At 32.9% G+C, this 72,089-nt stretch overlaps 5 protein-coding genes and 1 pseudogene across 7 annotated transcripts in view; 4 read left to right on the forward strand and 2 right to left on the reverse strand.

Moving 5' to 3' along the window:
• The window catches only part of LOC129900815 (transmembrane 9 superfamily member 5), a 5,890-nt gene extending 4,144 nt beyond the window's left edge, over positions 1-1,746 (reverse strand). Inside the window, exons 1-2 of one of the 2 annotated variants that reach the window (XM_055975880.1) lie at positions 1,479-1,746; positions 187-227 (exon numbers count right to left, since the gene is read on the reverse strand). In XM_055975880.1, coding sequence (XP_055831855.1) covers positions 187-227; positions 1,479-1,618 — 181 coding nt within the window. In that variant the 5' untranslated portion in view covers positions 1,619-1,746. The remainder of the gene's footprint in view (positions 1-186; positions 228-1,478) is intronic. The other variant, XM_055975881.1, reaches the window with a different exon arrangement.
• Positions 1,747-10,386: 8,640 nt separating this feature from the next.
• LOC129900181 (uncharacterized) lies at positions 10,387-12,915 on the forward strand (annotated as a pseudogene).
• Positions 12,916-17,188: 4,273 nt separating this feature from the next.
• Positions 17,189-23,532, forward strand: LOC129901635 (transcription factor TGA9-like). Of its 2 annotated transcripts, none has more exons than XM_055976883.1 (13): positions 17,189-17,546; positions 17,637-17,802; positions 17,897-17,991; positions 18,358-18,446; positions 18,626-18,859; positions 19,510-19,554; positions 19,676-19,735; positions 19,849-19,926; positions 20,025-20,073; positions 20,749-21,020; positions 21,833-22,054; positions 22,983-23,125; positions 23,241-23,532. In XM_055976883.1, the coding sequence occupies exons 2-13, from the start codon at positions 17,669-17,671 to the stop codon at positions 23,326-23,328; spliced, it is 1,509 nt and encodes a 502-aa protein (XP_055832858.1). In that variant the 5' UTR covers positions 17,189-17,546; positions 17,637-17,668; the 3' UTR covers positions 23,329-23,532. The 2 variants fall into 2 exon arrangements, with proteins under 2 accessions (XP_055832858.1, XP_055832859.1); XM_055976884.1 differs by having other exon boundaries at positions 17,643-17,802.
• A 6,338-nt stretch (positions 23,533-29,870) lies between these two features.
• On the reverse strand, positions 29,871-32,490 carry LOC129901031 (uncharacterized). Its single transcript, XM_055976138.1, has 4 exons — positions 32,037-32,490; positions 31,261-31,472; positions 30,904-31,165; positions 29,871-30,746 (listed from the first exon to the last, which is right to left on the reverse strand). Exons 1-4 carry the CDS (start codon positions 32,295-32,297, stop codon positions 30,417-30,419), a joined length of 1,065 nt encoding a protein of 354 aa, XP_055832113.1. The 5' UTR covers positions 32,298-32,490; the 3' UTR covers positions 29,871-30,416.
• Positions 32,491-40,664: 8,174 nt separating this feature from the next.
• Positions 40,665-44,256, forward strand: LOC129900183 (cytochrome P450 94A2-like). The gene is made up of 4 exons (XM_055975113.1): positions 40,665-40,826; positions 43,092-43,237; positions 43,478-43,792; positions 43,902-44,256. The coding sequence occupies exons 1-4, from the start codon at positions 40,665-40,667 to the stop codon at positions 44,254-44,256; spliced, it is 978 nt and encodes a 325-aa protein (XP_055831088.1).
• A 15,832-nt stretch (positions 44,257-60,088) lies between these two features.
• On the forward strand, positions 60,089-62,758 carry LOC129900635 (protein SELF-PRUNING). The gene is made up of 4 exons (XM_055975650.1): positions 60,089-60,300; positions 60,626-60,687; positions 61,262-61,302; positions 62,317-62,758. The coding sequence occupies exons 1-4, from the start codon at positions 60,097-60,099 to the stop codon at positions 62,535-62,537; spliced, it is 528 nt and encodes a 175-aa protein (XP_055831625.1). The 5' UTR covers positions 60,089-60,096; the 3' UTR covers positions 62,538-62,758.
• Positions 62,759-72,089: the final 9,331 nt, after the last annotated feature.

Here is a 72,089-nt window from a genome sequence, read left to right on the forward strand (position 1 = left end):
ACCTTGCCTCTACCTTTGTGGGAGTAAAGAGGCTGTTTCCATTCCAATAGACCCTCGGCTCAAAAGAAAGAAAAACGAAGCATGTATGTTTGCAAGAAAATATGACAGTACCCTAGCACGATACAAAGCAACTATGCCTAACTAGTTAGGGTCCACTATACTCAAGTGCAAGCCAAAAATGCTGACCTGGCTGGCAGAATGGCAGATCATAATATTGGTATGTTTCACTGCAAAAGAATAACAGATATAGGAATATCAGGATTATCTGTTGCAAGGGTGAAAAGTCAAACATTTTATTTTTTCAGTAAGTAAGAAAACTAGGATATTTTACATTAAGGTCCTTGACTCATTCACTTACTTTGATGATTCAAATTACATCGAATTTTGCACAAGAATGAGAAAGACCCTCTAAGAATTACTAAAGCCACTTGAGAAAATATCAATGGAAGATGCAGGGTTGGAGAGCTTCCATCTAAAAAAAAAAAGAAAAATATCCTTATATGTTGGTTTATGATGGGATTTAAAAAGGGAAATTATTTCATGCTTAGAAAAAGATTAGAGAATGGGGACCTTGAAACTTGAAGACATTTAAATGCAGATGCTGAAAGTTCTTCAAGATGATTAATTGCTCCATTTATGCAGCAAATAGAAGTTTTAGCATGTACAACAATGACCTTGGAAATCCATGGAAGATATCAACAAGTGCAATAACAAAAAAAATATCATTGACCTCCTATGGAGGATACATTTTGCTGAAAGATCTCACAGTTCTTTTTGGCTTCTGACGGCTAGTGGTCTAGGAATAAATCAAAAGGAGAAAGAGAAGATCTAATTTAACCTCAAAAGCTAGCTCATGAGGTGGGGATTGTCAAAAACCATATCATGAGATAACAACTCATTCCACTTCACACAATAAGCACAATTTAAATTTGAGCAATACATTTTTCAAGGACTAAAGGATATACAAATGATTCTTAAAGACAAATGTCAGGAAATGCTATCAATGACTAACTTCTTGGTCAAGAATAGAAGCGCTCAAGACCAAGTATAGTCCTCATCAGTCTCTTTGTCCTTTGGAAATGACATAACATCCGTTACTACCCACTTTCTAATCTAAATAAATCATCAACTAATCCGACATCTCTTGAGAACACTTGGAACAACAAAATTAAACATTGTGTCTTCCAATTTGGGAAACTATACTGAACAAACTTGGTCACTAGGCCTTTCTCAAAGTGGCTAGGCTGAACCCTTAAAACTCAGTTATCCTTAGTAGCAACACATTTTGTTTAAAATTCTTGGTGATTATTTGTTGTCCAATTTTGACATTGTACTCTCTTGGTGATTAATGGCAACATTATTGTCAACAGCCGCACAAAATTTAACAGTCTACAGAATTGAAATTTTAACAACATGTCTCATGGAATCAAAAGAAAATCTCATAAACTAAGCAAAAAAAAAAACAATTGAAGGGATACCTGGGATTATTGAAGGGACCAACTTTGTTGACAAAAAGAGGGACTTCATCTCCAATGTTGTAGCGATGATCAGCCAGAGAGAGACCCAGAATTAGCAGCAAGTGAAATGGTAGAACCAACTGTGAAATCATACGACCCATTTACTGGATCCAGATGAAGAAAAACAACTTCTTGAATTGAATAAACAAGAAAGGATATTGATTTGCTAATTAAATAGTCAACTCAATAGCAAGCAAGACTAAGCAATAAGGTAAGCATAATAATTTCTGATTTAGCTTCTTCTTTTTTTTTTTCTTTAAGATTCTGAAAAAGTAACCCCCCAAAATACAATTTACTCCTATTCAATCTTATTTATCCTAATTTACTTTTTAGTCAAGAATCTTTTTCCTTTTTCTAAATGTTTTTTTAATTCTAATTTTTCTAACATGGTTAAGACCACAAAAATAAAGAATATTTTCTTACATTTAATATACCTTTAAATTAAGATCACAAAACTTAAAAACACTAAGATAATTTTTTGGGTATTTTACTTAAATCTCATAGTGAAAAAGTCCAATTACAATTTATCCCGACTTTTTTGGTAATTACTCGAATTTCCTCTTCTTTTTTTCCAGATTTTTGATACATACGAATAACGCTGATACATCGCGATTTAATACATAAGTCTTTTTCATGATATATCGTTAGTTGATACAAACCAAACATTATAATATCAATAAAACTTATGAATCAGCTTATAACACCTAATATATCAAGAACACAATAAAAATAGCAGTAAAACTTATGTTTTACTTATATAATTTGTGTTTGGTTTGTATCAAGTAGTGATGTATCATGAAAATGACTTATGTATCAAATCGCGATGTATCAGCATCATTCTTATGTATCAGAAGAGGGTTTTTTGAAATTTTTACAAATGGTAGGGAATAATTGAAAATATAGAAATATAAGATGTGTAATTTGATAATTTTTTCTAATTTTTTTTATTTGTCCAAATTTTGAGGAAACTAAGCTTTAAAAAAATGAAATAGGATCTCGTGTGTTTTAACTTCATTTCGAAAAAGTAAGTTGAATATTCTATAATAAATAATTATTAAGCGTGATTTATTTATACTTAATGGAAGTCATATTTTTAGGTCTTATTTATTTTTATTAGAATTAAGAAGTCTGAATATGAATACACACCTGAATATTAAGATATACTTTAAGATTTTGTGGTTTGAATCTGAATGCACATCTGAATATTAAGATGTTGCAGTAAGATCTGAATACTAAATAGTTTAATTGTTTGTTTTATCAACATCTGAATGTATAAAATTGATTTTAAAATAATAGACATAAAATTTACATGTATATGTGATATATAGAAAAATCTCACTCGCCTCCCTTTCATTTTGTTGGCCTATCCCAAATACATGTGAATCATATCAGATACATATATCTAGTGTGATTCGCATGTATGTGGGATACAGGACTATCTCACTCGCCTCCCTCCCTGTCTCGCTTATCTTTCTTCCTATTTATAGTGTATCTGGTAGCAAAAATATATGTATTTAAGTGTATGTATCTTCATTAATATATGGTAGAAAACTTTTAATTAATGATAAAATATATAATTATTTGAAAGTACAGATAAAATTAGTATATATGATATGGATGTATATCTAATAAGATAGTTTCTCCTAAAATTTAAAGAAAAATAATGAGAAAGTGAAAAAAGTGAAGATAAGATTTTGGTGTTTTCAAATTTAAAATATGACTTATTCCAAATAAAATTAAAATTGTATTTAAATTTTCATGATTAAATATTTATTTCAAATAAAAGTGATTTTTTTAATTAAAAAAAAGAAGAAGAAAAAACTCTCACGGATCTTAAATCGCATAGGTAAGCCCAATATACGAGCTCGATTGGAAACGATTGATGGGAAATTATCCAAAGTAAATTCAATCTTATGTTGTTTATTATATTTACACTCTATAAGATCGTTTGGTGTGAAGGATGACACCAAATAATTTAGAAATTAAATTGTAGTGACACTTAAAAATTGGTGTTTGGTTGGCAAGTCCGGGATAACTTGTCTCGGGATTAATAAATAGTACCGGGATAAGTTATCACCCGAGAACTAATTTCGGAATAACTTATCCCAAAATAAAATAGGTAAATGACAAATGTATCTCTTTAAATATTTTTTATACCTCACTTTTCACATTCATATATATTTACATTATCTTTAATACCATATATAACAACATTCACTCCTTATTTTTATGATAATTCTTCATATTTTTCTATTAAAAAATTATACAATATAATATAATTTTTATTTATAAATTTAGTTGACTAGTTCTTATGTTTATTTATATTTTGATTTCTCATAAATCCTTTTTTACTTTAACAAACTTAAAATGAAAATTCTATTTTTAAATTAATTAAGAATAAAGTTTTATTTTTAAATACATATGGAGTTCATGAAAATGCACACATAAAAATATTCAAGGTAAAGAAGATGAAAGTTTTATTTTAAGAATGAATATTGAATAACTAAAGCTTGCAAAGAAAACATAAAAAAATAAAATACAGTGAAGATTATTTTTTAAAACAAATAATCTATTCTTAAAATTTATGCAATGAATATTATTTTGAATACAACAAATCAAATACTCAATAAGAAATAATTTCAGCATTATTGATTCCATTATAACTAATCCCAACATAACTTATTCCTTCATAACTAATTCCATCATAACTTGTATTCAAACCAAACGACCCCTATTCAGTTACGTTATTTTTGATATTATACAGCTAGTTTACCATTTGTTTTGATTATTTTTTAAATTTTATTATATTATAAATTCATCATTAGATAAAGATGGAAATTTCCATTTAGATAATGATGAAAAGTTTCATTTTATGTAACCATTGATTTAATGTAATTGCGTCTTATTTGAATTTGTTTTTTCCATTTTATCTTTATATAATAATCATATTTAAACTTTTATGCTATCTTTTTATTATAGGTGTATCTCATATATTATTTTTCGGTAGATTTATGATCCAAATTATTGAATGAAATTTACTTTTCCGCCATTGTAGTTAAAATAACCTAGAGAAATATATTAAGGGTTCTTAATCCCCTTTTTTGTTGTCAAATTTCTGGTTCTCCACTTGTAGATGAATACGATGGATAAACCACCCGATTCCGGCAGAGCTACGCCACTGTCACAGCCACCGTTGGCTACCCAATTAGTCCAAGCAGAACAGAAACAAGTAACAGAGCAGAAACAATCGGAATTGCCAACACAATTAATCATTGCCACTCTTGACAGACTCTCTGACTTCCTTTCCGCATTCCAACGGTGTTTAACTGAGCTACAACTATATATGAATTCCTCTCGTAACTCAATATACTCCTCTATGCTACTGCTCCCACCCCCTACACAACTAATACCAATTCGTTATCACCGCCAGCAGCGTCACTCCCAACCTCACAGCCAGAACCATCCCGGGAATCTGACCCTTCTGAAGAGGAAGAGAAGGAGGAGGTGGTGGAGGAGGCGGAGGTGGTGGAGGAGGCGGAGGAGGTGGGAGTGCGAGAGGGTGAGGGAGAGAAAGAGGGACAGGGAGAGGAAACTCCTCTTTGTCCAGAGCTGGCAAGTCTCTGCAACGAAATGAGCAATCGTGATATGAAGAACTACATAGGCAAGAAAGTCAAAAAGGGTATTGCACATGTACCGTTCAATAAAAAAACGCGTATTTTATGCGTTTCAAAAAATTGTTACCTTTTTAGTAATTTTTGACCAAAAAATGCGTATTTTACACGAAAACGCGTATTTTATGCGTTTTTAGTTTATTATAAATAGAGGCTCCTGCCTTCATTTAGATCATCCCACAAATCCAAAAGAGTAAGAACACAAAAAGAGTTATATACCAAAATAAATATCGTAGTCTTAAGTGTCAATATTCCCACATTATCATAAGCAGAGATGTTGTATTTGTTAAAAATAAGATACAAGCAAAAGAAGGTAGCACTTCGAAAGAAAAATCAAAGACTACTACAGTTGAAATTGAAAAAATAGAAGAAGTTCCAGTCTCTTCTAAAGCAGCAGAGCACCAGAGCACGAAGAACAAGAACAAACTGAGATCGAAACTCCACAAGTTCGACGGTCAACTGGGGAGAGAAGAGAACCATCTTGGCACTCAGATTATTCTATGGAGAGCAATATTGCATACTGTCTATTAACAGAGGATGGAGAGCGTTCAACTTTTCACAAGGTTATGAAAGGCCAAGAATCATCTCTGTGGATGGCAGCAATGCGAGAAGAAATTGAAGCTCTTCATAAAAATAAAACATGGGATCTTGTTCAATTACCACAAGTAAGGGAGGCCAACAACAACAACAACAACAACAACCCAGTGAAGTAAGGGAGGCCATTAGAAACAAATGGGTCTACAAGCTCAAACGCAATAGTAATGATCAAGTGGAGAATTATCGTGCAAGATTGGTGGTAAAAGGATTCGCTCAGAAAGAAGGTATAGACTTCAATGAGATATTTTCTCGGGTGGTTCGACTCACAACAATTCGAGTGGTACTAACAATGTGTGCTACATTTGACTTGTACTTGGAGCAGTTAGATGTCAAAACTGCATTTCTTAATGGAAAGCTTGAAGAAGAAATTTACATGCTCCAACAAGAAGGTTTTGAAGAGCAAGGAAAAGAGAACTTGATTTGCAGGTTGAACAAATCTCTATACGGTCTCAAACAGGCACTGAGGCGTTGGTATAAGAGATTTGATTCCTTCATTATAAGCTTTGGATACAACAGACATAGTTCAGATCCTTGTGTTTATTACAAGAGATTTGGTGATGACGATTTTGTTATTTTGCTGTTGTATGTTGATGACATGTTGGTAGCAGGCCCCAACAAAGATCGTCTCACAAATTGAAAGACATAGTTGGCTAGGGAGTTTGAAATGAAGGACTTGAGACCAACAAACAAGATTCTAGGAATGCAAATTCACCAAGACAGAAATAATAGGAAGATTTGGTTTCCTCAAGAGAATTACTTGAAGAAAATTTTGCGACGCTTCAAAATGCAAGACTGTAAGTCAATTTCTACCCCACTTCCTATTAATTTTAAGTTATCCTTAAGTATGAGTCCTAGCAATGAAGCAGAGAGGATGGAGATGTCTAGAGTACCGTATGCATCAGCAGTGGAAAGTTTAATGTTCGCCATGGTATGTACAAAACCTGACATTGCACAAGTAGTGGGAGTGGTTAGTCGATACATGGCTAATCCTGGTAGAGAGCATTGGAATACTGTTAAGAGAATCTTGAGATATATCAAGGATACCTCAGATGTTGCAATGTGTTATGGAGGATCAAACTTTACTGTTAAAGGTTTTGTTGATTTAGATTATGCAAGTGATCTTGATAAAAATAAGTCCACCATAGGTTATGTGTTTACTCTTGTTGGAGGAGCTGTAAGCTGGGTTTCAAAACTGTAGTCTATCGTGGCTACATCTACGATGGAAGCAGAATATGTAACAGCTACACAAGCTAGCTGTAACACCCCTCAAAATTTTCCCTAAGATTCGGGCCTTCTTTGTGCACGTGTGGGGCCCATCGTATTTTGAAGTATGTGTTTGAGTTAAGATGAGTCCCTGAGGAATTTAAGAGCGTTGGAGGTGATATGGGGTCATTGAGGACCCCTAGGACCGAGCTAAGTCCAAAAGATCCGTCGTGGCTAAGTTTAGGACGAGTTCATGTAAGGGTCGACTTTTAACGACCCTATCTTTTGAAAGACGTCAATCTGGGTGGCTCACGACCTATCAAATTAAAGTTCGTCGAGTCTTCTTTCCAACGCCACCAAGAACGTAAATTTTGGAGTTCGGAGTCAAAAGATATGACGATCCGAAGATGAACTAGCACGACAGGAATTTCATTTTTGGCCTGGGTTGCAACTACTGGGGAAATGGCCTTGGCGCTGTAAGGGCGCGACGCGCCACTATCGCGCCAGAAACATGCCTCAGTAGTTTGGTCCTTGGCGTGACGCGCCACTAAAAGTTGTGCAGGGTTTTTCAGGCCAAATTCCTAGAATTTAGAACAATGGGCTTGGCGCTGTAAGGGCGCGACGCGCCACTATCGCGCCAGAAACATGCCTCAGTAGTTTGGTCCTTGGCGCGACGCGCCACTAAAAGTTGTGCAGGTTTTAGGCGTAATTGGCCTTGGCGCTGTAAGGGCGCGACGCGCCACTATCGCGCCAAAGGCATTTTGGCCTAATTTTCAGAATTTGGAGAAAGGGCAATTTGAGAATTGTCCCAAATTATATATACACAAGCCTTGTACATTTTGGGACCATTTCTTCAGCCCCCACTCTCTCTCTAAAAAGCCCTAGGAGCTTCTCTCTCTCTCTTCTTCATCTTTTCCATTTCCAACAAAAAGAGTCCAAGAGCTTCAAGATTTGAGTCCCCCATTGAAGACTCAACATCAAGGTTTCTTCAAAGTCTTCAAACAAGGTATGTAAGGCTATCCAAAACATGGGCTAAGTTCACCCATGTGCCCTATTCTTGCTTGAGGTTAGATATTCATGAAAAATAGAGTTCTTGGTATGGTGTATGTCTATATGAACTTTGTCTCCTATTTATATAATGTTATATGTGTTGATGTTGTTGAGCCAAGAAGTCCTTAAATTTCTTCATGATTAATATGAATTGATGGAGATGAATTGTTGTTATATTTTGTTGACCTCTTTAGCCATGTGAATATGTTGTTTACGTCAATTTCCTTAAATGCGCTATTCTATTTGAATGGTTGAGTTGAAGTCATAGAGTTGTGTTAAATCTTGAAGAGATGTCATAAATGTTCATATAGAGGAGGCTTGATTGAGTTGATATGAGGAAGGAATTGGCAAGTGGACAAGGTCCTAAATGAGACTTGTCATTGTGCCTCAATTGAATTGCAAATGAGAACCGCGTTGATGAGGTGGTATTATACCACATGAAACTAGCCGTGAGGGCTTGTTTGAGATGATTTGAGGAGTCTTATGAGCATAGAGTCATGGGAGGAGTATCGAGCACCGAAGCGGGTGAGAGTATAGTCCATACTCGAACCCCAGAAACTACGCCGCCAACGTAGGTAGGGATGGAACCGTTAAAGTCGGATGCTTCCCGAGGGATTGGAACCGTTAAAGTCGGATGCTTCTCGTGGGATCGAACCGTTAAAGTCGGATGTTTCCTATTTGTATTGTCCTGAAATGATAGGACTTGACTAATCGATGGTACTCATGATTAGAGAGGCGTTCATACCCTGGCAAGGTATGGACGGACGTGGCAACAACGTCGAATTGTTGTACTATCACCGGCTCATAGGTGATGGTTGTCGGTTAAGAGAAACTCCCATTTAGGCCTTGTTAGTGCTCCGAGTCAGTTGAGTTAAGTGGCTTATGAGTTAGTCTTGTCTAAACTATTCTTGTTGGACTTAGGACATTGAGTGAGTTGTGATGTATACATGTATGAGTTGAGGTCCTGAGTTGATATTGATGTTTTCTTAATGTGGTTTCATCCGGCCATTTTACATACTCGTACATTCCATGTACTGACGCCATTTGGCCTGCATCGTTTCATGATGCAGAGACAGGTACTAGAGATCATCAACCGGCGCTCCGTTGAAGATCCACATACACTTCCAGCCAGTCGGTGAGTCCTCCTAGTTCCCGGAGGATATTGGGCCTTCTTGTACAGTTTTGTTGTCTCTTCTTTTATTTAGATTGTTGGTAGCCATGGGCTTGTCATCGGCACCTTTTAGACTTGAATAGAGGCTTCGTAGACTAGAGTGTGGGGAGGATTAAACTGTTATCTTGAGGAGTCTTAATTTACTATTCTTGTTGGGTTGTGAATGTTTAGCCTTCGGCCCTTATAGTATGAAAAGTATTTCATTTATTGAGTTCCGCTAAGAGAATGTGAATGAATGAATGAGTGACTGGACCAGGTGGTTCGCTCGAAGGTCAGAAATGGCCTTCGGATGCCGGTTACGTCTAGGGTACCCTCCCGGGGCGTGACACTAGCAAAGAGGCAATATGGATGCAGATGTTACTTGAGGAGCTCAGACACAAACAAGAGAAGGTTGCTCTATTTTATGACAGTCAGAGCGCTTTGCATCTTGCAAAAAATCCGGCATTTCATTCAAGGACAAATCACATACGAGTTCATTATCACTTTGTTCATGAGAAGGTGGAAGAAGGCAGTATGGATATTCAAAAAATTCACACTAATGACAACCTAGCAAATATGTTTACGAAGCAGATCAACAGCAACAAGTTTATATGATGTCGATCTTCTATTGGCCTAACAGAAACGTAACATTGTAGCAATTGGGTAGAAAAAATGGTGTGAAGACTTAATTGATTCTCATTAAATCTTCAAGTGGGAGAATGCAAGAAAGTCAAAAAGGGAGGTGCACATGCACCGTCTAAGAAGAAAACGCGTATTTTACGCATTTCAAAAAGTTGTTGCCTCCTTTAGCAACTTTTGACAAGAAAATGCGTCTTTTACACGTTTACGCGTTTTCAATTTCCTATAAATAGAAGGTCTTTTGCCCTCATTTAGATCATCCCACAAATCCAAAAGAGTAAGAACACAAAGAGAGTTATACAACAAGATAAATATTGTAGTCTTGCGTATCCTCTTTAGTGAGTTATTACTTATACAAGGGAGAAGTGTTTATTGTTGTTTTCTCCTTGTATATAAGAGCAGTGTACTCCTATATTATCATAGTAAAATCCTTCTACCCCGTGGTTTTTTCCCTCTATTTGTTTAAGGGGTTTCCACGTAAAATTCTCGTGTCCAATTTATTTTTATTATTTATTATCATATCAAACTTTAGTTGTGGTTCTTACTCCCATAACACTACATGGTAAAGCATCTCTCGGATATAGAAAGACTGCGTGAAAAAGTCCCCAAGGCATTGAAGCTCTCAGAAAATCCAGCCATGCTCGTATTGAAATGCCTCGACAAGTTTTATCTTCAGGGGAGCAGTGCCTACGTTCAGGGATCATATATGATCCCTCAAAGGAAAGCTTCTATATTGGCTTTGGAGTGCTTATTGTTGACGATGGTAGAGGGTGAGGGAGTAGTTGATATTGCGGAAGGGGTGAAGAAAGATGCCAAGCAGGCAGCTCTAGCATGGAAGGAGAGGTTGATTTCTGAAGGAGGTGTAAGAAAGGCTCATGATATGGATGCCCGAGGTTTGCTATTGCTCCTTGGATGTTTTGGGATTCCATCATATGGTTTTTTACATTCGGATATCAGGTATTTGCTACAGTTGGGCGCCAAGGGGATTTCTGGTGTCCTTAGGAGATCAAGTATTTTCATGGAATGTATCCCAAAACTAATACAGTGGGGGGGTGAAGAACAATGTAGTTGATGCAGTTGACATTGCCTATACTTTTGGTTTTGAGGACAAACTTGACCCTCTGGGACTCTTAACATCATTTTTAAAAGAGTCTGAGGAGACATTGTCAAAAAAAATTAAGGGATTTAAACAAAGTACTACTGTGCGTGCAGCAAAAAAGAGGTACTTGTTTACTCTGAAATCTGTCTACAGATGTTTGAAACGTCACAGGATTGATCCTTCCAAACTTATTCCTGGATGTCAATTCAATGAGAAAATAATGAGCTTGGAGAAAGAAATTGCTGAATTGAATTAGCATATATGTGAGGAAGAACTTGCTGAATTGATTAAGCATATACGTGATCAGAAGATGGCACAAAAGAGAAAGATTGATGAGACTGAGTCATCTGGATGTTTCAGCAACAAAGAAATGAAAAACACATATTTTCCAAAACCAAATCCAAATCCATGGCCCCCGAATCAGCAAAAAGTTGTTAATCATGTTGATAATAGCAACATCACCTTGTTAGAAGGTGGTGGAACTGCTGGCCACATTTATGCTTATTCTCTGTCCCCATCGGTATTGGATGTGCCTGTTGCAGGCACGATATATGAGAATTTTGTTGGCTCAATACCAGGACCTGTGGGAGGTGTTGTGGCCACGGGTGGAACTGGAGCTGGGGCAAGTAAATCAGTGCAAGGAGGTTCGTGTGCTGGAGTTCATGGATTGAATTTAGTTAATACTACACCTGGGCAAATAGGAAGTCATACTGGTCAGTTATATGGACGGCTTGATGATGCAATCGTGTATGATAGACTGGCCTCCCACAGCCATGCTTATAGTCTGTTATCCTACTTGGAAGGCTCAGGCTCTACAGGGTTGCCAAACTCCATAAATGTTGATGCTTATAGGTCTCCACCATACTTGGAAGCCTCTACGGGGTTGCCAAACACCATACCTGGTGATGCTTATAAGCCTCCATCATACTTGGAAGCCTCTACAGGGTTATCAAACACCATACCTGCTGATGCTTATAGGCCTCTACCATACTTGAAAACCTCTACGGGGTTGTAAAACCTCATACCTGCTGATGCTTATAAGCCTCCACCATACTTGGAAGCGTCTACGAGGTTGCCAAACACCATAACAGGTGATGCTTATAGGCCTCCACCATACTTGGAAACCTATACAGGTTTTCCAAACACCATACCTGCTGATGCCTATAGGCCTCCACCATACTTGAAAGGCTCTACGGGGTTGCCAAACACCACATCTGATGATGCTTATAGGCCACCTCCATACTTGGAAGTCTCTGCGTGGTTGCCAAACCCAGTGATGTTGCTGGCGGGAGCTCTACATCTGATACCTATCAATTTGGTGGGACTGTTCCAGCAACTGAACTATACCGAAGCAGTGGCTTGCGAGCAGTTGATGCTGTTCCATCTGCTGTGCCTGTTCATTCTTCATCCTACTTGTACTGGTCGAGGTAGTTTTTCCTTGGCAGGCATTACTTCCAACCTTAGTTTTCCATTTTTGTAGTATAGCAGTCTAGTAGTGATTCCGCTAAGGTCTCTTGAGATTCACATACTTTCTGAAATGTTTGTGTTTCATTAGCTGCTAAAAATCTGTGGCTGATGTTCCAGTTCATCCATTTCTAAGATCCCTATTTCTACATTATATATTTCATCCAAGAGATGATGACTATGCTTTTCCCCTCTTACATTATGCTTCTCTGCTTTCAGAGATGGATTTGAGCTCATTAATAGGACTTATCCCCTGATCCACTGCTTGTTATGGTGGTTTGATACACTACAGTGATATATTCAACAATGTTTGATCACTATACCCTGTGAAGTATACTTCATAACTGTTTTATGATGCCTGTATAGCTTACAAGGATCTTCATAAAAGGGGCTGAGTTGCGTCAAGTCTTGCATGTGTGGGATAGGCATGGCGGGGAATGGTACCTTTCTTTCCCATTGTACAGTTGCACAGCAGTAATGGGAGCTGTTAAACAGATAATTTCCTTTGAATTGGGTGATGCGTAGCTCTCCTAAGACCTGCTTTTCTAGGGGAATGCATTTTCATCAAGGAACTGAAGAGGATTTGGAAGATGGCTATAACCTGCATTGCAGGTATATTGTAAATTTCTTTGATAGATTATAGTATTCAACTAGGAAGTTACAAGAATGTATTAGACTAGGCATCTGCGTAAAATATGCTGTGTCAATGATGAGTTGTACATATTTCACATTTCTAAGTGCTAAAAACATGAAACACTCTTTCAAACATGTGTTGTAATCAGCATGTTTGCCTCTACTTGTAATATATCTTATTTCTGCAATATCCTCTGTGGCTCCCTGCATTTTCGTTTTAGGGCAAATTTGTCTGGCTAATGTAGTGGCTGATATGCTAAGGATCAAGAATAGCAGGTTTAGCTTTATTATCGGCCAGCAAAGGGTAAGGAAGCAGTATGTATGTGGAACACTGATAAGAGTTTCAAACACTACTAAACTTCATATGACATGTTATCACTTGTAGTTGAAAAGTCATTGTACTTGCAATACTCAACATGAGTATATATAATGTGCTTTGAAAATCTTGCTTACCTATTTACAAATTCTCTTTATAAAACTTTCTATATATGCATGAACCATTTGCCTTGCTACTCTTTAAATGAATTATCAATTTGTTCCAAGGTTTCAAGTTTATGCAATGCTTTGTTCAATTGCTTAGAAGACTTGTTCAAAGGGTAAAGAAGAATCACTCAAAAAAAAAGGGGAAACTTTCCAACTATATCATGTAGTATATTCTGACAATGTGACTTGTACTATCTGGAAAGCATATTTGAAGATTGAACTAGTCTGGCTGAGAGTTGAGAAATTGCAATAATCAAACAATATGGAAAAAAAAGAACTACTCCAGGAAAGTGTGTGATCAAAAAGTCTGAACATTCAACAACTTAATTGATTACCATTTTCTCACTTCTTATTAGTTATTCCGTGATGTACATTGTGAATTTTCACGTTTTTTACTTTTGAAAGTAGAATTATACCATTTTTTCAGCACTAAGAAGAGCAACCTTCAGTCGAGGGTCTATTGAAAATAACCTCTTACCTTCACAAGGTAGAGGCAAAATTCTGTACACACCCCACTTATTAAATTTCATTTGTATGTTGTCGTATGAAGATCAAGCTTTTTGGGCAACTCAGCGCACTCTCTTTTATGCATACAAAAAAGACCAAAGTTGTTGTCAAATTGTACATAAAATCTTAAGGGCAAGAATTATGTTGATTCTTGAAACACTACTTTTAGAATTCGTTTGGTTCAAAATAAGGTTATCCCCATCTCCTATATGAAATAGAAATTACAAAGATTTTGGTATTTTAACTAAAATATAATTAAACGATGGATAAATGCAATTCCAAATATTGATCTTGAGTAGAATGTTAAAGCAGTACTTTTAGGGGATTTTGTGGAGTTGATTTTGCAGAATTGTGCCTTTCTTTATACCACTTTTTTTCTTTCTTTCAAAAGAGTATTTTTTTTTTCCAGAGGCTAGAGAAGGGCTTGTGAATTTTTTTTTTGTGGGGGTGGAGAAAGAACTTGAAGATTAAAAATTAGTGAATAAACCTAGACGATAAAGCATAGAATTTTAATTTTAATGAAACGTAACATGTCACGCAACTAATATAATATACTAACAAATTGTAAGTTAACCATGCTTAAGTAACAAGCAATGATTTGATTAAATCTAATCTGAAAAGATTAGTAATTAAATCCATAGAATAATAGCTTGAAGATATGATTCGAACCAATCAATTTTTCCAGGAAAAAGAAGAAGGAATGTTAGATCCAAAAGGAACTCATTTCTCAAAAGTGTTTTAACAATTTTCCACACGAAGAACATGGCTTTTAAGTTTCATTAAGAATAAAAACTTTTAGCACTCAAATGCATGCATACCAAATCCTATATGGAATCTCTCCCCTTTTTCCAAGTCCAATCATTGGTTCTAGGAAGCAATTATTGGTAGGGGCACCCTACCTCCAAAGGTGGTTTACATTGATGACTAAAAATATAACAAATATATATATATACACATACTGGTGAGTGTGTAAAAACGAAGTTGAAATTTTAAATTATTTATACATATTTAATGAATTTCTTAAACTCTAGGTCCACCACCGTGTGCGTGCATGTGTATTACCATGTATAAAAGGGGTATTGGTTAATATTATCAAGAAGTTGGAAGGATTTATCATTAAGTTACAAAGCATATTATATTTAGATATATGTAATTGTTAGGTAGTTAAAAAGTGATAACAAGAGAGAATTTCCTTGTTAAATTAATACAAATGTTGTTTAAGCATTAAACAAAGAGAATTAAGTTTTCAATGTTTGTACATTATTGAAGGTTCAAACTACTCTAGGTGGCAACAAAACAAATCGCTGAACTTGTATAATTGAAAGTCGATTCTAATGGCCTCCAAATCATTTGTTTAATTATTTGCCTCTTATTAATTAGTACTTAATAGCATTAATGGTGTCCAGAGTCATTGTCTAAAATTAATAAATATATATTATACATACACATCTGCAAATAGTTGAAATGACTAAAATGCCATCTATTAATTAGAATTTTTCCAAAAACAAACATGTCCAACTTGACATCCTTTTCACTAGAGGTAGCCATAAATACTGAAAAATTAAAAAATCGCGCTGAATCAAATTAATTTTTTATTTTATTTTGATTTTTTAATTTGATTTCGATAGTATTTTTTTTTGTAAAACTTTGATATTCGATTCGATTCTAGATTATAAGATCCCGATTCTTCGATTAACCCAAGCCTATCCCTTTATTTCTTAAGTCAAAATTATTAACTCCAGTCTAAAAACATTTCTAATTTGAGAGTCTGAGAGAGTGGGGGAATTTCTTGAGAATTTTAAGCTTAAATAAATCAAGAAAATTTGAGAACATTATTTTGGCATGATAATTGAAGGCAAAGGTATACCTAATGCAATTGCAAACAAGGGACCCTATATTGTTAAGTCCACGTCTAATTTTCCTTGGACTTAATTGAGAATAAGGGACACAAAGAAACATTTTTTTCTTATATTAATTTTTTTTTATAGAATTTTTGGTGTGGCCTGGTTTTAGGTGATGAGAAGGATTGGATGTTGACCTATCAATGAAGAGGATAATACCAAACAAAGCCATTTCAAAGGCTTGATTAGTTAATTATGAACACAAGTGGTAGTGGGCTTTATATAAAAAGTTTTGGTTTAAGGCTACAATCTAAAAGTTTGAAAATCATTTTCCATATTTCTCTTATGTTTGTATAGGAGTGACTGCCAAATAAAAAAGAAAGCTAAGTTATTTATATGCACCCAGTGTCTACACTGAGTTAATGAATGCAAGATATATCTGTTACAGATAAGCTATTAAACATCTAAATATCATTAAGTTAAGTGATGTGTACTTTCAATTTTTGTAACTTTAAAAGTTAAATTGTTTTATTTGATACAAATATCATATGAATGTAAATATATTTTGCGTGGAAAGTATCTTGTAATAACTTGTGGAGTATTCTTTCTCTAGCTTTTATTTTCTTTTTTATGAACAAGAACTAATCACTTATTCAATCAATCAATTACATGTTAATTTCAAACATTTAAACACAATTCTTGTAAAAAATCTACTCTTTTCAAATCCATTTCATTCATATGTAGGTAAACATATCGTTTGGTGATCAATGTGTTAGTACTTACCATTAATTTTGGAGATTAGGGTATAAATTTCGGTAAAAACAAAATTTTACTTCTTCTGTTTTAATTCACATGACACTATTTTTTTTTTTCAATCATTCCCCCCAAATGACATTTTTTCATATTCATTTTTCTCTTAAATTTATTATGCAATCAAATACATTCACTTGAGGTTGAAATGATTGAAATATATAATTTTTTTTTTTTATTTAAACTTTGATCAGCAAAGTTATTCGATTATAATAGATATCTTATGAATTAATCAAACATGTGAAACTTTGCTGGAACACTAGCATTAAACAAAAATTACAAATCAAACCATCACAAGGTAGTAGTAGTACTTTTTAATTCATCACAAGTTTGGTGGTCTGTGTGTTAGTACTTACAACTCTGAAAGGCCTCAAGAAAAGGGCCAATGAGAAACAACAGGCGGTTAGGGGGGAGAGAGAGGGGGGATTATGAGCCTGATTTAGTGACCCCACCCCCACCCCGACCCCATGTCCTTTTCCCTTCATGTATAAAAAAATTGGTGTGTGTTTTCACTACACATAATTATTTTTTTTCAAACCCCACATATATTCCTGAGAGAACAGGTCTGCCAAGGACAAGATTTTCTGTACTATGAGATGAGGTTTCAAATTTCATAATCATTACAATTGATTACAACAGGATGAGGGAGATAAGTAATAGAAGCTACCCCCTCCAAGAAAACAGAACTATAAGACTAATTATTTCTTGTTAGAAAAGGAGAGTAAGAAAGACCAATAAAAGATCAATAAACTGGACCCTAGCTGTTTGTATATATGTCTATGTGTATGTCAACATATATTATACTTTGACAAGAAAGCTTTGATCTTTACTGCTCTATTTCTCATTTGGTTCCTTGAGAAGATCATTCCATTAGAAACTGAGGTGAAAACTTTAACTAGCATTTTTCTTTGGTTTTCATTTACTTCAAAGCTAACATCTTTTTTCTTGAATTTTTGTTTTTTCTTTGACAAGTTCAAGAATGGTCTGAAAGGTTGGTTTTTTGCATGGCGAGTCAAGGAATTGGAGAGACTGGTTTGACAGACTCTGGACCATCACACCATAGCCACAATATGCCATATGCTGTTTTTAGGGGGCTAAATCCTGCTAGCACAAGTTTCATGTACCATTCTACACCCAAGTAAGTAAATCCTGTTTTTTTGGCTCCTATTTTTCCCTTAGGATACATCTAATTTCAGCTTCTAAAATGAGTTGTTTTATTTTTTGTGCTATAGTGGTAATCAAGAAGGATCTGGTTTTGATTTTGGAGAGCTAGAAGAAGCTTTTGTACTGCAAGGATTTAAGATGAGTAATAATGAAGCTAAAGCATGTATGGTTTTGTTTCTCTCTATACTTTTTTTTCCTGACGTTTGCAATGTATAACTAACTCCTTACTGTCAAGCAAAGAAGCAAAGGGTGTTTGAATAAGTCCATAGAAGCCTCATTAAGAGGTTTACTATTTCCAATATAGTAATCATTCTTATGCAAAAGACTTGAATGGCGTGGGGTTTCAAACAAGGAAACATGAACTCCTTGCATGATTTACTGACTCCATAACTGCAGCTAAAAAGGAAAAAAAGAAAAGGGGATTAGGTTCCTACCTTTATGATGGTTTGAAAGTTTTTTTCTTTTTTCTCTTTCTTTTGTTCTCTTTTTATGCTGATCCTTCAAGATTTTGCTTTTTGATTCTGTGCAGCTTTATATGAAGCAGCAGCCACAGGCAAGCCTGCTGCAACTCTGGAGATGTTCCCTTCTTGGCCTATAAGATTCCAACAGACCCCAAGAGTACTTAATTATATTTATTTTTTTCCTTTTTATGCTTATCCTTCTTTGACCATGTTGTTTTAAAATTGTCCTTTGTGCAATATAAGCTTGGACGTTTACTCAAAATACTGGAGGTGAAGATGATTTTGCACACCATTTAAATCTCTTCTCTTTTCTTGGATTTGTCTTTTTACGTATAGGAAAACTCAAAATCAAGAGAAGAGAGTACTGATTCAGGTTCACTTTCAAGTAGAGCTCAAGCCCATTTTGAGCCAGAATCTCCCATCAGTAGAAAGGCATCTTCAGACCATCAACTTCAGATAACACACAAATCTCAAGAACAGCAACATCAACAGCTTCAAGATATGGCAAGTAATAATCCAAGAACAGGAGTTTTACAAACTGAACTAGCTTCCAAGTCCAACAGTGAAAAGGTTTTTCTCACAACACTTTATCTCCTCTTCTATTATCACATCCCAAGATCTCAGGAAAAAAGGTGCAATCTTTTTACTCCTTTCACTGTTTGTATAGAAACGATCACAAATCCCAACAACTGCTACTGAATACACCAAAGACACAGTTTTCTGAAGGATTCTCTGAGATCCTCATAAAAAAAAGAGAATCTTTACAGTGCTTTTTATAGTCCCCCCCCCCCCGCCAATATGCACTATTCATTACTGTAGTTTAAGCTCCTGTTTATACTCCTATATTTTCTCTTATCCCTAGAACTGTAGTTAACTCTTTGTTCTTCACGTTTTTAAAATCTTTCTTGGAACCAGAAAAAAACAAATTCACAAGAATACCAGGTGATACAATGAATTAGCTCATGTATACATCATCAGATGTTATTCTTAAATGCCTGGACACCAGTGGTATCGTTTGAAAATTACAACTTTGATTCTGTCCAAAAATCTTAAAGTCTTAAAAAAGAATCTGCCTTATTTGACACGCTATACTACTTTTTAATTGCTTAACAAAAATTTATCTTCACGCTATTGAATTATTCTCTTATTGAATATTTCTACATAATCAAACAACATTACTATATATAAGTATAACTAGCTTTTCTTTTAATACTTTGTAGAAAAAGGATTCTGCTTCAAACTCAGAGAGGGTACTTGATCCTAAGGTGGGGTACCACACATATTTGCATTAGCCAAGAACATAAAATTAATTTATCTTGTTTCCTAATTGGAACTTCTAAAATTATTAAACAGTAGTCCACTATTTTTCTATTTTGTTTATCGTAGACATTGAGGCGTTTAGCCCAAAATAGAGAAGCAGCAAAGAAAAGCAGGATAAGAAAAAAGGTATAATGTTTTTCTTGCTTTCCATTATGAAAGTCTTTTATACTGCCAAGTTCCTCTGTCAATATTCTTTGCATTGAACATTATTATTATTATTATTATCTGCATTTGTGCAGGCTTATGTACAACAGCTAGAAACAAGTAGGATAAGACTTTCTCAGCTAGAACAAGAACTTCAAAGGGCTAGCTCTCAGGTTGATAATATTTGACAATGACTTATATTTTTTGTAGTAGAATTATAAATGCAAGTGGTTATTTAAAGATTTTTTCTGCTAATTGTTGTGGCAAACAGGGGATTTTCTTGGGAGGTGGTACTGCTGCTGGTTCCAATATCAGCTCTGGTAAGTTTTGGACTATTATTGTACATCCTTGGCGTAGTTGATAAAGTTGCCGTCATCTGACCATGAGGTCACGGATTCTAGCTATGGAAATTTCTTTTGTAGAAATGCAGAATAAGGCTACATATAATAAACCCTTTGGGTTTGACCCTTCCCCGAATGCGATATAACGGGAGCTTACTGCACGTGCTTCCCTTTTTATTTTCTCAGCCAACCCATTATCTATGGACAACCAAGAAATATAAATTTAACTTTTACTACTGTACATTGAATTTTTACCTATCTGTACATTTTAACTCATTATAGTTCAGAGTTTTGACTACAGTCAGCACCCAGATTTTTTTGCATGCCAAGTCTTTGTAATTCTTGGCTACTAGTAGCAGACAAAAACAAGTTGGAGCTTGACTACAGAAAGTTTGTCTTTTTCTTTTGTACTCTGTGTGACATTATTATGTAGAAAATCAGAGTAATCCAGTGTATTTGGGTTGAAATTGTATTTGACAGAATACAAATCTTTAGAGATTTTAATTTAATTCACATATTCTATTAGTGAAAGATTACTAAAATAATAGTTAGCAGGGTATTACTGTTTACATGCCAACACCATGCATTTGCTAAGATTAGAACCTTAATAAAAACCACTGTGACGAATATGCATTGTTCAATTTTTTGCTGCAGGTGCTGCAATATTTGACATGGAATATTCAAGGTGGTTGGATGATGATCACAGGCACATAACCGAGCTTCGAACTGCATTACAAGCACATTTATCAGATGGTGATCTGAGACTAATAGTTGATGGATACATTGCTCATTACGACGAAATTTTCAGCCTGAAAGGAGTTGCAACAAAATCTGACGTATTTCACCTAATCACTGGAATGTGGACAACTCCCGCTGAACGCTGTTTCCTTTGGATGGGTGGTTTTAGGCCCTCTGAGCTTATCAAGGTAAGTGATTTGGACTGATTCTCTGACCTATAGTTGGTTAATTTTCTTGAAAAGGCAAAAAAATAAAACTGTATATTGTTATGTTCAAAGCAAATATGTTTTTCTTAAACATATGACAAATAAAGATTGTGTTGGGATCAAAAATAATTAGGTGTCTTGCGAAAGTTAACAACGTAAATCTCGAAAGACCATAACTAAGAAGACAAACGAGAAATGTACCAAAAGAGAAACAACATTTAATGTAGTTCGGTCAACTGACCTACATCCACAAGAGGAGATGAACAATCCACTATAAATATGAGAGTACAAAATATCGAGAGAAATAACCTCACACAATTCACTTGGAATAAAAAAAGGTTTACACAAGTTGTCTCACAGTTTCTCTTCCCACACAAAACTCTCAAAGCCCCTTAGCAATACATTGTCAATGCTACCAAGTTAGAAGGAATAAGCCTCTATTTATAGAGTCATAAACCTTTTCCTATAAGAAAAAGGACTAGCCAAATATGGAGACATTGTGTTTTCCTTTTAGAAAAAAGAAAACCTAATTATATTAGGAAAGTCAGGGCAAACGCCTAACAGATTGTCCTTTCATTAAAGGAAAAGAATGGTCTAGGTGGTGAAATATCGTATAATTTACCTGTTATAGCAAATTGTCTGTTTTATTTTACAGTTAACTAGTTCCATGTATTGTGCAAAGTAACTGTAATTATCTATTAGATTATCTTTCTTCTAGTAAAATTATACTATGCCCATGACGAATTTACTTTTGTTGTTCTAATCATACTATGATCATTTGTGAAATTGAGCAGATGTTGATAGGACAATTGGACCCTTTAACAGAGCAACAAGTAGTTGGAATATACAGCCTCCAGCAATCTTCCCAACAGGCAGAGGAAGCTCTTTCACAGGGACTGGAACAACTACAACAATCTTTAATTGATACAGTTGCCACTGCTTCTCTCCATGATGGAATGCATCATATGGCTCTTGCATTGGGGAAACTCTCCAATCTTGAAGGATTTGTTCGTCAGGTAACATTAATCCTATATTTGTTTACAATATTCGTTTTTTTCTAATATGATTATATATGTGGATTTTTAGTGCATATATCATCGTCCCTTTGACCTACTGTTCTTGACTCAAACTATATTAAGTTTAAAATGTTTGAAGTACATACATTAAGTTTCTACCTATTGACTTCTTATGTTTCCTTTTCATTTGAAATCCATATCATCAGTTGCGTATATACGAGTTGCATCGGTTCATCATTTACTATATATACATAGAATAAAATTTTGATGTTATATATGATGTATATACAAAAATGTGATTTTCAAGCGGTGGACTCCCTTCCACGTTCCGCCACTGCATATCATGCACATCCGAGGACGAAAATACTCTGGTTTTCTGTTCATTGCAACAACCTGCTTCAATTATACCATTTGTAGATAAAGGATGCACGCATGCTTGATAAGATCATAGTCATTATTATTATTATTATTATATTTTACTTAACTATATACCTATCCAAAAGTGATGCATGTTCCAATAGAAGCCATACTAGAGCTATCAGGAAATTAAAACAAATTACAAAAAATATGTCAACGTATTAGTACTTTATTTCAAATAATGGACAAAATACTATTACGACTTATTTAATGATTGGAATATTCCAACGCTATCTCAATACAACTATACAAGACAATTTGAAGGTTTCAATCGTTCAACCATTTAAAACATTGTTTAAGGATTATGTCCTGGGTGCCTGACAATTACGGGTCCATTTCAAACTTCTAATTGATTTTTTAATTTTGATTTAGATATTTCATTAATCAATTTTTTGTCTCCATTGTCTATATCATTTGGCACAGTAAGCATTCATACAGTAGACCGCAATTTATTTGAGTATGAGGCATAGGCGGCTAATGATGATCACTTCTTTTTTGTTCATAATTCCAGGCTGATAATTTGAGACAACAAACATTGCATCAATTACACAGAATATTGACAGTTAGGCAAGCAGCCAGATGTTTCTTGGTGATCGGAGAATATTATGGTCGACTACGAGCTCTAAGTTCTCTATGGCTATCTCGTCCACGAGAGTAAGATTCTATAATTAAATAAAATGTTTTTGTCATTTACACAGAAAGAAATGATGTATTTCGAATTAATTAGTATGATTAATTGTAATCTTATTTTAATTATCATATGGTTTAGGACACTGATCGCGGATGATAATTCTTGTCAAACAATAACGGGATTACAAATGGTACAACCTTCTCAGAACCACTTCTCAAATTTCTGATCATGTCATTCTTATGAGCCAGATAAATCTCTTCATGATGATCAACTTGTATTCCTCAGAGCTACCTAATTAGTTGAGTAGATTTTTTTTTTCCATTTTGTTGTTAGCTTCTTGATATTATGATTAAGTTATCATGTAAATGTAAGGAATCAAGATTATGTGCAAGAGGAAGTTACTTTTAGGGTCTGTTGGTCCAAAATCAAATTATTTTGGTATTATAATCAAGATTATTTATCACATATAGAAAACGTTCGTTGAGCAATAACTGCGAGATAATACGATATTTATATTAAGCATCGTTATTTATTTGTGGAATATTAAATGACGAGAGAATTGGAAATTGGTGATAAGGGATGAAGCTGACTCAATATTATTGTCTTTATTTGAAGTATTTTAGGAAGATATTTGGTGGTTCTTCATTTCTATGAAGTGGTTAGAACATTATTTTAAGGAGGAAGGGACAAATTAAAGAAAGAAAAAAAGAAGCAAATTATATATTAGTTGGATAAAATTGTCTTTTGCAAATGGAAGATATATGATATGCTAATTGAGAGGGTGACTTGCTCTTGGTGTGCATGAAGAGACTATCAAGTTGTGTATAATTTAATATAAAATTGGGGAGAGAACTTGCATATGATAGATCGAATTATCTGATAATTGGAAGATAATCAATAAATATTCAATAGAACATTAAACAAAGTATGCACGAGGAAAAAATATATGGCGATCCAGGGAGTAGAGGAGATTGCATATACCGTAAAACCTCTATAAATGCATATGTTTAAGATTGGAAAAAAATTTATTTATCGAAATTATTAGTTTATCGATAAATGCATAAAATATTTATTTATTGATAAAATATTTATTTATTTTAGAGAGTATTTTGTAGTATGTGCCATAAGAAAGAAAAAAAATATTTGAATTAAGAATTTCAAAAATTTAAATCTAGAAAACTAAAAAAGTGTAGTCTTTTTATATTTATTATTTAAATCTTGAAAAGCTAAACGAATATAGTGAAATTTAATGTTTCTAATTGTATTCATGTATATAGAATATGAAGAGATTATATGTTAACTATAAAAGGAAAAAGTTAGATGTTTAAAAATCATAATTCAAGTATAGTGTCTTCTCATCATTTGAAAGACGTATAAAAATCATCTTTAACCAATAAAATAAGAACGCAATATGTGAGCATAAGAAAGAGAATCCAACTATTAGCCAAAAAGATTTGCAAGCATAGGTGAAACAAAAGTTTGATTTGACTATTAGTCAATCAACAATATCGCACACTCTCTAAAGGTCGGTAGAGTATTTGTCAAATAAGATGAAAAACAGTTAAGGATGAGATTAATTTTGGTTTTGGTGGGAAGAAAAAACAATCAACTATAAAATTATATTTTAAAAAGAAATAGTTATTGATTTAGTATTATTGACTAATTAAATATTTATAAATTGTTGATGTATTTTAGTAATTATTACTTTATATTTTTTCTGGACCTTTAATACTTTATTTTTAATTATCATCTAATACATTTAGCGATAATATTATTTTAATATAACTGGCCCAAGTTGGAACCGGAATAAAGTATTCATTTAGCGAGATTATTATTTTATCGAATATTACTTTATCGAGGTTTTACTATACAAGTATAAAAGACATATATGGTGAGAGGGGTGGAATAAGGAGATTGTATATATACTAATATAAGTTGTGGTGAGATTGAGCAACCCCATTTTTCACCTTGAATTGGTCAAAATATGCGAAATTTCTGACTTTTCGTGGAGGATTAGATCCTGTAACTGGGGGGATTGAATTTTATTTTTTTAATCTCTAACCAGAATTTCGGGTTCGAACTCCCTTGAAATGGAAAAAATTTCTATTGGGAGCATCGTCCCAAAAAAATGAATTCTGCAATATGTGAATCCAAATTTATTCAAGCCCTAATATAAATATTAAATAGCAGACGGAAATATGAAAAAAAGAGAGAGAGGAGGAATTGTATATACAAGTATGGCACACACGTAACGACATGTGGATTCTTCATTGGGAAAGAAAAAACGCAAAAATTAGTTGCTAGGAATACCTAATTCATCCACTCCCATGAATATGAGGAAGTTAGTTGCATACTTGCTTTATCTAAACCCTTTTTTTCCTTATCTTTTTCGTTTCAAAATAAATTTCATCAACTCTTGGGTTGGTGACAAGGAAGATAGTGACTATCCAAATAGATTTTCAACTTGCTATGACGCTTCAAGGTTCAAGAAATTGTCAATTTTTTTGTTACGTTAACTCATATTTCGAAAAACATTGTATCGTAGTATCAATAACGGCACAATAATAATACATTCAGTGTAATTTCACAAGTAGAATTTGATGAGGGCGATATGTACGCAACCTTCTTCATATCTTGTGAAGGTAAAAAAGTTGTTTTTGATGTATCCTTGGCTCTGCTAAAATATATTAAAATAATCAGTATGAAAAGAAAATACAATAGAGAAGAAGTCAGGTAAAAAATAATAGAGAAAAAAATAGTAGCAACAATAAATAATACGATAACTAAGCAAAGAAAACAACAAATAATAATAAAATCTAAAAACAAGAAAGCAGGAGAACAAAATTAATAATAGTAATGAAAATAAGAAAATTTTTGAAAAATAAATAGAGCCTTTTTAGGAAAAGTTCTAGGAAATGATAAACATTTTAAATTATTTTAGGAAATCATTTTTATACTTAAATACTCCACTACTTTTGATTGCCATAAGGATTTTGAATTAAACTACGAAAATATACTTAATTAAATGGGAAACTCAAGATGCATTTCCTGTCATTATCCGCGTGCTTTCGCTTACTAGTAGTTTGTATACAACCAAATGATTATGACCAAATCTTTCTTATTAAGATAACATGTCGTTTTAGTAATTAGGTTTTGCCTTAATGATATGTAAAATGGTTCTTTAATTGGTACTTATTGTTATGGTGGTCCTAAAGTACTACTTAGCTAGTTAAAAACAAAACAGCGCCAACGTTGATGTTTCAACTAAAACGTAGGTCTTTAACCTAAATACGTAAAGGCAAGAACAGATATATATATATATATATATATATATATATATATATTCTCGGACGGAAGGATTCAAACCTAAAAATCAGTTGCCTTATTACTTGAGAGCACGCTCAGTTTAAATTTCTAAGTCGACTAATTTTGTATTATTAATAATAAAGTTCAAACCTAAAAATCTCAAGGTTACATTTGTTCCGTCTTATTCTACTATAGAATTCACGAGTTGAAGATAAGGAGACTCAAACCAACATGTGCATGCAGTGCTCTTTTAGACTCGACAATGAGTTTGGAAACAAGTCGGCAAAAATTATTGGGCCAAAGCGAACAATATTATTGTTACTTATGCTCTCAATTTTAGGCATCACAATTTTCTGCAGCCTGCATTCATTTTTGAATTCTAGAGGGAAGAAAAGAAATGATGAATGGGATGAATAATTAATCCTATCTGGGTGATGAAAGGGATTCTGCACTTTCTTAATGTGACTTGGACAATTCTTTTTTTTTTGAGCTAGTTTTTGGGTTCGGATTAAATTCAATACTCATTTAATATGATATCAAAATCAGAGTCCTCGGATAGATTGTCCATGCCATGTAGGTCCGAATAATTTCTGACCGTGCACGCCCTGAGGGCCAGATGATGATGAATGGGATGAACCTACATCGGTAATGAAAGAGTCCTAGCACTGTCCTGTCAAGGCGAAAGTTGTGGGTTCGAGCCCCGTACGTGACACTCTCGCGTCATACGACTCCGTCCTGGAAGCAGGACCTTCCCTTTCCTTTGACCAACGGGCCGACTCCTAAGCCATAATGTCTCAAAACGAGGAGCGGAAAGCTTTTTTCGTAGACGTTCATTTGCATCACATACACAAGTGCACGACACTCGGCGTTAACACTCCCAAATCTGGAAATTCTAACCACAGTTTTCATGATAACGGGCGGCGAAAGCATACAAAGAAGCTACATTAGTATGGCTTGAGCAGTCTCTCAAGTTTTTGAGGTTGAGTTAGGACCAAGACAGACCATTACTTAATTAAGTTACAAATGTGATAATTACTAATTAACTGTCTTTATTACATTTTGTCGAGGCTAAATGCTAATCATTGAACATTTGTAAGCATTTCAACAATTTTGATGTATAAAATAAATTGTTAAGTCCTTAATTATTGTCAAATGTCAACTACTTGACTCGAGAGAGGAAATCTAGTGGTACTTATTCACCTAATAGTAGAATGATCTAGTGCATTATTTATTTATTTATTTATTTTGCCATTTTTTATAAATGGAATATTGAACAAATATGATTGAAGCAGCTCACCAGATTTTTCAAATTAAACAAATACACAAGGACAAACAGATAGGAGTAAACAAATTCTACGTTACTTAATCAACTTTCACTATTCCCAACAACCCATTATTACAGAAATAAAATTAAAATAACTAAAGAAAGGGAAAAAATTGGAGCGAATAAGTTTTATTTCATTTTTCTATTGCTGATTGATTAATAAGTTTGACACAATAATTCATGGCAAGTGAATTGTTACCGACAAATCCTCTGCGATGGAAATAACAAAAATGGATAGCTGCAAATTATTTGAGCAAACGATCCATTGGGCCGTCAAAAAGGTCGGTCCATCCAGCCGTTGCGAGTTTGACGATGTAACAACTCAGCCCAGTCCAAAATTTGAGGAGTTCAATTAACTTTCAAAAATAGCAAAGACTTGAAACATAATTAGGTTTCATAGCTATAGTTTCAGTTGCTATGCTAATTTAAGCTTCTATATCTCACCGCATTATAATATCAACAACAACAACATACCCAGTAAAATCCCAAACGTGGGGTCTGAGAGGGTAGAATGTATGCAAACCTTACCACTACCTCAAGGAGATAAAGAGACTATTTTTGAAAGATGCAAATTCTATAAGATAAGAACAATACCAATAGCAAAATAAAGTGATAATCAAAGGGCAATACCAACACAACTATACTGGCACGCCTAGACCTAAGGTCAACCCTAAACCGTCACAGAGCAAGACAACATTCTACCCCTGCTAGCCTTCTACCCTAATACGCGACCTCCACTCCTTTCTGTCTAAGGTCATGTACTCGGTGATATGAATTTGCGTCATATCCTATCTAATCATATCTCCCCAATACCTTTTTGGTCTATCCTTACCATTTCATAAAACCCCCATATCCAACCGCTTGCACCTCTTATGCCCAAACTATCTCAGTCTCGCTTCTCTCATCTTGTCTGCCACAAAGACCATTTGTTCATAATCTTATCACTCCTAGTATGACCACATATTCATCTCAACATCCTCATCTCTACAACATGCATCTTTTGAACATGAGAGTTTTTGACTGGCCAGCACTCCGTACCATATAACAACGACGGCCTAACCACCATTTTATAGAACTTATCTTTAAGTTTATGTGGTACCTTCTTATCACACAGGACTCTAGAGGCAAGCTTCCACTTCGTCCATGCTGCCCCAATGCGATGCGTGACATCATCGTCGATGTCCCCACTACTCTGGATGATAGATCCAAGATATTTAAAGTTTTCTCTCTTGAGGATAGGTTGAGTGGCACTACTCTCGTTGTATTATACAAATTGAATTTTTCCGTTTGTATATATCTCGCTGCATTATATAAATAGGGATTTCAAAGAGATTATATATATAAATATAAATTTGCATTAGAGATTTGTGTATGAGCCCCTAAATTCGCTTTGTATACAAATACAATAATTTAGAGATTTGTATATGAGTCTCCACAAATTTGTATGTGAGCCCCGAAATATACAAATACAAAAGAAAATACAAATTTGTTTTAGAGATTTGTATATGAGCCCCTAAATTCGCTTCTAGATTTGTATATGAGCCCCCAGATTTGTAGAATAGCAAATTTTATGAAATTGTAGCCGCGATTCATAATTATGTGAAATTATAACTATATTAAATAATATACTAGTAATGTTTGTCAATTCACGTAATTTTTAAAAGCAAAGTTGCAACTTAAAAGATGTAATTGGTTTTCAACTGTTACAATACCTAATACAATGAGTTATCTGAAAGGTACAAATTAATTTTTAGGTGACTTGATAGTCGAGTGTCGCGTATATTGCTATATAGCATTATTAGCATATGTTGTTATTTGCAAGTCACATCAGTGCATGCGCAGCACTTTCGTATTATCCTATTAAACAGTCGAGTTGCCGATCACGTGAGTATACTTAGTCTTAGTGTTTTTTACAGAATCATTATGTAAAACATAACTCTATGCTTTAAGAACATGTCAAAGGGAGTGAAGTGGTTTGTATAGTTTGCGTGTCAGATTTTAAGGCACATAACATTTTAAGGTTTTTAATTTTCTTTTCGTAGGGAATCTCTTCTCATAAAAAGAAACCTTCGTGGAACATGTCTGTTTCCCAATGATGGAAACTTCCTACTTGATTAACAGACAGAAATACACAAGAATCAAGATTCAAGAATGAAGTTATCTATTTGCAGAAAAGCTCAACCAAGTCCCTTTATCTGTCTTAATTCTTCTTGAATACATACAAAAAGATTTAAAACTGTCAAACATAGTATCCTAGCAATCTGCATACTGGAGTTTGATTTCTGTTGTGTTGCGGTCGATGTACCTTAGATGAAAACAAGTAAAAACATAATTTTTTTAACAAACAGTAAGCAGTATGCATCCAACTTGATGAATCTGCAACAGCAGATCTACAAGATTCAATCCCTTTAGCTTCTTTTTCAGCTTAGATATAGGAGAGAAAGAGAGGTTCAAACGAGGTGTCGATCATTCTTTGACAAGATTTTGAATGAAAGCTGATACCCCTAATAGCAAGTCTTGTCGCCTTAAAGATATCCTTCCCTCTTCCTCCCTTCCTTTTATGTTTCAATATCTTACGTCTAGTACAGTTGAAATGCCTCAAAAAGTTTATGAAAACAATGCAAATCAATCACACTTGTATTAATTAATTTCAAGAAACCAATTTACTTACAGGGAATAAATACTTAGTGATCTGCTAACTTTGGCCTGTATAATGGAGGATCTTCCCCAACCAAAAGTGATGTCAAGACAGCTTCACACACTGCAGTGTCATATACAAGCAAGTGGCCACCATCAGGAACTTCATGATATCGAATCCAGGGCAGCCTTTGCGAGACGTGTCTTTGTAATTGAACAGGCACAACTTTGTCTTTGACACCTTGCCAGATGTGAACCGAGCTTTCGTTTTGTGGGTACGGGTCAGTTAGCTCCAAAGGATTAAAATCCCATTTTCCAAAAGCTACAATAATGTCACTACAAAGGGAGTCGAATACACTTCGGTCCTTTAGGCCATCCTGTAAATTAAAGTACAGCATCTGATTAAATTTACCATATTTACGGAAGCCAAACGTGTAGTGTTTTTTTACTGCCAACAACCAGAATAACAATCCTGATACAGCAGATCAAACAAAATGTGTTCTTTTTTGTGGTTTTGTCTGAATAGAATGTTACCTGAGTGAACAACTGATATCCCGGTGTATTCTTCAAGACTTCCAAGTCTCTGTCGCAGAAAAATTGAGGATTTCCATCAAGAACAGACGCTGATGGGAAAACTTTCTGAGTCAACCACCAATGTAGTAGCCCCCGAGCATAACGTGTGATCCAAATTACCCATCGACAGAGTTGTTTCCTGTAATCATCCTTCACTAGATCATTTGGCAATGTGCGCCATTTATAATTGACAAAGGGGACGACGAGAGCAGCACCTGCAAGCCTGCAATGAATTATACTTCAAAAGTAAAATCTAATAGGCCTAAATCTTAACCGGCAAAGCGAACAAGCTAATAGCTCTCGAATTAGTTCTCTTACCTTCCAGGTATGTGCTTGATGCAACTCCAAGCCGGGTAACATCCCAAAGACACACCTATTACATAAAATCTGGATCCTAGTTCCAACAGATCAGCTAGCTCTTCAATATCAGACGCTTCACTTTTAAGCGACCTTTTTGAATTTATATCACTCTCTCCATATCCAGCTCTATCAAAGATCAAAAGGTATATCCCCAATTCATCCAGGAGTTCCTGGCAACTAGAGTACTATTAGATCATTCTAAACTAGACATTTAACATTTTAGACAAGCTAATTCAAGAATAACATCTCTTCAGCACAAAAAGAACACAATTTCTAGATCCCTCCTTTTAAAATTTTAACTTAAAATGAAAAAAGAATCTAAATATGGTAACCACAAAACCTATCTTATTCGGACTCCCCAAAAATATAGCGAGATGCATGTCGGATCCTCCAAAAGTAGTGCAGTTTTTGAGGATCCGAGCGACATAGCAGAAAGCAGAAGAGATTTTCAATAACTTATTCTGCCTTGAAGTCAAATCAATTATCACAGTAAACAGTAGTTGTAACCAGGTAATGCCGAGTTCAATTGTTCTTGAAAAAACAACCCATTTATGGATCTATTTATTTCAACCCTTTCTCTTCAAATCTATGATATTGATACCAAATTCACAATTCTCTAGCAGATTAATGCTTAATTATCAGTCTCAAACTGGGGAAAGTAAGATTCAAAATCAAGAAAGTGTGGTATATATACAGATAAAAAAAAATTAAAAAGAGGAACAGAATCTACATACATCAGAAGCCATAAAGCTCATTTCTTTGGAACTGCCAAAGCCATGAACAATGATGATTCTGTATTTGGATATGTTCTTTGGTACCCCTCTTTCTCTGTAAGCAAGATATCTGCCATCACCAAGTTTGACTCTAGGTGAAGTGAAAACAACTGATTCATCAATAAGTGATTTGGATTCAGTTTTCTCAGTAGAAGGCTCTGTGGGCTGACCAACACATCCTAGACAACCCATCATCATCACTACAAGTTTCTTGAAAACCATTAATTTTCTGAAAAGGGGGGAAAATGAATCATCAAATAACTGATGAAAAAAATTGGAACTTTAGTTTACGGATTTGGATTTGAGCTTACTAGATACACAAATTCTATGGAAAAAAATCAAGAATTAATAGCCTTAGATGATCGGTAGATGAGGGTATGGGTATTTGTTCTTTTTCCATCTTTACCCTTTTACTTCTTTTTCACTAATTGAAGATGGGCTGTTGAGTTGTTAACGTTAATAATAGGCGGAACTCATTGTTGCTCCCTTAAAGTTAACACTAATTTTCATTTAGATACCTCAACTAAGATTTGTTTATTTTAGACACCTCAAGTAAGGTCTCGATGTGTCATTTTGATACTTTTTTTACAATCACCCAAATATCTAAAGTGTGTGTAATGCACTTGTTGATGATGTGTCAAAGTGACGAATTAAATGAAGACATGTAACATAGTAATGAATTTTGAGTAGGAAAATAAGGGTCAATGACTCAACGACACGTGACATCTTTTTTAATCCAAATAATTAAAAAAAAGAATTTAACTATTTTTTCAAAATAAAATATAATATGAGAAGCACAACCCCACCTCACATCGTCTTCTACACTACCCCCACCTCCCCATCCACCCCCGAACCCTAACCCCTCCCCACCCATATCGTCTTCTCTATCACCACCCCCCACCCTCCCCCTCCGAAATGTGTTAAAGAAGAAAACTTTTTTTGTTTGTTTTTGTCACTTTGTGAGTGTTGTGAGATAAGAAATTATTTGAATGTTTGATTTGATAAATGTGGTAGTGCATTTGCTTGATATTTTTCTGGATTTTTTTTTGTTGGATTTTTGAGTCTATGCAAGTCAAAAATCAATGCTTTAATACATATATAATTTATTATTATAAAAAAAAAGTTGAGCTCGTAGTAACAATGAGGTTGGGGACAATGATGAGAGGTAGAACAAAATTCTATTTAACACAATTCGTTTTATATTTGGTATCATCAAATCTATTTCAACATGGATGAAAAATGGTAGCTAGAAAATGGAGAAGAAGAAGAACCAGAAAAAAATATATATATTTTTTAAAAGAAAACGCTCTTCACGCACTCAAAATGGATGCAGAATACGTAATGTGCCAAGTCAGCACAAAGTGTCAAAATGACACATCAGGGTCTTACTTGAGGTATCTAAAATGAACAAAACTTAATTAAGATGTTTAAGTAAAAGTTGATGCAAACTTTTAAGGGGCTATTGATGCATTCCGCCTTACTATGTACGAGGACAAAAATGGCAGCCTGTCTTATGAGCAAATGGGGTTGGGTAGAAGCAGTCCATGTCTGAAAAGAATTTCTTGTTTTGGCCTAATGCATTATCTTTGGAGGTTTGAACATTGTGGATTGTGGTCATTAGTCAAAATCTGCTTTAAGATTTAAGGTTGCTGATCTCTGTCCTAAAATGTTTTTAACACTTTTTTTTTAGCTTATGTAAAGTTCAAATATTGACTTGAATTAAAATGTAATATACTTATTTGTCATGAGAAAACATTGCAACTTATTATGCAACTGTATGCCTAATTTAGGAATATTTAAAAATGAATTAATAATCTAGACTAACTCCAATTACTTAGCTAGAATTAAATTTATTCTCCACGAACAGAAAGTGTCAACCAAGTTGAGATAAATGGAGTGGTGATTTTTATATTATCACAAGTATGGTTCTTAGAATAATCATATTTTGAGTTCGAGATGAGAATCATATACAAATACTCCATTTTCTCATTTTATGCGATACTATTATTTTTAGAATATGTATAATTTTTTTATTTGTAAAAACAATATCCTAAGGTGCATCTAAAATTAAATATTTTAACCTTTGTACTTTAGGCCTCATTTTTAATTAGGTGAATTTACTCATTTTTTTAATAGGTAAGTAATTGATAGAATGACTAATTAACGAGATTAGGATTACAAGTTTCATTGTAGGAGAAATATTTGATAAAATTACATTTTATTAGTATTATTTTTTGTATTTATTTGATATTTAAAATTTGAATTTGTACATCAATGCTCATATTTGAAGGCAATACTTTTAACAAGACTTTTGCTTCCTCATATGCTCAAACTCGAAATCTATAATTAAAGACAGAAACTCCAATTATCTCACCATAATCCAAGCATAAAAGATTGCAAAGCGACAAGCCAATCAGACACGTTGCTGATGTGATTTCTGTCCTTCTTCTCCGGTCTCTCTCAGAGCTTCTCATCTATCCCCATTCTATTATCTGGTGTGATTTCTGTCCTTCTTCCTCTCCTGTTAACTTTCTCAGTTTTCTTTTAAGGACTGTCAGTCGTTATTTGCTGCTTCTTTCTACTTTTCACTTTTAATTTGTGTTTCCTGGTGTTGGTCCTTTACATTTTAATATTATAAATGTAAGATGAAGTTAGAAATAATCCTCTCATTTGGTGCAACACATCTTTTGTTCGTTGGTGGCCATTACTTTGTGCCTTTTTACACTCTAATGAGATTAGTTGTTAGTAATTTTTATAACCACTAACACATTATTTCACTCTTTATTTTATCATTGTACCTTGTAATTTATGTATTTATTGGGTCATTCATTTATCCAATGTAATGTCCATTATCTTTCTATTTATGGTAAGGAAGAATTCTTCACCTATAAATAGTATAGTCTTACTTTGTTTTAAAAACAAGAGAAATAGTGTGAGAAAAGATGAGAGGTATTTTATTGTGATTAGTGTAGTGAAAGAGAGAGCTGAGACAAAGAGAAATCTTCTAAGTCTTCAACTAATTCACTATACAAAAGAGAGTAATTATATGTTGAAGGAAGGTGTTCTTTTGGTGTAGCTTTGAACTCTTCAACTAATTCAGAGTTGTTTGAGTCACACAACGTCGTTGGGTTGTTGTATCCTAGAGGAAACAAGTCAAAAGATATACTGCTGGATCAGTGTAGACTATACCGCAGTGGACTTGAATCTCTTTAAAGAGAGCAAGATATCCGCGCCTCAGTCTAAATATATTTTTTATTGATTTTATTTTCAACTGTACAATTTATTGTATTTGTGATATATACATCAATTCCTAGTGATTATAATTAATCTATATCTGTATTGCGTTTATAACTTTGTTGTAACAAATATTATCCATATGTTTTTATTATAATATACGTACCAAATGAAAAAACTCATCAAATAAGAGCTGGAAAAAAGGAGGAAGGTGAGCTATCAATCAAAGTAGATAATATTGTATGGTTGTTGTTGGGTTTGCCTTGACTTTCCTTGTATAATTAGGTTTTCCTTTTAGGAAAAGAAAAACACAATGTCTCCATATTTGGCTAGTCCTTTTTCTTATAGGAAAAGGTTAATGACTCTATAAATAGAGGCTTATTCCTTCTAACTTAGTAGCATTCACAATGTAGTCCTAGGGGCTTTGAGAGTTTTGTGTAGGGGGAGAAACGGTGAGACACAAGTGTTACGTTAACACTTGTGTGAACCTCTTTTTATTCCGAGTGAATTGTGTGAGGTTATTTCTCTCGATTATTTGTACTCTCATATTTATAGTGGATTGCTCATCTCCTCTTGTGGACGTAGGTCAGTTGACCGAACCACGTTAAATGTTTGTGTCTCTTATGGTATATTTCTCGTTTGTCTTCTTACTCATGGTCATTCAAGGTTTGCTTTGCTAGCTTCCGCATGACACCTAATTATTTTTGGTCCTAACAGTTGTTGCTGCCGAAATCTGGGTCAATGCAAAAGGAAGGAGTGGTCGAACATGCCATTATATTGGACAGATGAAACTTAATTATGCAATGATAATGATAGGTGTGATGAAAACTCTGAAGAATATTGAGTCTAAAAATACAATTCTTTATGTTTTATCTCTTCAGCTGACTCATGCACATAGATGGTATATTTTTCTGTTTTCAAAAGCCAAATAACCCGTGCAGAGAAAGGAATTTTACCATTTTTACGATGCATCACCTAGTATCCAGTAACATGAGCGATAAAAGAATCCATCTACATTTGATGATCTCCTTCACTGATTCTACTCCGACTCTTTTTACCTAATTAATAAAGTAACCACGTAAGTCTCGCTGAACTAAGGCCCATATATACGTAAGTCTTAATGCGTTTTGCAAATGTGCGAGTCATTCAATGCAGAAAGTATGGACGACGAAATGGAAGATAATTATTGTAGTTGATAAAATCACAAGGAATATAATTTAGTACTAATTCTTAGTGAAGTGAAATCTAAGTTAAAGTTACGTACGTATCATAGTCTTGAGATCCAAGAAGTAGGAAGACTTCATCCTCGCGTTTCATATACTCTTGTGGAGATATTTTATTCAGCTGTACAGTGTACATGTGTTAACTATATATATATATAGAGAGAGAGTCTTTGGATTGGGTGTGAGTGTGACACAAGTACGCCACCAATTATACTTAACTCATCAATTTCTCAATCAGAATTATGAAAGCATTAGGTTGACTAATTCGATCATCAACATGTAATTTGCGTACAGTTGCATGCATCAACCCAAATATATGCTTTCAATGATAAAAGAATAAGACGTAAATCAGTGTTACGTCAGTGATATAACATGCATTCACATGGGTGATACAAATCACGCGGAGATTATTTTTTTTGCAGCTTTTTACACACTATGAGAAATTAATTAATCTAAAAAAATATTTTCTTCTATTCGATTAATTGTAAGTAGATTCAGTGGAAACATAAAACTTTGATTCAACTCATAAATATATCCTCCACATTATACAAGTGTCAATTTCGTTTCTATAAAGCTAGTAACTTACCCCATAAACTAGTATGAAAGAGATTAATCCCTTGATTTATTTCATTAACCTCAATAGTTTATATACACAAATACAATAGTATAATTAGACTATAATTAAGGAAACTAAATATCTCTATATTAGGAACTAAATAAACTAAATATCTCTATATTAGGAACTAAATATATATAATTTGTTACAATCTGTCAGAATATATTTTTATATATTCTTCGCAGTCGAAGGGGGAGGTCGCCGAATGCTAAGACTATCCCGAAAATCCTCAAATAACACCAACGGAAGGCCTTTGGTGAAGATATCTGCAATCTGATAACGAGAGGGGACATGTAACACTCGAACCTAGCCACGAGCCACCTTTTCCCGTATAAAAAATATATCCATCTCAATGTGCTTAGTGCGTTGATGCTGAACAGGATTACCAGCCAGATAAATGGCACTAACATTATCACAGTAAACCAAAATAACCCGTGGAATAGGACAATGAAGTTCCAAAAGCAAGTTTCGCAACCAACACGACTCAGAAATCACATTGGCAACCCCTCGATATTCTGCTTCTGCACTCGAACGGGACAAAGTATCTTGACGTTTGGCGGACCATAAGATCAAGTTATCACCCATAAAGACATAATAACCCAAAGTCGAACGCCGTGTATCGGAGCACCCCACCCCAATCAACATCAGTATATGAGACAAGAATGGTTGTGAAAGAGGGATAAAGGTGAAGACCATAATCTAAATTACCTCGTAGGTAGCGCACAATGCGTTTGAGAGCGTTCATATGCTCATCATGTGGGTCATGTATGAATAAGCATACATGTTGCATAGCATAAGTAATATATGGTCTTGTGAACGTGAGGTATTGCAGTGCCCCTGCAAGACTCCGATAAAGAGATGGGTCCTCAAACGATATGCTCCTAGTAGCCCCGAGCTTCGATTTTGAAAAAAATGGAATAGGAGGAGATCGCTTACACGATGACATGCCAGCTCGGTCAATGATCTCGGCCGCATATTTTCTTTGAGATAAAAATAAACCACTTGTATGATGAGTGACAGTAATGCTTAAGAAATAACTCAACGGACCCAAATCCTTCATAGCAATTTCGAAGTTAAGAAGTGATATGATAGACCGGCGAAGCGCATCAGCGGAAGCAGTTAAAATAATATCGTTGACATATAATAAAAGATAAGCCTTAGAAATACCTTGACTATAAACAAACAAGGAATGATCGGTCTTTCTGTGGATAAACCCAATGGTATAGACATAATCAACAAATTATTTCTACCAAGTCTGCGGAGCTTGTTTCAGCCCATAAGAGATTTCTTCAGCAAGCACACATGATTAGGTCTATCAGGATATCGATATCCCAAAGGTTGATACATGTAAAAAGTTTTCTTGAGTTCGCCATGTAACAAAACATTTTTGACGTCAAGTTGATGAATCGGCCATGCCTTAGAGAGAGCCAAACTAAGAACTGTACGAATAGTCCTCGGTTTGACAACTGGACTAAATGTCTCACCACAATCTACGTCAACCTGTTGGATTTTACCATCACTTACAAGACGAGCTTTATGTCGCTCAAATGAACCATCAGATTTTTCTTTATGATCAAAAATCCACATTCACCGAATAACATTAACATTTGGAGGATGAGGCACCGATTCCCACATCTTATTTTGAATAAGAGAATTATATTCATCATTCATAGCCAATTTTCAATTCGGATCAAGAAGAGTAGACACGAAATTACGGGGTAGAGGGAACTTCGAGACGGATGTAAGAAGGTTGAAGGACCTCTTAGGCTTATAAATCCTATGCTGACTCTTAGTAACAGGACTGATGGGTAGACTAGAGGGAAATACGGGAGTGAGTGGAGGATGAGAGCTAGGTGGGAGAGTGGAAGAAGATGTTGGGGCCGACCCAGCAAGCAGCGAAGGAGCGATCTGCCTAGGTGAGGAGGTAGAGCCGCTGGCTGGGCACGGCGGGATGGGTAGTGGTATGGGAGAAAGGTGGTGATCCGGTGGGTTTATGGAGGTAGTGAGATGACGAACCACGTAGAGAGATGGTCCATCATCTAAAAATTGGTATGTATGATCTTGAGTAGTATGTAATTTGGCAAAAGAAAATTGCGTCTCATCAAATATTATGTGATGGCTAATGATGATTTTTCGAGATAACAAATCAAAATATTTATACCCACGATGATGTGATGGATATCCCAAAAAAAACACGGGGTTGATCGGGGTTGAAGTTTATTTTTGAGTATGGAGAAAATGAAAGGATAAAATAAACACCCAATACACGAAGATGGGAATAAGAGGAATTCTTTCATAAAGAATGCAAACAGGGGATTGATAGTTTACCAATTTATGAGGAAGGATGTTGAGAAGATAAGTTGTCATTTGTAAAGCATGATGCCAAAAGTAAGGAGGAAGGGAAGCATGGGCCAATAAAGTACGAACAATGTTATTAATCGTACTAATTTTTCTTTCGGCTTTTCCATTTTGAGGAGATGTGTGAGGACATGACAATCAAAATGACAGACCATTGTCTTTACAGAAGTCTCAAAATGGAACATTATCAAATTCCTTGCCATTATCACATTGAATATTCTTGATGTCCCGCTCAAAGTGAGTTCCAATAAATGACTTGAAAGTTAAAAATGTGGAAAAGATTTGTGATTTATGCGATAAAGGAAACGTCCATAAGAATTTAGAATAATCATCCATAAACAAGACACAATATCGATGACCTGAGGAACTCAAAACGGGTGATGTCCAAAGATCACTATATATAATATCAAATGGCATAAGAGTGCTAGAATTCAAAGCATAAAATGACAACTTAACATGTTTTACAAGAGGACAAGAATGACAAATACGAACATCTCTACTTGGATTACAATCAATCAATTTATTCTTCCTAAGGAAATTCAACACAAGTGCTCCCGGGTGACCCAAACGAACATGCCAAAGAGATAGTGCCAAAGCAGCAAAAGTAGATGGTGAAGTGACTGAATTAGTGATCGGATAAAGCTCTCCCCAACTGTTACACCTCATTACCAACCACCCTGTCTGAAAATCTTTCACAGAAACCAAAGGAATCAAAATTAACAGAGATAGAGTTATTAGTGGTAAATTTACAGATGAACATCAAATTATTAACTGGGTGAGGGGCATGAAAAACATTGTTTAAGTGCAAGGGAGGACAGGGGGAAGACAAATTCGTGTGACCATAGCCATGAATTGAAATTAATTGACCATTAGCAATAATTATACCACGTTTATTGCTCTTATTAAAATAAGACATGAGGTTACCTTGCGTGGATGTCATGTGAGAAGTGGCACCGGTGTTCATGTATCAATTTGCATTTGGAGGAGTGATCTCACGAGTATGCATAGCGGCTTCAATATCCGTAGGAGCTGTCATGTTGGCCTGCTGAGGTTGGGGGCCAAGAACACTCGCTTGTGGTGGTTGCTGCTATCCATAATTGAGTCGAAAAGAAGAAGTTGAAGGATATGAACACGGTGGTATAGCCCAAGGACCCCATGATGCCATCCACGGCCACTGCTATCCGCCAGCCCATAGAGAATAGGGCGAATGGTTCTACCCTGCTGACTGTTGCCCAAAGCCACGACTGTTGCCGCCTCTCAGCTGACCACCACGGCCTGTATTACCGCTGCTGCTGGCAGCTTATATACACAAATACAAAAGTATAATTAGGCTATAATTAATAAAATTAAATATTTCTATATTAGGAACTAAATAAACTAAATATCACTATATTAAAAACTAAATATATATAATTTGTTACAATCTGCTCATATATTCTAACATAGTACTTGTGTGTTCTTGCTAAGCATGGAGGCATATCTTCTTACTTTCTATTGGTTATTTTTCCTACCAGCTTTACTTCTCTTCTTCTTCTTTGTCCTCGTTGTCTATTTAACTAGTAAATTTAATGATAATGATACCCCTATTCTGAGAGTATATCCACTGTTGGGTCATTTTGTAGAAATGATTAAAAACTGAAACCGTATGGTTCTATGGATGGCTGAATTGTTAACAATGCGTCCTCCACCACTTTTCTTCTCCGTCTTCCGCGACGGCGCCACCCTCACATCCTCACTGCTAATTCTGCTAATGCTAAACACATTCTCAAGACCCGCTTTGAGATCTACCATGAACACAGAAAATTCCGAGTAGCCCTTCGTGAATTGTGTGGATACAATATTTTTCTAGAAGACGGCAATTGGCCGTTCATGAGTTTAATTCCAGATCATTCCATAAGTTTGTGATTTTAGTCCCTGAAATTGAAATTTCCAATCGACTACTCCCAATTCTCTCAGAAGCCGCAGCTTCTGCCAATAATTATATCGACCTTCAACACATCCTACACAGATTCACATACGACGTCGCATTCAGAATGGAGCTCGGCCATGACTTGGCCTATTTATCTAACTCCCCTAATTTTCCATTTCGCCAATGCTTACCAGTCTGCATACGAAATCAGTCTAAAGAGGAATCTTCCTTTAGACTCTGCAATTTCGTTTCCCCATTAGACGATGGAAAACTTTCTTGTGTTTGTTTAGGATGAGACAATCCCACAAAACTTAATACCGAAGCTGTAATTTTCTTTAAAAGTATCTCCACAAGGGATATCGAGAGTAACATAAGAAAGACAACACGTTAACTTAATTCTATTTTTTTGAGACAAAAAAGGAAAAGAATGATCTGGAATGGAACTTTAATTTGGCTAAAAAACAGTTGCTATTTGTTTACCAGTTCGGGTCAATGCAAAAGAGAAGAGTGAGAAACAATTTCTTGATCACTTGAAAACCAGCTAAGCGTATGGAAACCTTTTGTATAGGCAAATTTGACTCTCTGTTTTTCCAATTTGAAATTATGTTTATAATATCTCAAGAAACGTCATTGGAAAAAGATAATGTATCAATCGCAATTGTAGTTCTTGTTTATATGAAATTCTGTTACTTGTATGAACGAAGCTAGTTGCCCGGTTGGGTATTAACATTATACAGTTGATAATTCGAATTGACTTTTTTTAATTAGGGGAGAAAGACTTGTTGATGATATCAGCAGCCCACTTTAGTTAATTGTATTAATTATGTGCGCGGGCGCAGTGAATTAATAAGGTTGCTTTGTTGGTTTAAAAAAACAAGGGTCTATTGTTTCTTGTCTTACATTACATTTTTTTAAGAGTGTTTCTACAAGAAAATGGTTGTCATAGCCAAAGCTCACAACACGTGCATTTTCAGCTATGATCTAACAGACCTTCACATGTGTGAGCTAAGTGGACGAGACCTATATAAACAGCAACCCTAATCTGAAACTTTTGCCAACAGAACATGGACATCCAACTCATGTATAGCCTGCTCTTTTCTCTCCTTGCGCTTGCATTAATAGTTTTTCTACTATCGCTACTATTATCCTTCAACTATATTCATGAGCCTTTTTTGATCTCAAAACATGACTCCAATTGTTCAAAATTCTATTCAGTGTTTGGCATGTTGTTCTCATTAGTAAAAAATAAGGACCGAGCTATCTTATGGACTTCAAAATTCTTCCAAAAATCATCTTTTACAACCATCATCTTTAAAGGACTTTTTGGTAAAACTACTTGCATCGTCTTTACAATTTCCCCTTCCAACATCAAGCATATGGTTAAGATTCGCTTAAACATTTACCGAAAAGACTTTGTCATGCAATTTGTTTTGTCAGACTTACTAGGGGATGGTCTTTTACTTGTCAATCATGGCGAAAATTAGAAAACCCAAAGGCATTTCATGAGTCACATATTCCATGCTGATACAATGTTTCGTTATCTTATAAAATCAACCACCACGAACGAGCTCTCTGCTCGTCTTATTCCTTTTTTTACCACTGCAGCCGAAAATAAAACTAGTAATATAGACCTCCAAGACATATTTCATCGGCTTACGTTTGCTATTCTATGTCAGGTAGCTTTTGGTCATGATCCTAAATACTTGTTGCCATTTCTCCCTGACAAACCATTGATAGACTCTTTCGAAAATAGGTTTACTTGTCCCTCCCTCTTCTGGAAAACAAAAAAACTTCTCAACATTGGATTCGAACAGGATCTCAGGTATGCAACTATGCATATACTCCCTTCGTTTCAATTCCTTTGTCCACTTTTGATTTGACACAGAGTTTAAAATAGTAAAGAATGGCTTTTGAATCTTGTAATTTTATATTATAGATATGTAGAAGGTAATAAAAGGAAAGAAGCATTTTTTTGAAACGGACTAAAAAGGAAAATAAGAGTAACAAATTGAAACAGGGGATTTAATATTTGTTAAAATTTTAGTTAATCTTTCCTATGCAGGAATGCAATTGATGTACTCAGAGAATATGTAAAGAAGAGAATCGCAGGAAAGATCAAGAAGCATAGCTTGTCCATAGATGAAGAAGGAGGTGATTTTTTCGACAGATACATAAAACGGGCTTTCAAATACAATAATGTAGTTGATGAAAAGCTTATTATAGATACAGGTATCAAAATTATCCTGGATGGTGATGATACTCTGTTTTCAGCTTTAGTATGGTTTTTTTGGATAGTGTCAAGTCACCCTGATGTAGAAAAGGAGATTGTCAAAGAAATCGAGCAAGTGAAAGACGACAATGATTTAAATGCAATGGTGTATACACATGCTTCAATTTATGAAAGCATGAGACTTTACCCACCGGTCCCTCTTGAATTGAAGCAAGTGATCGAAGAGGATATTTTTCCTGATGGAACCAAATTGAAGGAAGGGAACACGTATTTGTCTTCATGTTCTTGCAATGGGGAGATCGAAAGAATTGTGGGGTTCCGATTGTGAGGATTTTCACCCTGAGCGATGGTTGGTGAAAGAAAGTAGTAGTGAAAATTGGAAATTTGTGCCAAGGGATCCTTTTACATATCCAGTGTTTCATGCAGGGCCAAGGACTTGTCTTGGTAAAGATATTGCTTTTATGCAGATAAAAATGGTAGTTGTTTCTGTTTTGAAGAGGTTTAGACTGATTCCTGCTCAAGGTTTTACTCCAATTTATAATTCATCATTGACATCAAAGATGAAAACTGGTTTTCTTGTACAAATTGTGGAACACTGCGCTACTAATTAAACGTTAGTTAATTTGTACCTCGTATTCCAAATCAATTCCCATCTAAATTGAAATGAAGGGAGTATTTCGATAAATGTTAAAGTGTGTGACAACCTAACAATTGTATATGTGTGTCACATCTATCAAGTTTACTGATTTAAATATTTTACTCATTTGGTTTTGTGCAATTGCTTCTTTTTTGTTAGTTGAGATTGTTAGAGCACTATGTATGCTCCTTCGTGATGCCAAAAAAAAAAAAAGAAACATAGTAGAATTTAAGTTCTATGCACTAAAAAATATTTACACGATTAAGTTACTTATATAATTAGATTTAATTTATACATATTTATAGAGTAAAATTTGTTTTATACAATCAATGCCTGCTGTAGCAGGAGTCCATCTATACATGGGTGCACCTCTGTAATTAGCAGTGCCATTATACTAAATTTGATTTTCTAAAGAAGGTACTAAAGGATATATGTAACGATTAAAGAAAAATTTCCTGGTTCAGCACTAGTCAATTTGCAAGTGTCACATACATTCCTGACAACCATCACATGAGTTCTGATCTCCAATCCTAATTTAACATTAGTCAACTTGTGTCATATAGAAACAACATTGCAGACAACCATCACACGAGGTCTAATCTCCTACCCTACAAAGTTTTAACTTGATGGCCTATTATGAGTATAAATTTTGATCAAAAATATCTTTAAATTAATTATACATAAAATTATTTAAATTAATTGTCATAGCTAGTAAGAAAAAACAATAGAGTTAAAGGGTAAAAGTGTTAGGATTTTTTCTTAGATTTTCTTACTATATTTGGTTTGTTTGTTTTTTTGAAAAAAAGTTAAAGCATGACCATAATTATTTTTACTTTCCTAAAAAATATAATATAATTTTCTTATATATTTGGTTATTCTTTCCTTGTAGGAAAAGTTAGAAGCTCTATAAATTGAAGATCCTTCTTCTCATAGCAAAACACAATAGTATCCATATGTAGTCATTTAAGAGTTTTGTTTATGGGAGATTTTTCTCTCTACAATTTTTATGCGTTTTGTTAGCCTTTAAATATGTAGGCCAATTGGCTAAATCATATAATAATATTTTGTTTTTAGTATAGTTTTATGTGTCGTCTGATTTACTGCCGCGTGATTTGCAATTTTAAGCTTCAGCATGACGCTATTTTTTTTAACCCAAGAAAAAGCATATCTAAAATATTTCAGTTTTTTCAGTTTATACTTGAACTTTTTAAAGTTTGAGTTTCCTATTGAACTATCGTCCAATGGTTAGCGAATCACACATCGACTAATTTCTGATGGTGTGTACTACATTCTCTTTTGTTTGAAAATTCTGTCATGTGACACTCTATGTGTTAAAATAATCTCATCGTGATTTAATTTAAAAGTAAAGGTTAATGGATAAAATTATCACCGTATAAATTAATTTATTCTCTATCGCGACATCCGATAATTTCTTCTCCACCTTCTTGATCATGGTCTCGTCTCAGCTGTGGTGTCGATATCTCCAGCTTGGAATATATATATATATATATATATATATATATATATATATATATATAGAGAGAGAGAGAGAGAGAGAGAGAGAGAGTGTCAACTAATATAATCGTTATATGTCAGGTGTCTGACGATTTGATGGCCAAACGCGCCTAGAAGCACTTATAATTATTAATAAGATTTGTATGAAGAATCTTGGAGTCTCTGTGAATGGCTTATAGCTTTTGATTTATAAATAAAAAGTCATAAGTTATAATTCATAATTTATGATTTTTGAGTTATTTTTATCTTTTTTTTTAAAACATACTTTTTTATTTTACTCAAACATATAGAAGCACATAAAAACTACTTTAATTTTAAAACACTAAAAATAAGTGAATCGAAACATACTTTTAATCTTAACTTATATATGTCTGACGTATATATGTGGAGTATACACTTGTGTACTTGTGCAAGCTATCAACACGTGTTGTTGTCACGCCTCGAGAGGGTACCTTAGGCGTAGCCGACACTCAGAAGCCATTTCTGGCTCCCAAGCGAACCACTTGGCCTGATCACACATTCATTGATTCAGCGGAAGACTTAGTTTAAGAGAAAAATAAATCTTAGTGGGATAACTCAATCATCAGTCTCCATCATTCAAATCAAAAATATAGTTTGAAAGAAACTAATCAAGAGTTAAAGACATCAAAATAAATCCATCAATATCTAGTCTATGAAGCCTCTATCTCTACTACCTAAATGGTGCCAATGACAAGTTCATGGCTACCTCAAAAAAACTACTCATAAGCAATGGAAAGAATGAATATGATCCCTCCGAAGGCAAGGAGGTCTCACCACTATCAGCAAAGAAATAGATCTTCAACAAAGCGTCTGTTGATGATCTCTAACACCTGGCTCTACATCATAAAATGATGCAAGCCCAAATGGACGCCAGTACGTGGAATTATAACAATGCTTTGACAAACTCACCCAACTCAGTATGATATGCAAGTATAAATTATAACAATACTTTAAAAAGGACTCAGTAATATACTTTCACGCACAATCGGGAGTATCTCTTAACCAACAACAATCCCACCACCTATAAGTAGGTAATGTATAATGAACCGACGTTGTTGCCACATCCATTCAATACTTGCCAAGATAAAGGACAAATCTATCAATCTGGATCCACTAATCAATCAAGTCCTATCTTTTTAGGACAATGAAATAGGGAAACATCCGATTTTAACGGTCCAATCCTCTCCTACGCTAGCTACGTAGTTATTGAGTTTTACTCTCGCTCAATTCGGTGCTCGATACTCCCAAAATTCAAAATGCTCATGTAACTTCAACAAATCAGTTCAATCAAAATTTTTGACTAGTCTCATTGGACTCCCATCGAAACTCAATCTCATCTCAATCATTATGCTCTTTCAAATCATCTCAATCAAATCCACTCATTGAGATTAAATACTCAACACTTTTAAATCTCTTTAAAACATGTAATTTCAACTCAAAATAATGCATAGTGAAATCACAATCAAAATGGTTAAAATTCTTAAAGACTCTTTCAATTCAACTCGATCTCGACTCATGCTCAAATCATCAAGTTTTTTTAGAAATATATTTTTGAAAATCAATCACAACTTATTAAAATTTTATCTCAAAACCATTATTTATGCTCATAATATTCATGTTCAAAATAATAAAAAAATCAACTTATGTAAAAACTTAAACTCTTGTACCATCAATGCTTAAAATCAAATATAATCTTCAATTAGGGTTCATGTGAATAAAGACATGAACATGTATCCAAATCAAATACTCAACTTATGAACAACATCAATACGTATTTTAAATATGTACAAGGAACCTAAAAGATATTAGATAACTCAAAAATTCAATTCAAGAAACTCGAAAACTCCAACTCAACTCAACTCGAATCAATAAAGATGAAGGGGCACGCAGTCGAACTCGGTCTAATGCTGTGTTAGCCTTACATTCCTGAATCTTAGGAGTTATTGGATAAAAGTGTTGGGTTTGGAACCTTGTAGCTTGGAGTTGAGAAACCAATCTATGGATTTGTGAATGAGGTCTTGAACTTGGAGTCTTTAGATCTTCCAATATTGGAGAAATTCCTTTCTTGAAGTTCTTGATCTTTGGTAGAAGGAGAAATTTGGGATTTTGAGAGTATCTCTACGTATAAGAATATTATTCGGTTGAAAAATTGAGAAAAATTACCTTTTAATAAATCCTGTCAGCAATTTCGGTGAGCTAGAGGTCTCTTCGCCGACCTATTCGGTGAGTCGCCAAATGGTGATTTAGCTCTCCCAATCCAACAGTTTCTGAAGCATTTTGGGCACTATTCAGCGAGCTAGGTCATGGTTCGCCGAACTATTCAGCGAGTCGCTAAATTGGCTGGTCAGCTATTCGAATATTTCTATCCGGACATGCTTCAGTAAAACAATCATAACTGTTTAGTCCAAACTCCAAAAAAATAATCTTGGTGGAGTTGAAAAGAAGACTCAAAACCCTGTAATTTGATAGTTAATGGGCCACCCAATTCATTATATTCTAGAAGATATAATCATTTGAAGTTGACATTTATACGAACTCATTCAAAAACTTAGCCGATAGAAATTCTTTGGATTTGGCTTGGTGTTAGACATCCCTTATGACCCTAAACCACATCTAATACTCTTAAAATGCTTAAAAATTGATCATAACTCATGTATACAATTAGAAGTCATTCGGTTCGAGTCTATACGCATATGAAGAATGGTTCGAATCTTGGCAAAAAAAAAATTGGGGTGTTACAATTGTGCTGCAGTGATGAGTCTGCTCCACCGTTAATCAGATGCCTCGGGTTCGAGCTCTGGATATGGTGAAAATACTGTTGGGAGTGTCACCCTGAATGAGCCCTATGCAAATTCAAATTTAGTTGCATCTCCACAGACTCCGAACATGGGATGAAAAAAAAAGTGTACACATGTGTAAGCTGAATGACCTGTTGATATATATTCTTTTTGAATTTGATAAATAGGAGTTTTATATTGTACTACTTCTTTAACTCCATTTTGCTCGCGTTAAAGAGTTTCAATATCCTTGTGAAAAGTAATTTTATTTAGGCAAAATGACCTGGGATACCCTTGTACTTGACTCTGTTTGTACGTTGGACCCTTATACTTACGACTTTACCAACTAAATCCTTAAAATTTCTGAAACACAATATTTTAAATACTATGACCATTGACCAAACACACGTGGCATTAATATTGATGACTTGGAATAATGTGTGATTCCACGCATTTTAAAGCAAGTGGAAATAATGTTTTATATTAAAAATCATTAAAAAAATTTAAAAAAATATGAAAAACACCGGAAAAAAAGGTGAAGAAGTCATCTTCTTCAAAGCTTCAGCCTGGAGTCCGCCTCACCCCCCCTAACTAACCAGATTTCTTCTTCCAATCCACTCCTTTCCTTCTTCTTTGGATCCACCCCATCATTCTCACATCCTTTTTCTTCTTAACGCCCCCGCATCACTGTCTCACCCTCAAATACTTTCTCAAAATTTTCTTCTTTTGCTGCAAACCAACACCACCTCTAGCCCTTTTCATTTTGCCACATTACCCATCCCAAAATCTCAATTTCATGAGTATTTTTCGAATTTTGTATGAGTAAATTGACAAACTTCATTGATAAGCTTAATGAAACTTTAAAAATAATAAATGGGTTTTGTGGATTTATGAAATAAATTTAAAATTGTAATGAAGATTTGTTGGGTTTGTGTTTGTGAACTTATAGGGTGAAATACAATTCAAATAGGTATGAATTCCACCTATTTGACATGAATTTGATGCTCAATTTGAAAGCAAGTATGAAGAAACTAATGTTCAAAATTTCAAGAATATGCAAAAGTAGTCTTATTTTTAATTATTTTTTTTAACATTTAATTTTTTATGTGTAATTGAAAATGACGTGGAGTTTCACATGTAAATGGGGTGTACTACACTCACACACATAGGATGAGAAAGGGGTTTAAAATATTGTGTTTCAGTGAGTTTAAGAATTCAGTTGACAAAGTCATAAGTATAAGGATCCAACTTACAAACAGAACAAAGTACAAGGGTCTCTTAGATCATTTCGCTGTTTACTTATTCTTAACTTATAACATGTGTTAGAAAAATATAAGTAACGTCGTTGTCTCAACATTTTCTTTGATTAAAGAATAAATATGTCTGCTAGAAGACAAATAATTGTTGATGATTTTTTGGTATCTTAGCTTTAAGATCACTTTGAGAATAAAATTGCCCTTAATTTTAAAGTTATAATCTTTTAATGGAAGGTGGTTTGTATAAAATTGCCCATCATTATGTGACGTTATCTATACAAACATAGCTGTATGTATAATTGAAAAACAAGATTTCATATGATCTTGTTTGGAGTTTGAACCCACTTGCAAGTTGCAAAAGGCCCCCCCAAATGGTAGAGTTTCCAAACTTGAACGAAAAGCAAAATTAAGTTTACAAATATAAACTATTATAAATTAAACGAAAAGGGTCTAAAATGTCCTCGAATTATGGGAAATAGTATAAAAATATCCTCCATCCATCTATTAGACCTAAAATGCTCATGACATCCATATTTAAATCCAAAAATGACCTTTTTCTTTAACAAAAAGAATATGAGGGGCATTTTTGTACCATTTTCAATAGTTCGAGGAAATTTTAGGCCATTTTTCGTAATTAGAATTCTGTTAAATAAATTTTGATTTATAGTTAATTTTAAATAATTAAATTGTAACCAATAGATGGCCACCACGTCTTTAAAAAAAATATTTAAATTATTTAATTAAATTTTGTTAAATAAATTTTGATTTATAATTAATTTTAAATAATTAAATTTTAACAAATAGATGCTCGCCACGTGTTTAAAAAATTAATTAATTAAATAATTTAAATAATTTTGAATAAGTTTTTTAAAGATAATTTTAATTAAATAATTTAAATAATATTTTAAACACGTGGCGGCCATCTATTTGTTACAATTTAATTATTTAAAATTAATTATAAATCAAATTTTCTTTAACATAATTTTAATTAAATAATTTAAATAATTTTGTTAAACATGTGGCGGCCATCTATTGGTTACAATTTAGTTATTTAAAATTAATTATAAATTAAAATTTATTTAATAAATTTTTAATTAAATAATTTGAATAATTTTTTTAAACATGTGGCGACCATCTATTGGTTATAATTTAATTATTTAAAATTAATTATAAATTAAAATTTATTTGACAGAATTTTAACTACGGAAAAGGGCCTAAAATGCCCTCAAAAAATGATACAAAAATATCTCTCATGCCCTTTTCCGTTAAAGAAAAGGTTATTTTTGGATCTAAAGGTGGATGTCAAGGACATTTTAGGCTCAATAGATGAATGAGGAACATTTTTATACCATTTTCAAAAAACCAATTTTTATATTATTAATATCATTATCTTCTTCTTCTTTTTAATATGTACATCATATAAGATAAAATTCGATTGAGCTATGTACCATTGTTATTGAAAAATTTAGTCATGTTCAGGTATTTGCACCAAATAAATAAATACAAAAATCATATATTTTGTATAAACTATAACACTATAGCCAAGTTGTTGAACTGCCCCACATCGAGTGGGATGTATTTTTCTGATCTACTTATATGATTGTCACAATCTTCATCAGTTTTTGAAATTGAACTAAGTTATTTTCTTAATAAATTATTAGAATCAGATTCATTCTTGAGAGTTTATAGCGGGTTAATTTGTGCAAATCAATGTTGGCTCATATATAAGTTGGGCCTATTGGGAAGTCTATTTAGTCCAAACTGACTTGCAACAAAATCATATCAAAACATGAAAGAGGAAATGTTTTTGGGTTTGGTTTATTCAATATAGTCATGAAAAATTCAAAAAAAAAAAATCAAAAATATTGTTAGTTCAGTTTTGTAAGTAAACAAATGGTAAAATAACAAACAAACGAATGGAAAGTAATGTTAAATTGGATGAGTTGAATTATGACTAGCTTATGATTTAGCCCAAATTATCCAACCCATTTATTAATTCAACTCGTTCTAACTCACTTGGAATATTTCAACATTGCATCAAGTAATTTTCTACATACAAGAATGACCAAAGATATTTGTAGAATATATATAATTATAAAAACCGAAAATGGAGTTGGTACAAGGAATCATATATAGTGAGGTTATTTTTATTATCTTTGGCTCAAATGGTGGAGCATCAATTTTTCATTGTGTGGTTGGAATTAAGAAGCAAAGAGGTGGTATTATATATCTTTCAAAAATTCACTTACTATACATTTTTCTTCATTTAGTAAAGATTCTTGATTATGTCTACCTCATGCCTTTTTTCAAGTCCATTTCTTATTGATAATTACTACAAGTATATATTATCTAATTCACCACTAAAGTTGTGATTATGAGGTGCAAACCATAAATAAATTCAAATATTTTACAATGGGATAGTGTTTAGTAGAATATAGTGTACTAATCTATCATTTATAGGGGAGAACCCTAGCTACTTGTTTATGTGATGGAAATATTGACACTACTACGGGTATTAACTAGTGTATGATCATAGATTTTGAAAGTAGATTGAAAAAAATTATCTTCAAATATCTGTTTGGGTAATAAAAATTGATCAGATTTTGATCTTCAAATATTTTCAGTTGAGAACTCGTTGCTAAATATCTGTTTGACCTTCGAAATTGTCTAGTTTTCGAAAGATTTTGAAAATTGAATCCCAAAATCTAATAAAAATATGTTTTTGGGCCAAAATATAAATAGTTGTTGATTTCTTTTTATATTTTAAACTTATCCCAAATATTTATATCTTTATATTTAAAAAACCCATCTTTTTATGATTGATCCCAACTAACTTTAATCTATTTTTTTGGTCATCTGATCTGGATATGCATGGTTGTCACGATGAGATTGTTTGTAGAAGATGAAAAAAATGTATTAAAGAATAGCTAGTTATTATTAATGTTATTATTTAATTTTTCACTAATAAATCTTTGTAACTAACTATAATTTGAGGAATTATAATAGCTATTAATATTATTAGTGGTAGTTTTATTAAAATATCGTGTTATACTTTTGGATAATGTATTATCTAATTTAGATAGTTTTTAGAATTTTGGCTATAAATCATGTTTCATTCTTTTTTATTTAAAAGAAGTTTAATAGTTTCCAAAAGCTATGGCAAAACGCACACTGAAATTTCAAGACAAACTTTATCCAAATCTTATTTGTTAAAAATATTTAAGAATCTACCATCAACCGTTAGTCAAGTTTTTGAGACTTTTTGTGACGATCCCGATTCGCTGTGACTGACACCTACAATAACCCTCCAATAGGAGAATTATTTTTACAGTCCAATTTTATCAACTTAAGAGATAATAATTAAAGATTTGCGGAAGCAGGAATAAAATTCAAAATAATACTGAATTCTCATAAACTCAGCCAACAATTCAATCAACCAAAACGAAAGTCGTCCGTACCAAAACTCTAACAAAACATCCAAATAAGAAAAGGGAAAACACTCTCAAATATAGTCATAAAACTAGGACAGTGTTTGAAAATCTGAGTCCTTAAAAAGGGACTAGAACAGAGAAGAGTCCACGACAACTTGAAACAAATAGTTCAACCTTGAACTCAAACAAGTTTCACTCTTCTAATCGAGATCTCTCCGCAGTTGTTGAATATGCCATGTATTCAACAAAAGGTAAAACAAGAGTAGTATCAGTACACAAAAACAACGGTGTACTGGTAAGACCACGTTGTTAGCTAGTAAGCGGATCATAGACAAGTAAATTCCACACAATAGGCATATACATATACAAAATAAGTAAACTAGTCTCAAGTTCAATTATATTCAGTAATATCACAACTCAATCTCTTCCACATGCTATAACTTCACACAAGGGTCCTCTCAAGAGACATACAAACAATCAGCTTTGTGTCGGAACGTGACACTCCATCCAAATATGTGTCAGAACATGACACTGGATCCAAATATATCATGTCGGAACCTGACAACCGATCCAAATATGTGTTGGAATGTGAAACCCGATCCAAGCATACCACAATCACAAATACATTCAGTATTTATGGTATTTATATCACCAAGAACAGGTTCATCACAAAAGCCCGTCAGTAAGTGATTTTTTCACACATAATCTAGCATGTTTCCCTAATCATATACACACGCATATCATGAAGCAATTTAACAAGTATATGAAACACATATGGGATACTAGACCATCACCTACCTCAAATTCAAGCTTCAACAACTTTAGAATGTAAGAGCCTTCCCTTTCCGGGTTCGTTCTTCTCGTTCTTAGTCTAGAAACAGTAAATACATATAAAAGATCAACGCAGTGGCCTAAGTATCATGAAAAATAATACAATTTTTATCCTAGGCCAAACCCATAATCCTAACCCCGCCCTAGGGCTATTCCCCACCATTACTTTTTGGTTTAAACCCTCCCCCAATGATTACCAACCATAGTTTCTAGGTTCTAGGAATTAAAAAATAAATTTAGGGAGTAAAATCCTTACTTTAAGAGTGGAAATCCGTGAAAAATTATAAAAATAGCCCTAGGTCGCCTCTTGAAGTCTTAGGAACTGGTTTTGCAAAAAAAGACCGTTCTGGGGTTTTCCCCGACTTAAGTCACGTCTGCCTTGCTCTGGCAGGAGAAATCCTGCTTTGGTGGGTTGCACAAAAACAGAGAGCTCGGAGTTTGAACTCCAAGCCCCCATTTCACAACACACTCCCTTCCCAAGACATATTAAAATATACCCTTCATGCCAAATTCAATTACGGGAGTTTTACTCGCCTGAATGCAATTTCGCAAAGCCGTAAATGCTCCGTATCATCTTGGCTATCATCCTATCTAATCAAATTAGATATTTGACCTCCCATCATTCACATTGTCACCCTGGACTTCACCTGACTAAGAATTAGTCTAAGTCTGGCCTAGGCTAAGTTTTTTCGAAGTTATTATCCGAAGTTTTTTGGCTCGAAATCCTTCCCTATTAGCCTATTCCTAACGACAAGGACAGGTCGTTACACTTTTACTCACAAAACACCAAATATTTTCAAGATTATTTAAATATAATTTTTACAAATTCAAATTCTCAAGTTTCAAATTTTAACTTTAAAATCTATGATGATTACTTGTCGAAAGCTGCAGCAAAACAATGATTTTAAATTTTTTATTTGAATTCGAAAACAAGGTAATAACAAATTCTCCGGTCAAATAGTTTCTCGATTAATCTGAATTTATGTTGAAAAAATTCATTTAATACTAGCTCTCAAATTTTATTGACAAATCTAAAAATTCTAACAATGGATGGAGAAGTTTATAATGTGAGACTCCTCAACCACTCCCCCGAGTTTATGCATAAAGCTAGCTTCCTTTATGTCAGTTGCAGTCATGTTTACGCTGCTCAAAGTTGATATCTATCAGGAACAATGCAAATATACGATTAAAAATAAATACTCCATATGTTATTGTTGTATTTATTTTAGTAGTATTTGTGTTTGCTTCAATTATTGTATATTGTTCGCTTCTTTAGAGTCTTCCTTATTATATTTGCTTTACATATTTATTTTTTTGATATATTTTATTTGATCCAAAGTTCTATCAAATATAATCTCTCCATCTTTATAAGGAATGAATAATTCTGCGTACACATAACCTCACTTATGAAATTACACTGGATATGTTGTTGTTGTCTATTTTAGTTACGGTGGCAAAATTAACTCATAAAATAATGTCTCATCCAACATGTTTAGTTTTTTTTTAATTGCGGGGGCTGGGGGTGTTAATGACACACTTATTTTATTAATTCAATCCATTTTGACCCTCTTAATCTAGTCATTTTAAAATTGGATTGGGATGCAATCCAAATTGATCCATAAAAAACTTTCTAAATATTTTAAAAAGATATTTTGTATTGATCTGTTATATATAGTCATTATAAGATATTATTATTTATTAGGTACTCAAATAAATTATTAAAACTTAGTAAGAGTTGAACAAGTTGGGTGATGACTCGATTTTAGCAGTTAACTCTTGGGCGAGTCATTGACCGCTTATTTATTAACTTAACTCATTTAAACATGTCCTCGATCAGCTCAATCCACGTATTTGACACTTCTAATTTTATTAAACAAAGAGAGATTTATTTATATTAGTTAATATTATCTTTATTATTAAATAATTATATAAAATAATAGTAATTAAATTCAAAATTTTCAAAATATAACTAATATGAATAGTTTTAGTAAACTATGAGTATAATAAATACAATTATTTCTTAAGAAAACGTCAGTTTAATAAAGACCAAACAAAGCGAGAGAGGGGCATATATAGAGGAATTAATATAAGGACGAGTGATAATTAAAATTTAAAAGTATTGCATTAATAATTATGATGATCATCAGCAATAATCTGTATGCTTTAATATTTGAACAGTCCAATGTACTCTATAAAATTAATGTAGATGCATGTCAACAAATTGAAAATTAAGGAGAAATATGTTATTCTCTTTCCCATATTTTTAAAATTTTGAGATTTAAATAAATTATTTTAAAAATCTTATAAAATTTTATGTCGAAATTCACGATCTTAAATGGTGGAGAAAGGAATATGGAGAAAAAGGTAGATTCAAAATTCTATTAATACGATTCTTCTTTCTAGTAGGAGTTATAAAGCTGCATAGATTTTCGTTTCTTTTTAGTTGATATGACGTGACCTTGGCTTCCACCATTAATTGTTTGCAGGTTGATGGTGGACTACTACTGTCTCTTTATACTTCTACCTAGCCTAACATTAAATTTAATTTGGTTATCACTGAAGTTCCCTTTTATATTTATTATTATTACTATTATTAACCAAAAACGAAGAATTACTAGAAAAGTTCCAACTTTTTGTTACCTTAAATACAAAAGTAGCTTGAGAATCTCCAACACGGTATCTGCAAATTCCATCTGATTTTCTTTCAAGTGTGGTGTGTTTCTCACTTATCTTCAGTTGTTAGATAATAATAATAATAATAATAATAATAATAATAATAAATATTGTTATAAAAATATTTGTATGTAATTTGGGTTGCCTATACGGGGCTAAGGGTGTGGAGTTGGTGTTGGGGTGTGTTAGAGGTTTGTATGAATTTTTTTTTTTCCTTCTATGTTCACTAGAAAAGTAATTTTTTTATTTTTAAAAACTTGATTTTCTAACAAAAAATTTTAAAAAATTTTTATGACCAATATGTGAAGAATTCAACATCAAATGCAAAATGGATGAGTGGTCTTCTAATATGGTCTTGGTCTTGAACAATCTTTTTTTCTTGAACTAATTTTTGGGGTTAAGTTAGATCCAAAATTTAATACTTTAACATAGTATTAAAGTACTACTCAATCTAATTCTTATTTCACCATTTTGGAGCCGCATATTAAATTCTCACGCTCCAAATATTCAGTTCTGACGTGAGATTGATTTTGAACAGTCTCACATCGAATGAAAGGGGGATGAATGGTATCCTTATTATAGTCTTAAGCCTCATTTAGACCATAGATCATTAAGTATTTTTGTTTACATTAAGATTTAAACACTTTATTTAATTTGAATAGAGCTTAATCACTCAGATCTTGAATAAAGTTCAGTATTATTCAAATGTATTTTTGTGCGAACAATTTTCATCATTATTCTATCCAATCAAATTATCACTACTAACCACTTTTGTCATCACAACTATTACCACTATTGTAGGACACCATTATTGTCACCAACGACCAACGGACTAGGCAACACCACAAGCCACCACTGTCATCACAATCACCACCACCAATCATTACTGTTATCACAACCACCACTGCAGTTAACTACTATTATCAATTGCTACCACATTTACCACCTTCATTATTATAATTAAATCACTATCACCATCACCTCTGTCGTGGTTGCCACCACCTCCACCACCACTATCAACCACAACAATCATTGTAATCAATCCCTACTACCAACCCCCTTCACTATCATAACTAGCACCATCGCCAACTACCATCAACACATCGTCAATTATCATACATTCTTCAATCACCACCATCAATATAGCTAACTATTAACATCAACTAACTTCAGCATCACAATCACCACCATCACTATCAATTGTCATCATCACGCTAGTCACCACAACACCAACCACCTCCACCATCTCAACAATCACCACCATCATTACTAGCCACTAATATCAACCGTTACCACTACTATCGTTACAAACCATTTCCACTATCACTAGCGAACATAGGTTTTTCAGATTTTTTTACAAATAATAATTTAATTTTATTAAATTTGTTTGATTAATCATTTAGATGTGTATTCAAATTTAGACGTTTTAATTTAGTTTATGAGTGGAGGATTGTCAAAGGCGCAATATGTTTTCATTAAAATGTGTATTCAGAGTCAAACGTCTTAATCTTTATGATGACAAATAAAGCTTTAGTCAATCCTTCTCTTCTGAACCAACTTTTGAATTTGAATTAGACCCAAAGATCGTTTCTTTAGCACCATCAAATATGCTAAAACATATCAAACACACCCTTAATTAAAATAATTTACGTACTATCTAAAAGACTAAAAGTGGAGGTTAATTATGTGTTTCCCCAAAATTAAATTTACCCTTGGACAACAATTCTTGCTGTTTGAGGGTAAATTGTATAGGGACATACATCTTCTTCTAATAGTCCAGGGTGGTTTGGTTTTCGATATGTGGAAAATAATCCCAACATAAAATATCACCTTAGTTAGTATTTACCATTACATTTAACTCCACATTCATATAAAATGTTACCTAATTAGTAGTACAACATTTAGTTAGTACTACAACATTTACGAATATAAAGTATGGTTTATAAAACGTTTCATATCTTAGGAGTACAACGTTCTGTCTTTACCACTGGCGTAACGTTCGAGTAGATATACATATGTATTATTAACCAAAAGATGGCTAATTTTCTTTTGAGGGACAACTGTATTCTAACGCTCTTAATTATAAAAATTTTTTAATGGATGTTTGGGTCTTACTCAATTCCAAAAGCTAACTCAAAGTAAGCAGGAACGCACATGTCTTATAAGGGACCATCCATCTCATAAACAATTGATGTGAAATTTTTTCATTCTCCAACAAAAACAAAATTTAAATTAAAGCTAGTGAATTCTGTCAAACACGTAACATCTAGTATACTTCTGCTTCTGTACGTACCCTTCATCACGAGTAACAGGATTGTATATTGATTTCCTTTTTCTTTTTATTTTTAGAAAATCGAAGAGTGAACTTTTATCTATAAAGAGAGAGAGAGAGATCAGGCTAAACAAACTGAAGAATATGCCTGAAGTTGAGAGAAGTATACATATGTTGAATATAGGCTACGGTCGAAGTGGATTTAAGTTAATTTGTATCTCGATGGGCTGATTGAGATGTAGAGAAAGAAGCTCATAGTAAATTAATGGACTGATCAGTTGAGAGAGAAGTTCAAAGCATCACAATATGTTGAAAGACGAGTTAGAAGCTTGAATGGTTACTCTACTTTAATTTGGGTAATTGACTAAGATATTCGTTATCATGTTTGATTGATTAAAATATCAGAATAATATTGTCTCTGCAAAAACAAGTTGCTTAAAAATAAGGAAAATAATTTTCTCAATGAAAGTATGAAAAACAGGTTTAACAAGTTTTCACATGATTGTGTCCTCCCCACCATTTAACACACCTCATCTTCACTCTTACCTCCATCTCGATCAACCCATATCCCCTGCCCTACCTTTCATAATATTTATCTAGCTTATATACAAATACTTTTAAGATAATATTTTTTTCGTACATATTGATTATAAAAAAAATAATTAAGTAAGAAACCCATTTATTTTCTTAAATACCGAACACACCCCAAGACAATGTTTTTTTTCTTTTTTTTTTTAATGGGGAAAACGCCGTTAAAATAAAACACTAACACATATTCTTTCTCTAGCTGCTAATTAAGCTATGACTTTATAATACGTTGTAGCACGAGAGGAGAATAACCTTTTTGGGCTTTTGATTTCTTTAATTTGGTTCCCCATTTTTTGAACTATCAATATTTTAGTCCTATCCCACCTGACTCTCTAATGATCTGAGGGCCACTATAAATATTGATATTTTGCACTTCTCTTCTCCACCAAAAAAAACAACTCCAACTCTTTTAATAAATCAGATTTTGTTTTGTTTCTTAATTAACTACTTATGGCTTCCAAAATGTGTGACCCCCTTGTGATTGGTAGAGTGATTGGGGAAGTTGTTGATTATTTCTCTCCAAGTGTTAAGATGTCTGTTATTTATAACAACAACAAACATGTCTATAATGGACATGAATTGTTTCCTTCCTCAGTAACTTCTAAACCTAGGGTTGAAGTTCATGGTGGTGATCTCAGATCCTTCTTCACACTGGTATTTTTCACTACTTCAAATTATTACCTCTATCTATCTTAATTTGCGTGACACTCTTTTTATTATAGCTCGAGAACTTAGTTTCAAAATTCTCATTTTTTCCCTTAATGAGATGATTTATAGTCTTAGAAATGTCGAAAGATTTATTTTAAATCATAACTTTAAAAAAAAATTCTTATCTTTCTTAAACTTCATCGCTAGTCAGCCAAACAGTGTCACCTAAATTGAGACAGACAGGAGGAGGCCGAGGAGTACATTTCTCTTCTATTATTTGTATGAATATGAATACTTGACCTCTTATTTTCTTTTCTATATTAATTGACAGATCATGATAGATCCAGATGTTCCTGGTCCTAGCGATCCATATCTCAGGGAACATCTACACTGGTATAGACCTATGCCGTTAAACTAACTCATTCAATTTTGTTTTCAATTGTTTACTTTGGAAGGGAAAATGAAATGGTCATTATATAGCAGTAGTACATATTAGTCTTTGGTTTCTTCATCTCAAAATAAATGTTACCTTATCAAAAATAATAATCACATCCACAGTATTACGTACAATAAAGATGAAAAATATGTACTGTTGTTGAACTTAAATGATGAATACTAGAAATATTATTTAACTTGAAATAATGGTAATCATTATATAGAGATTTGATATTTATGAATTTCTATAATAACCTTCGAGCTAAAAATTCTTATATTTGGAAACCATACAATCATGTTGGACAGTGTTTGTGACATTTGATTAGACTTGCAAATTTAAAATATGTCCAATAATTGTTCACATTATCCTAAATTAATTACTTGTTCTCCAATAAAGAAGACTGCAAAATGGTGATATTATGTGGTAACGGAAAAAACGTACTCCATTTAATAAGATAGAATCAAAGTGACATATTTGTGCAATATTGATAGTTGACAAATAACTGAAAAGAGGATTTGACCATCTTTACAGGATTGTCACGGACATTCCAGGCACTACAGATTGCTCTTTTGGTATGTATCCTTAACCCATACTTCCAAATAACTTTTTTTAAAATTTTTATTTGTCATAAATATATAGCACTACTCTGAATGTTTATTTTTAAATATTTTGTTTTACAACTCTTTAATTTTTATTTTCATAAAATTAAAAGATATGTTTGTACATTCTATTTATCTTTAGTTTAAGACTACAAGATTCAAAAAAAAAAATTCTTTCTAAACTTCATGTTTCAAAATCAAATAAACAAATTAAAATTGAGAGAGTGCTACATATTTTCTTTATTAGTATAATTAAATATATTTAAATTCGCCTGGTGGTGATGGGATCAGGTATTGATTCTTAATTTATTTTTTATATTAATAAACAACAAAAAGAAATAAAGTGTTTACCTCCTAGTTTCCTATATGGAAAAAAAAAACTAATTGGTTATTCTTTTTTATACGTAAGCATGTATATGCAATGTCTACCCGTGGCAGAGTAAATTTTTTGGAAAAGTTATTCAAGACTAAATATATATATATATATATATATATATATATATATATATACTTTAATTGTCACATTTTATTTTTCGAGTGTCAATTTAACTAACTTTCAAAGCTACATTTTTATTATATTAATTCAATATTTTAAAATTAAAATTAAAATATTCAAAAAATAAACGAAAAGTACTGTAAATTGCAAAGTTTTTCACATTAATATAATGAAAAAATACATCTTAAAATGTTAGTCAAAATTCATATCATTTCATTATAAAAAAAATGAAAATTGTTACAAATAAAAAAGGAACAGAAAAAGTAATAATATATATAATTTTTTTGTGAACTGACCGCCCTTTGGCATCATTGTCATATAATAATGCAATAACTGGGCCTCAGTTTCAAACAATAATTTGAGATACACTAATCATGTTAATGTTAGGCCGCTTGAATCAGTAAAACTGTTATATAAGTTGTCAAACATTTTCGAGTCAAAAGTTCTTTATATTATCAGTGCGCGTACAAATTAATTGAAATATGTTTCAGGAAGAGAATTGGTTGGTTATGAAATGCCAAGGCCAAATATTGGAATACACAGGTTTGTATTTTTGCTGTACAAGCAGAAGAAAAGGCAAACCATATCGAGTGCACCAGTGTCAAGGGATCAATTTAGTACTCGAAAATTCTCAGAAGAAAATGAACTTGGCTCTCCTGTTGCTGCTGTTTTCTTCAATTGCCAGAGGGAAACTGCCGCAAGAAGGCGTTGATATATATATATATATCACTACTACTACAACAACAAGCTCCATCCACCATTAATTACTAAATTAGTGGACGGACTCCTATGCTAGCTTTTAATTAATTTAATAAGACCGGGTTACTTGTTGTTCACCCTCTTGAATTAATGGCCAAGTAACATGTAATATCATTAATGTTTGACCTAATTAAGACTAGTAGTATCTATGTGTGTTTTGTCATCATCTACATGTTTTTTTTTTTTATCTTTATATTTTTCCTTCTTCTTTATAATGGTGTTGTTGGTTCTCCTGTCAACTTTTTCGTGTCTCGACTAGGAGAAAATTGGCAACTTGTCACTTTTTGGAATCCAAATTATCAAACTATTCAATTTTTGGCCCTAGACACAACGTGGACAAATTCCATGAAGGCTTACTGGAGTTTGAAAAGCCAGGAGTTTGAACTTCATACTTGAATTTTCAGGATTTTTTTTGAATTTCAACACATTTCAAAGTTTCTATGTGTTGGAGTTGTTCAAATATGATTTCCGTAATCAAAAGTGATTATTTCTCAATTACATTTCAAGTGAATTAAATAGTAACGAGCGGTCTAATAAACACTGGTCATATCCAAGATAAGTTTTACACTAATCTATAGGAGATCATGAATTTCTATCGTCGCGAATTCTCCTTTATAAATTTGATATTTTGAAATATATATTTATTGACCAAGATTATTTTTTTTTAAAACAAAAAAATTATTATACCGTATGGTGGCGTGACCTTTTCTTGATCAAGACCTATGATATAATAAGATCTTCTCTATTTTTTAGTTTACCAACTACAAATTCTCAATTGGTATCAGCTAGCTCCAAAATCTAAAAGTGTTACTCGTATTATATATCGTGGGTTACTTAATAACTATTTATGATCAATCAATGTTACTCCATAAATCTTAAAATAGAGCAACTTTAAGATAAATGCATGCGTAAATCTTAAACTCAGTAAGTCATTAATTAGCTGCAAATTGGAACAGAGGGTTGAGCTTATGCTCCCTCAGCTTTATGATTTCTGATTTAATATAAAGGTTACACCATCATACAATGATAATTTTTTTAAAAAATAAATAAATAAAAAATTTGAACTCAATCCAAAAACTCCTGAAATGACAAGTTCAGGTTTTCCTTATTGACTTGCCTACAGTCAAGTGCAGCATAGGTCTAATAGTTCTTTTGTTTCCACAAATTCCTCCAGATTCGATTCCCCTCTCCTATATGAGAGTACTCCTCCTAGAGTCCTAGGTACTACAGATCCTCTCATAGAAGCTTTAATTGTACCCACACCTACCTATATGCTTAACATTAATTTACTACTACTATATATATCACTATGTCATTGTTTGTCCGACTAATCCGAATTCACACTATATAAATTTTATTTGGGGGAAGCGTTTTCTATCAAGAATTTTTTTATATCCGGAGTTCAAATTGTTGGATGTTTGCCCTGACTTTCCTATTATAATTGAGTTTTCCTTTTCCTAAAAGGAAAACACAAAGTGTCCATATTTGGCTAGTCTTTTTCCTTGTAGGAAAAATTTTATGACTATAAATAGAGGTTCATTCCTTCTAATATGTAGCATTCACAATGTAGTCCTAGGGGGCTTTGAGAGTTTTGTTTGGAGTTGGGTTTGTGTGTGGGGGGGGGGGAGAATTTGTGAGACACAAGTGTTACATTAACACTTGTGCAGACCTTTTTTTATTCTGAGTGAATTGTGTGAGGTTATTTCTCTCGATATTGTGTACTCTCATATTTATAGTGGATTGCTCATCTCATCTTGTGGATGTAGGTCAATTGACCGAACCACGTTAAAGATTTATGTCTCTTTTGGTATATTTCTCGTTTGTCTTATTAATCATGGTCTTTCAATGTCTGATTTGCTAGTTTCCTTATGACACTTGATTATTTTGATCCTAACATGAATTTGATATCTCTTATTAAGAAAGAGAACAACCTCATCTACTGCACCACATCCTAAATTTCTAATTAGCGGTAAGTTCGCATGCAGTGGCCAGAGAAGATGACATTTTCCTTCCTGACTTCGTGGTACGCAGTGTTTATACCAAATTATATTATTTTATTACGATTAAGTAAAAGATTAAGGTTAATTAAAAATGAAATAGAAATAAGAGTGTAAATTAAGATAGCACTCATCTATTCTTTGGATTAATTGGTATAAACACTTTGCACGAATTATTATTTTTTACTCACTTTTATAGGTGAGACTGGCTAGGATTAACAATAATAACATATTCAGTGTAAATTTATAAGCGGGCTATTTGGGGAGGGTTCAAGATGTACACGACTTCATCCTTATTATGTGCGGATAGAAAGATTCTTTCTTATAGATCTGCTGGTCAAGTAAAGCATGTTAAAAATAAGTATAAAAAATAAATACAGGAATAAAGAAATCATGGTAAAAATAAAAGAGAAAGAGAACAGTATCAACAACAAATAACAGGGTAACGGAAGCAAAGGACAGTAGCAAAACAACACCTAATAATAAAGTCAAAGACTAATACAATAGCAAAATAATAATAATGATAGTATTGATAAGGGAAATTAAACAATGTTCGACTACCTATTAACTGTCTATCATGATTCTCAACCTCCACATCCTGCTATCTAGGGTCATGTTCTTGGTAAGTTGTATGTGTGACATGTCCTGTCAAATCACCTCTCTCCAATACTTCTTCGGTCTACCTCTACTTCTTCTCACACCCATAATAGCCAACCTCTCACACCTCCTCAATGGGGCATCTGTGCATCTCCTCTTCACATTTCTAAACTATCTCAGTCTCACCTTCCTCATCTTGTCCACCACGGAGGCCACTCTTTCTTTATCCTGAATATCATAGTTTCTAATCATATATCTCCTAGTATGCCCACGCATTTATATCATCTTCATTTCCGTTATTTTCACCTTTTGGACTTGCGAGTTTTTGACCATCCAACACTTCTCCCTATACAACATGCATGGTTGATCTAACAACCATTTTAATAAACTTACTTTTCAATCTTAGTGGCTCATTTCTTATCACACAAGACTCCGAATATAAGCCTTCATTTCATGCATCACGCTGCAACATTCTCTTAGATTATAGACCCAAAATACTTAAAACTTCCTCTCTAAGAAATAATTTGTGTCTCAATCCTCATTTCTACACCAGAAGTAAATGATAACAATAATCATATTCAAGTCTAATTAAGACAACCCATAATTTTTAGAGCTAGTTTGGAAAAAAATACAAGGAAATTAAATTTGAGTATAATTACATATATAATTTGACCTATTTATTAATTACCGGCCTTCATTTTCCCCATCTTGTCCCATATATTTTTTAGTGATTATCTAGTAGAAATTATTCTTTCTTTTTGTTGCTTTAGGTATCACTTGACCTGATCAATATGCACCGGGTAAAATTATAAGGTCAAAAGCTTCCAATAAAGATATTCTTCATTTCTGAAAAATTGGGTTAAATTGTAGAAATTATACATTGGAATGTTTGAGATCGAGAATTCGAGATTATCGAAAAAGCACGACACACGCTTATCCACCAAGCAAATATGTATCTTGCTTTGAATGACTTATTTTTAAGCAGCTTATAAATTGAAAACTTCTTATAAGTTTTTTAAAAAAAGTAGGTGAAGGTCAACTTTTTTTTTGACTTATAAGCTGTTTTCAACTTATAAACTGCTTAAAATAAGTTCATTCAAATAAACCCAGCTATTTATTGGGGCTTATTTTAAGCACAAAATGACTTTAAGTTGGCCAGTCAAACATTCAAAAAAAACTGAAAACAGCTTATAAACAGCTTATAAGTCAATCCAAATGGGAGAATAGAGATATTGTATTGAATAATTGGCCAGAATGTGATAATGGAATATAACATTTATGACCACATATAACTTTGTACTTGAAGAACCAATAGGTTCCAATCAAATAGATCACTAGAGGGATATTTTTTTCAAAGACGAAGACAGAGAGAAAAAAGGGGGATTGGGGACTCCCAATTTAAGATATCTGGCAAGAAGACACGTTGTCTAAAAGCAAAGTATATATACTAGTGAGTCTAGTAATGTAGACTGAATCTGAAAATATGCATACAAAAATGTGTGTACGAGAATAATAAAGCAGTCCTTTTTTCAACAGATAAATTAAAAAGTAGTCATGATATTAGGTCACCTTGTCTAGGAGAAAAACAAGGAAAAAGAGCTAGGCCATATATTATTCAGAAGAAACTCCAACCCCATTCCTTTAATTTGCCTCTTCAAATTTGCTTTTTTACTTCCATCAGTTCCATGTATAAAGGTCTCTAGTCAGCGCTGGTAGAGTTTTACTATGGTATATAAATTGTTCGGATTTTTAAAAAAATATTACTATATATTTTTTGAGGATCTGACACGATTGCAAAGACATTTAGGAGAGTCGATTCAAGGAACATAGGTTAAGAAATTTTATATCAGAACTTAATAAGCTATCTTTTCTAAAGTTATGAATCCGTCAACTTAAAATCCTGAATCCAATAGCAGAGTGCGAAAAAGCAAAGGGAAAATGCAACCCTGTAAACTTAAAATTCCGAATCCGACAATAGAGTGTGGAAAAGCAAGGGGAAATTCAATCCTGTGATTTTAATTTATGCGATATTGTTCCACTAAAAAGTAGACGTCCTTTTTAATACTAGAAAATATGGAATTAATTATGAAAATTGTCACTAATTTTAGCTAATCCATCGCTGAAAAACTCCTATCCAACTTAAATGTCTTACAATTCGTTGCTAAATAGGATTAGAATGAGATTTTGTTATTTAGCTTCAGATATCCGTCGCTAATTTCTTATTTACTATTAATGTTTGAAAATTATAGTCATAACTCTCAAATAAGTCATTGTATTTGTGTAATTGTAAGGCCTTTGATTATTTTTTTATGTTAAACATGTCATAACATTTTTGTAGCTATAAAAACTTTTTATGACCAATGATAAATTATTTATTTTTAAAGTTAAATCATTTTTTAAAGTTTAAAAATATCAAACTTTTTTAAACGTTCTTAAAAGATAATGAGATATAAATTAAAATGGAGATAGAAATTAATTACTCCTAATATCGTATATGTTATATGCATATCAGACTCAAGAGTGTGAGAGTCCTATCAATGATTTAAAAGGTCTGAGTAAGGTTTATTAATCTTAAATTGATTGTAATAATTCCTCCATGATATTTTTAAAAGGATACCCGCAGTAATTAGTTTTACATAACTATTTTTTTTCGTAGATGTAATTGAACAAAAATATAATATAAAGTATTATAAGATATTAATTAAATTAACTTCGAAATAAATTTTACAAAAAGATAATTAAAGAAAGAGCCTCTAAGACGTTGACCCAATTATTTCAAGAACAAACAACACAAATTCCACTAGTTTAGATTGTATTTATGTCTTGACCAATTAGTTTGATAAATTACCTTATATTATGTATCACTTTCTGTTCGCTAGATACATGAATGTCAAATTAGGTGTAATTTGTTCCACATATACTGTATTCAAGCGTGATTCACATGTATCTAGGTACACTGGCTCTCTCGCTTGACTCCCTCGTCTCTCTTCCTCTCTCGCTCGTCTCTCTTCCTATGTATCTGTGTTTCAGATTTTATCTATGAAAAAAATATTTGGAAAAATATTTTTTAATAAATAATTATTGATTTTAGCGATACTTTTTATTTATTACTATTTATGGCAATATATAGCAATATTATGATATATCTACTATGTATTAAAAGTGAATTATACATGCAATATAAATATATTATAAGTGTTTTAAAATATATTATACTTGTTTGGTAAGAAATTGACACAATATATTATAAGTGTATTAAAGTATGTGATAAATAAATTATCCATGAATAAAACTTGTATTATATGAGTTTTATAAATTATTCTCGCTAATATATATTAAAATTGTATTATAAGTGTTCAATAAAAAAAATTATTATTGCTATAAATAATAAATATTTTCTTAATGTAATACAAAATTTCCCTTTATCTAATTAGGTAGTTTTCTCTTATTTCAACTAGACGTAAGAGCCTCACATTCCCATCCAGGAGGCTGGCCCATGATTTGTACAGGCTCATGGGCTAATGGGCCAAAGAACTTCAGGTTTTAAAAGGGCTCCATGTAAATCTTCTGGGCTGATGCACTTCTTACAAGAGACACTATACGAATAGCCCAGTTTTAATAGCAACTATTATATCGGACTAAATTAGTTATTATTATTAATTTATTAAAAAAATTATAAGGAAAATATTTTTTAATAAATAATTACTGATTTTAGCGATATTTTTTTATTTATTACCATCTATAGCAATACATAAAAATATTATTATATATTTGTCATGTATTAAAAGTGAATTATGCATGCAATATAAATATATTATAAGTGTTTTAAAATATATTATACTTGTTTGATAAGAAATTGACACAACGTATTATAAGTGTATTAAAATGTGATAAATATATTATCTATGAGTAAAACTTGAATTATATGCATTTTATAAATTATTCTAGCTAATATGTATTAAAATTATATTAAAATTGTATTATAAATGTATTATAAGTGCGTAGTGAAAAAAATATTATTGCTATAAATTGTAAATATTTTCTTAATTTATTGTATTTATTTAAGTTTCCCTAAATTATTATTGATTTTTTCCTCGGAAAAGGCTTTATAACTAAAATAATATTTTAATTACCAAATCGTCCTTCCCTTTGAGAATGTTAAAGAGGCAATTAGAAATAAAAGTTTTGAAATTTTTAGAGAATTTTGGTTAACGTTTTACCCAAAAATAAAACACAGTTTCTGACAGATTTTTCAAGATTACTTTTGGGAAATGTATTTTTGTTGTATATTAATATATATATATATATATATATATATATATATATATACATATAATCTATATGAATTTTATACATAAATAATAATACATATAACGGTTGTAATTATTTTTTTGAGTGGTCAAATATGTGAGTCGGTGGCGGAGTCAGAATTTTGACTAAGAATATCAAAATATAAAGAAGTAAAATCGTATAAAAACCAAGAAATGTCTATATGTAATCTATATACATAAAAAAAATAAAAAATCTAGCTACACAATATAATTTTTTAACGAAAGAATACCGATCAACACTCCTCAAGTATATTGTCACTTTCTTTAAAACAGATCTTCTACTCACAAAACTAACTGGAAGGACTTGAAGTATTATTTTTTTCTTTTTCGACGAAGGACTTCAACTATTGAAATAGTACCTTTTTTCTTGCACAAAATATTCTCTTCAAACATACATGATATTTCGAGGGAGGGGGGGGGGGGGGGCTTAAGAAAAAAAACAAATGAAAAAGAAACAAAAGAAAACGAAATTGTTTTGCAATCAAAACGTCACTAGGTAGGCGCATTCGACGGGGAATTTAGTAGAGTCAAGTCAAGTATTAGTAGGCCAAAATGTAAATGGTGGTTAATTAATTAAGTTCCCATTTTCAACTTGGTAGTTAAAATCTTTATGAAAGAGCCTAAAAGTGTAATGATGAGAAAATAGACTAAACATTCCAATAGTAGTAGACTCAATCCATGACTCATTTAGTCATGAGTCGACCTATTTGGTATTATTTCACTAATCTTGCTTCCTTATTTTTAAAATAGGTGTCAAATCGTCTTCAATAAATATTTAATAAATTGTGTCTATTAATTTTAATGGTAACATGGATAAGAAAAATATTAAACCGCCAGTCTCATCAAATCCTAAAAAGTACAATACAAAAAACCTATATTAGACACTAAATAGAAGTACCAAATTTTAGAAATAGATCGAAAATAGCAAAAACCACAAAAATTATACCTCCAAATTTGAGTTTTTGCAAAATCCTTTTTTACTGGCTAGAATTTTCCTTAAATCTAATAGACAAAGTTTGTTTAAGGTCTTTCGACAAATTTAAAGAAGAAAAACACTATTTAGAGTATACTTTAGGAATTATTTTAAATTTATTCCAAACAAAATGGACCATTTGTTATTTTCTCTCGAGATTTACAAGCACATCTTCTAAAAATTAAACAAACCTCCCCTCCACACGAAAGATGTTAAAAAATAATTTGAATTTAAGTTGTATTTATTGATGGTTTGTAAGTATTTACAAAATAATATCACTCATAAATAATTATAAGTATTTTTTTATAATAAGTATAAATTGATAACTAACCTGTAATTACAAGTTAAACTATACTGATGATGTAAAATTTATTTATATATATATATATATATATATATATATATATATATATAATTTAAATTTATTTATTAAATAAAATAGAGAAAAGAAAAATAAAAAGTTGGGGCTCACTTCATAATGAAAATTTTAGTAGGGTGTAATTTTTGTTGACGAGACTGAATTAAATATTATTCCATAGTTTGACTAGTGTGCCCCAAGACCATGTTATATTGTTGATTTAATTTGTTTGTATAACATATAGTGCTCCTAACTCCTAAATGACCAAATCATTGCATCACCTTTAACGTGTAAGGTAAAACCGTAAAAGTCTTGGGTAAATATTTTAGGATTTAACTCTCGGAAAACAATTATTTTTTGGTCAAAAGAAAATAATATTTTGAGTCCCTCAATTATAGGTAAATTATAATTTTGAACTTTGTGATATATATGATTTAACACATCTAACATTTAATTAACTAAAATATGTAGTTTTGAATTTTGATCTTTCTATGTAGGAAATGTATAATATTTGTACTATTTTTTTAAAAGTATATTACCTTCATAACATTACAAATTTAACATAATCTATGGATAAACAAACGGAGGAACAATTAGTAATTTTGAAAATCTATAAATAGTCATAAGCAAAGAGATTAAAAGTGCAACATTGTGCGTAATTGAAGATTAAATGTGCTTTGTCAGATATAATAAGAATTAAAATTAAAAATTACCAATAAATAAAAGACCAAAAATGCTATTAACCTTGTAAGTAATTATATGCACTAACGATATTAATGTAATGTTTTATTTTATACTATCAATTGATTTTAATATGTGATAACAGGTTAATTAGTCAATTATAATTTTTATTAGATTACCAGTTAATATTTATCAAAATATGTACATATAATTACCCAATAAGTAATTTGATTGCATAAATATTTTTTATACCATCAATTACCTAAGTTAAACTCACTATATGATTTACTAGGAGTTTTTATTTTTGGTTTGAGGAGATGGGAATTCCTTTTTCTTCCTTTGAATGGTGGTAGTTCCACTCCAAATTGACCAAATCCTCAACTGGAGGTTGCATTTAACAATCACGAAAAAAGTGGTGGCCGAAATATTAGAATTTGTAAATCATATTTAATTGACCATTAGCGAATTAAACCACATATATATATATATATATATATATATTGCAAAATATGTAGCTGGACCTTGAAAACCCCAATATCAACTGAAGTTGCTCCTATTATTAATAGAA

This window comes from Solanum dulcamara, chromosome 8 (genome assembly GCF_947179165.1).
Source record: "Solanum dulcamara chromosome 8, daSolDulc1.2, whole genome shotgun sequence".
NCBI classification, from domain to species: domain Eukaryota; kingdom Viridiplantae; phylum Streptophyta; class Magnoliopsida; order Solanales; family Solanaceae; genus Solanum; species Solanum dulcamara.

Excerpts from the sequence above, each read along its gene's own strand:
- LOC129901635 (XM_055976883.1), top strand. The coding sequence starts at position 17,669 with ATGGCGAGTCAAGGAATTGGAGAGACTGGTTTGACAGACTCTGGACCA. Across the intron at positions 17,803-17,896 it reads ATGTACCATTCTACACCCAA|TGGTAATCAAGAAGGATCTG; the intron begins GTAAGTAAATCC and ends TTTGTGCTATAG. Across the intron at positions 18,860-19,509 it reads CCAAGTCCAACAGTGAAAAG|AAAAAGGATTCTGCTTCAAA; the intron begins GTTTTTCTCACA and ends AATACTTTGTAG.
- LOC129900635 (XM_055975650.1), top strand. The coding sequence starts at position 60,097 with ATGGCTTCCAAAATGTGTGACCCCCTTGTGATTGGTAGAGTGATTGGG. Across the intron at positions 60,688-61,261 it reads CTCAGGGAACATCTACACTG|GATTGTCACGGACATTCCAG; the intron begins GTATAGACCTAT and ends CCATCTTTACAG. Across the intron at positions 61,303-62,316 it reads CACTACAGATTGCTCTTTTG|GAAGAGAATTGGTTGGTTAT; the intron begins GTATGTATCCTT and ends AATATGTTTCAG.
- LOC129900183 (XM_055975113.1), top strand. The coding sequence starts at position 40,665 with ATGCCATCCACGGCCACTGCTATCCGCCAGCCCATAGAGAATAGGGCG. Across the intron at positions 40,827-43,091 it reads TTATATACACAAATACAAAA|GTAGCTTTTGGTCATGATCC; the intron begins GTATAATTAGGC and ends ATTCTATGTCAG. Across the intron at positions 43,238-43,477 it reads GGATTCGAACAGGATCTCAG|GAATGCAATTGATGTACTCA; the intron begins GTATGCAACTAT and ends TTTCCTATGCAG.
- LOC129901031 (XM_055976138.1), bottom strand. The coding sequence starts at position 32,297 with ATGGTTTTCAAGAAACTTGTAGTGATGATGATGGGTTGTCTAGGATGT. Across the intron at positions 31,473-32,036 it reads TGAGCTTTATGGCTTCTGAT|GAACTCCTGGATGAATTGGG; the intron begins GTATGTAGATTC and ends TCTAGTTGCCAG. Across the intron at positions 30,747-30,903 it reads GATATCAGTTGTTCACTCAG|GATGGCCTAAAGGACCGAAG; the intron begins GTAACATTCTAT and ends TTTAATTTACAG.